The 71890-nt window shown below is 37.4% G+C and overlaps 5 protein-coding genes across 7 annotated transcripts in view; all 5 read right to left on the bottom strand.

Annotated features, from left to right (window-relative positions):
• LOC107781814 (protein CHROMATIN REMODELING 24) overlaps nt 1-3888 on the bottom strand; it is a 22041-nt gene extending 18153 nt beyond the window's left edge. The window contains exons 1-12 of one of the 2 annotated variants that reach the window (XM_075243713.1): nt 3657-3888; nt 3467-3571; nt 3262-3336; nt 3077-3175; nt 2827-2952; nt 2585-2677; nt 2208-2330; nt 1991-2077; nt 1803-1889; nt 826-1679; nt 594-724; nt 439-493 (exon numbers count right to left, since the gene is read on the bottom strand). In XM_075243713.1, the coding sequence (XP_075099814.1) occupies nt 439-493; nt 594-724; nt 826-1679; nt 1803-1889; nt 1991-2077; nt 2208-2330; nt 2585-2677; nt 2827-2952; nt 3077-3175; nt 3262-3336; nt 3467-3571; nt 3657-3756 (1935 nt within the window). In that variant the 5' untranslated portion in view covers nt 3757-3888. The remainder of the gene's footprint in view (nt 1-438; nt 494-593; nt 725-825; nt 1680-1802; nt 1890-1990; nt 2078-2207; nt 2331-2584; nt 2678-2826; nt 2953-3076; nt 3176-3261; nt 3337-3466; nt 3572-3656) is intronic. The other variant, XM_075243712.1, reaches the window with a different exon arrangement.
• An 8694-nt stretch (nt 3889-12582) lies between these two features.
• Nucleotides 12583-29680, bottom strand: LOC107781820 (uncharacterized). Its single transcript, XM_075243540.1, has 13 exons — nt 29439-29680; nt 28852-29003; nt 27818-27909; nt 27175-27288; nt 25830-26160; nt 24885-25064; nt 22528-22608; nt 21970-22188; nt 21669-21811; nt 19495-19661; nt 19130-19347; nt 18890-18982; nt 12583-13167 (listed from the first exon to the last, which is right to left on the bottom strand). The coding sequence occupies exons 1-13, from the start codon at nt 29638-29640 to the stop codon at nt 13030-13032; spliced, it is 2130 nt and encodes a 709-aa protein (XP_075099641.1). The 5' UTR covers nt 29641-29680; the 3' UTR covers nt 12583-13029.
• Nucleotides 29681-30596: 916 nt separating this feature from the next.
• Nucleotides 30597-41972, bottom strand: LOC107831296 (cell division control protein 48 homolog C). Of its 2 annotated transcripts, none has more exons than XM_016659051.2 (10): nt 40933-41972; nt 34636-35282; nt 33647-33799; nt 32677-32793; nt 32476-32580; nt 31952-32017; nt 31798-31862; nt 31492-31693; nt 31212-31349; nt 30597-31100 (listed from the first exon to the last, which is right to left on the bottom strand). In XM_016659051.2, exons 1-10 carry the CDS (start codon nt 41822-41824, stop codon nt 31053-31055), a joined length of 2433 nt encoding a protein of 810 aa, XP_016514537.1. In that variant the 5' UTR covers nt 41825-41972; the 3' UTR covers nt 30597-31052. The 2 variants fall into 2 exon arrangements, with proteins under 2 accessions (XP_016514537.1, XP_016514536.1); XM_016659050.2 differs by having other exon boundaries at nt 34636-35294; nt 40933-41930.
• A 7983-nt stretch (nt 41973-49955) lies between these two features.
• On the bottom strand, nt 49956-55868 carry LOC107807074 (secreted RxLR effector protein 161-like). Its single transcript, XM_075244600.1, has 2 exons — nt 52289-55868; nt 49956-52194 (listed from the first exon to the last, which is right to left on the bottom strand). Exon 2 carries the CDS (start codon nt 51121-51123, stop codon nt 50377-50379), a length of 747 nt encoding a protein of 248 aa, XP_075100701.1. The 5' UTR covers nt 51124-52194; nt 52289-55868; the 3' UTR covers nt 49956-50376.
• LOC142176059 (uncharacterized) lies at nt 53861-54585 on the bottom strand. The gene is made up of 2 exons (XM_075243118.1): nt 54205-54585; nt 53861-54010 (listed from the first exon to the last, which is right to left on the bottom strand). The coding sequence occupies exons 1-2, from the start codon at nt 54583-54585 to the stop codon at nt 53861-53863; spliced, it is 531 nt and encodes a 176-aa protein (XP_075099219.1).
• Nucleotides 55869-71890: the final 16022 nt, after the last annotated feature.

Below are 71890 nucleotides of genomic sequence, written 5' to 3'. Positions count from 1 at the left end.
TTTATTGTTACCGATGTTGGACCCCCATTTATATTGTCCACGCTCCAGTTGCAAGCCTGGGCGTGAGGGGGGAGGTGTTGAGTTGTGTCCCACATCGGTGGGTTATGGGTATCTTGGTCTCCTTATATGGTATTAGACAATCCTCACCTCACAAGCTAGCTTTTGGGGTTGAGTTAGGCCCAAGGTCCATTCTTATCAGTTATAATCTAATTGAAAATGAGAGGAAGAGAGAATTAAAGCCCATGCAAGTAGTAGACTTCTTTTCTCTTTTTTGCATGCAGTCCCAATGAACTACATTACAATTAAGATATTTCTATCTGCTCAAACAGTTGATGGAACGTTAAGCGTGGAATGGAATCCTTATTTTATATAGTTCCAGTACGAAACAGACTAAACATGATGAACTAGCAAATTTTTACTGAGTAAAGAAGATGAAACCTGAAGAACATATTCAAGCTCATAATTCCGGAGTTTTGCACTAGTCGCAAAATATCTGCACCAAGAAAGTACCATGAACACTTCTCTTTTCATACTACCAGTTGAAGTCACATTTGAAATCAATAAGACAAAAACATTAAAGCAAGACGCCTTACTCCCTTATTTTCTGAGAAAGCCCTACAGCAGTTAATTCCTTGATCCAATGGGGCAACAAAGTTTTGGGAGCTACAATCAACACCCTCTTTATCAACTTTGAATAAAACAATCCAGCTAAGTAGCCACATATCTAAAACATTGCATAAGTAGAAAAAGTTACTTCAGAATTATTTTGTGAACATTATACTTTTGAAGATGGAAGAAATACAAAATTAAGACATTGACTTTTACCTGCATGGTCTTCCCCAAACCCATGTCATCGCCTAAAATACCACCCTTACCCAGACAGTGAAGAGACCAAAGCCACTTCAAACCATCACGCTGGTGAGGATACAGCATTTTGGCAACTTTACCAGGTAACCCGTAATTGAACTTTGGTCCACTGAGAGTGTAAGTGTGATCCTCCTCTGAAACAAAATCACGTGAATCAAAGTCATCTGAATGTTTACGCTCAAGTCTAGCCTTCCTGTTATGTCTTCCCACTTGAGTAATAGCACTCTTGTCACCAACGACCACACAATCACCATCACTATCATTACTGTCTCCTTCCAGAAATTTGTAGGCAGATAAAGAGTTTTTCATGGGCTGTGATTTTCCAACCATCTTAACTTCTTTTCTCTTTGGTGCTTCAACTGAAGACCTTGTATCATTCAATTTCCGGACAACATAGTCATTCTTAGATTCACCCCCCAAATCGATCTCCTTCAGAGACTCCTTGTGAATTTCTCCTCTAATCCTAGACTCCTTGATTGTATCATATGAGGAACCAGCACTTTGGTAATCCGGAATTTCATCCTTCTTAGTCAAATCACTGGGCTTCGGTGCCCTCTTTTTCTCAATAGACAAAATCTCAAGTCTCGAACTTAAATCATTCAGGATATCCCTTATTTCACTCCCAGAACTACCATGTTCATTCTGAACTGCATTTTTCGCCTGGGGAGGAGGTGAATCAAAATCTGTTATCTCGAGAAATCCAGACTCTTCATTGTCCTTTAGCTTCAGTTCCTCACTGTCATTGTTATCCTCTGAAATTTTGCAAAGGCGGCGACGGCCTTTGATCTTTATCTTCATTATTTTCTCCTCTTCTGTCAGACAACACACTCATCCACATCAATGGTATAATCAGACGTGCACATATAATGCTCTGCCTACAGCAAATCATAATTTTGGCACACGAGCATATTATTTCTCAAAGGAACAAACATTACCTTCATTAGATGTTTTCTCATAATCTTTCTGGCCTTTCTGAGATTGTTCACAATTTTCATACACATCTTTGGACTGTTCCATATCCACTGCAACATCGTTTACTGATTAACATCGAGGCAGAAACATACTGGAAATCACTCGAGATTAACAGGGAGAGGGATATAAAGATAAGTCTTAGTTTATCTACCAGAAAGTGAAGAACTGTTATCATCAATTTTAGATAGTAGTGGGTCCGCTTTGGTTCCACTCTTGGGTTGATCAATTTCTTTTTCCACTTAAAAAAATTCAGATGTTCAAAAAAAAAAAGTTAAGTGACAGAACAAGAAAAGCATGTAACAGAGATAAGAAAGCACATAATCGTATTTTCAGCAAAAAAAACGAGTTTGAGAGACACTAGTAATTACCAGAACTAGACGAGCTATCAAGATTACCGATTTCAGAGCAGTGAGAATCAAAAGAATCCACGGGTGGTTCACTTAATTGCTCTTGAATTTCATTCTTGGGTTCATCGTCAATCTCCTTTTCCCCTACACAACCATTTCAGTTAAAAGGTAATTATAGGAAATTATTTAATGAGCATTCATTGATAACTTAGAATAAATGATAAACAACTTGCTAAGATAGGTTCAATTTTTACTGATGGTGTAAAAATAATCAATTACCCCATAAATGTATAATACTTAAATCATTTGATAAATGGTAAATAAATTGCTATAACAAGGTAATTTACATTGAGGTGTCAAAAAATTATTAGGCTGTAAGTGTAAATATAAATATTTACCGATTCCACAACACTGATAATCGAAAGAATCCTCGGGTTGATCACTTAATTCCTCTTGAATTTCATGCTTGGATTCATCAATCTCATTTTCCCCTGCACAATATTTTAAGGAAAACAGGTAAAAATAGAGATTCAAAAAGGGCGTTTTAGCTCCTGTTTTTTACCCCAAAAAAAAAAGCAATCAAAATTAGGAACCGCGTCGTTTTAACAATGAAAGAAAGGATAGTATGGCAGAAGAATACCAAAAGGAGAAGATTTAGCAGAATCTGGACCGAAATCAGCAACGGCAGAGAAATTAGGAATGGCGTCGTTCTCAAAAGCACTAATATTGTTAATCTTCGATTGATCATCAGTCTCCTCTGCCTCTCCTATACCATTTGAAGAACATGGAACTATACCCACTCAAAACAAAAAGTTTTTGAAGAGAATATAAATTCCGGCGAAATTTTTTCGCCTCAATAGAAGAACAAGACTACATAGGTAAAACAATACCAGAAGGAGAAGATTTTGTAGCAGAATCGGGACTGAAATCAGCAATCCGGGAGAAATTAGGTACGCTGTCGTCTCCTATGTCATTCGAAGAAAATCGAACTATACCCACACAAAATAATCAGCTTTTGAAGAAAAACAAACTTCGCCTCAACGAAAAAATAAGACTATATAGGTAAAAGAAATACCAGGAGGAGAAGATTTTGTATCAGAATAGGGACTAAAATCGGCAATCCCGGAGAAACTAGGAACGCCATCGTCTCCTATATTATCATTTGAAGAGAATCGAAGTATACCACACACAAAAAAAAAACAATCAGCTTCAAAAATTCAACAGAAGGAAGAAAATCGACTTAGCAGAAAAAGAAGCGAATATATGTATAAAAGAAATACCAGGAGAAGGAGAAGAATCAGGTTCAGAATCTGTGATTGCAGAGAAAGTGGGAACGGCATCATTTTGATTGAAACGTCGCCTAGCTTCCACTTTTGTCAAATCATCTACATTAAACAAAAAGCATCAAATAATGAGTAGCCGGTTCAAGGAAATTAGAATATAGAAGATAAATAAACAAGGAGAAAGTACCAGGAGGGGGTTTAGAATGAGAAGCGGAAAGGTTAATCAGAATCTGAGTATGGCGTTGGTTAAGGCTTCGAGGTTGCTGCTGTTGCGGCGGCTTAGCCATTTCTGAGTAATAGAGAGAGTATAGTGATGGTGGTGAAGCAGTAAGTTTTTTGCAGAACAATGGAGAAAATGCTCTTTGGGCTTCTGCTTCGTTGCCTTTTATTCCCGCTTTCGGCTCAACAATTTGAAATTCAAAAACCCCTTTGCTATTGCTATAAAACCTAAGTAGTCCTTTAAGGAGTCGTTTGGTTTAGAGACATTTTATGCTAGGACTGTAATGCGGACGATTAGTAATGTAAGAATTATAATGAAGGATTATTTATGTTGATATATCACAAATGGTATATACGGAATAATATAGAATATATATATGTTTGTTTACAAAAAACAAAGTAAAAGTTTGTTTATTTTTTAGTTTTGTCATTTTAGTATAACACTTCATAAATTCATATTAGGTGTGGATATGTTAAATGAGTATTAATGTGATACTTTAGATATGTGAAGTCCTATTGGGATAAGTGTGGGTAGAAATAGTTGTTTTGGAATCAAGACGGAGAGTGAGGTGCATAAGATTCGATAAAATCGACGAAGTTTATGAAAGGTCTCTATTCCAGCATTATTTCGTAAAAGTCTATTAGGAATTTGAGGAAACTTAAAACATGAAAGTTGTAGTCCTTTGAAGTATCTTTCCAGTGATACATTGTGTAGCCAGAACGGATCTTCCTGCAAAAAAGTTATGCGCATTTTACTGGATAATGCGCAATCTGCGCAATCTGTGCGTTCAGCTAACACGTGCGAGGCAGCGCACTTATGGCAGTGCCACTGCCCTTGCTGTGCGTTCAGGTGCGGGGTTGGGCCCATAGTTGCGTGGACGCACACCTGGAGGATCATTTTATAAGCCCTAACTCGTCCCCTACACCCCAAAACAAGAAACTTTACTCTAGAAAAGGAATTTCTCAAGAACCCAACTTCCTCCAAGGTAAGTTCTAATTATGATTCTAAATTAATTTCAATTCTCTAACACCTTATTAATAAGAATAAACCTTCAAATCATTAGATATTCGATTCAGACATCATTGTTGAGAAAAAAAAACCTGGAACTTGAATTCAAAGAGGATTGAACTTCAAAAAGGTAATGTTTCAACTCCATAATCATTTATAGTTTTGAATTTATGAGTTCTTGGGAGAATAATAAATGGGTATGATAAAGAAAATCATATGAACTAAGCTAGGGTTTTGGGTTATTGATATAAGATTGTTGTAAACATTTGGGTGATGAGAAATGTGACGACCCAGCTGGTCGTCTTAAGAATTTACGCCCTGATCCCCTATTAACTGTTTTTCCCGAGTTTATTTCTGCTATTTTGATTTGTCAGAATGTTCAGTTTTGAATTTCGGAGAATTTTGGGACACTTAGTCCCTAAATGAGAGCTTAAGTGTTGGAAAGTTGACCGCAGTTAGAACAGTGTGAAGACAGCCTCGGAATGGAAATTCGATGGTTCTGTTAGCTTCGTTGGGTGATTTCGGGCTTAAGGACGTGTTCGGATTGTGTTTTGGAGGTCTGTAGCTAATTTAGCCTTGAAATACCGAAAGGTCGAATTTTGAAGTTTCTGGTTCGATAGTGAGATTTTGATCTGAGGGTCGGAATAGAATTCCGAAAGTTGGAGTAGCTCTGTAGTGTTTAATGGAACGTGTGTGCAAAATTTCAGGTCATTCGGACGAGGTTTGATAGACTTTTTGATCGAAAGCGTATTTCTAGAGTTTTAGAGTTCTTAGGCTTGAATCCGTAGTTGATTCGTCGTTTCGATGTTGTTTTAGGTGTTTTAAGGATTGGTATAAGTTTGTACAGTGATATTAGACTTATTGGTGCCTTTGGTTGAGGTCCCGAGGGCCTCGGGATGATTTCGGATGGTTGACGGAAGGATTTTGGAGTTTGGAGTTGCAACTTCAGCTGGTTTTCTGTCATAACTGCACCTGCGGTTTGGGCCCCGCAGGTGCGGAGCCGCAGAAGCAGCGGAGAGATGCAGAAGTGGAAAATGGAGAAGCCAGTAGGGACCGCAGAAGCGGGAGCTTCACCGCAGAAGCGGCCCCGCATCTGCGAAGGGTTAACTGCAGATGCGGAAGATGGGCTTAAGTGAGAAGTCGCAGATGCGACCATTGTTCCGCAAAAGCGGGACCGCAGATGCGGTAACAACTGGGCAGAAATATGAAATTTCGAGGGTTTAGTTTCAAAAGTTGGAAATTCGATTTGGAGCTCGAGAGAGGGCGATTTTGGGAGGAAATTGAAGAGGAGATCAGTGGTTAACAATTCTTTAATCCTTTCTAGTTATATTCCATCAATCTATAGTTAATTTCATCATTTAATTTCGGATTGGAGATGAAAATTGGGGAAAAGTTGGAAGAAAGTTCTTAGACCTAGAATTCGACTTTTGATTGGGAATTTGACCTTAGATTTGGATAATTTTGGTATGCATGAACTCATGGGAGTATAAGGATTCTGAAAATATAAATTTTACCCGATTTCGAGACATGGGCCCGAGGGCGTTTTGGTCATTTTACCTAATTTCGCGTATTAGCTTAGAATTTTTTGTAGAATCAATTACTTGAAGTGTTATTTACATCATGAAATTGTATTGAATAGATTTGGGCTATTTGGAGTCGAGTACTCGTGGAAAGAGCGTGATTTCGGATTGATTATTGAGCCGGTTCGAGGTAAGTGGCTTGCCTAACCTTGTGTGGGGACTTTCCCCTTAGGATTGGTATTGTGATAATTGAAATGCCTTGTACGTGAGGTGACGAGTGCGTACTTGTGCTAATTGTTGAAAATCCAGTTTCCATTAAGTAACTTTCTTTATTGTGCTTTCCCTCTCTATTTATTCTACTTGCACTTTTAAACCTGCTGTTAGTTAGAGAAGCATGTCTAATTGTCTTAATTGCTTTATTTGCTTTAACTGCCTTATTTGTATTACGTGAAACATGCTAGGTTAGAATTGTTTGTGTTACTTTGTTATGGAGTTGAGTTTATTTGAGTATTCCTTGTGTCATTGTTGTGTGTTTTACTTTGGGACTACGGGATGGCATCCCGGGAGATCCCTTGTACGCATTTATGATTTGAGTTGAAGTGCGTGATACCGAGAGATCCCCAGCACGTATATTGAGGATACCAAGAGATCTCTATCATCCATTGAGGATACCAAGAGATCCCTGGCATATATTGAGGATACCGAGAGATTCTCAGGATACCAAGAGATCCCTATCATACATTGAGGATACCAAGAGATCCTCGGGATACCAAGAGATCTCTAGCATATATTGAAGATACCGAGAGATCCTCGGGATACCAAGAGATCCCTAGCATACATTGATGATACCGAGAGATCCCCGGTTATTTCCTTGTGATTGTTTCGCCTCTGTTTCAGTTATTAAATTTCTTGTTTTCCTGTATTAAATTTGTATTGTTAGCTTTCAATTGTAGTGTTTATCTTATACTATCATACCTTATATTTTTATTTTATCTCAGTAAGGCCCTAACCTTCCTCGTCACTACCCGACCGAGGTTAGGCTTGGCACTTATTGAGTACCGCTGTGGTGTACTCATGCCCTTTCTTCGCATGTTTTTCATGTGCAGATCTAGGTACTTACACTCTATCTTATCATTCTTAAGGCGAGGCGCTTCCGTAGAGACTTCGAGGTATACCTGCCGCGTCCGAAGATCGAGGAGTCCCTTTCTATCTTTCTATAATAGTATAGCCCTTCGGTATTACATTTCTAGAGTTAGAGCTTCTTATGTATCTCTTAGCTTGTGATTCATGGGTTTCGGGTTTTGGGAAAGTGTATTGGTTTTAAGAGTTAATATTGTGTATGCCGAGCAGCACTTTTAAACGTTGTTTTGTTACTCTATTTCTGTTTTAAATTGTTTTATTCCGCACTTTGGTTTATCGTCCGCAAATTAGGCTTACCTAGTCGTAGAGACTAGGTGCTGTCACGATGGTTCACGAATGGCGAACCGGGGTTGTGACAAGAAATGATGTTAGTTACCTCTATTTGGGATTGTAGAATCACCTAAAAGTAGTAGAATGAGAATTGGGTGAAGAAAATACCATTAATAAGGGCTATGAAGATTTATGTCCACCAAGTGTTTGATCAAATGCCTAAGACATGAGTATTATTGCTAATAATATAGAATCCCTTTGTCTTGTATTGCTATATATTAAAGTGAAAGGTTTTGTGAACGTTGTATTATGCTCAAGAGCATGAAGTTAAGGTATGTGGGGCTAACTCTCTACGTTTGGAAATGTTAATGATTTTTCCTACATTACATTTTTTTTAAAACGTTACTAATTACCTTAGAAATATAACTAAGCTTAGTTCCTTGAATAGTTGCATAACTTCTGTTCTCTAGCTTCGTAATTCATTCATGATTTTCATTTCGAACGTTGTGAACTCAGTGCGTAATCAATATAGACTTGTGTTTGATACCTATGAGTCTTAGTCTAGATTACTCAACATGTCATAAACAGTTGAAGCTTCAGTTCTCATAAACAGTTCATAAATACATGTCTCAGTCTAGTCCTATTTAGCATTCTAATTTCATGTAACTTAGTATGATTCAGTATTTCAATATCATGTATCGCATTATGATTTTTAGTTCCTGATTTTAAATTTTTGAATGTCGAACACATGTATTTGGGCCTGAGGTGGTAGTTTATGCTTTATGCATATTTGGACCTGACGCTATAGTTTATGTTTTATGCATCTTTAGGCCTGAGGCCGTAGTTATGTATACGTATACTTGGCCCGAGGACGTAACTTGTGCACATATATATTAGGCATGAGACTATAGTTTATTTATAGAATTTTTACCTCCTATAGCAAAGGTTGATACCTTATTTATTTTAAATAAGTACTCTTTTAAAAAATTATATTCCATAACTACCTTTTGATTTTTTATAGCCAAATATCTATTTATGGTCACCTCTTACCCTTAAGCCATAAAGTAAACTTTGTATTATTTTTCTCTCTCCACTCAAATTTCTCCTATCCCCTCAAATTTCCCGTATCCCCTACCCGTATTTATTCTCCCTCTCCCCCCCCCCCTCTCTCTCTCTCATCTTCCACATTCATTTTACTATTAGAACTCTCCGATAACGCATCAGAATTAGAGTTTTCCGGCGAAAACTCTGCTTCAACCTCACCACCGCCGAAGACTCTGCTTCAGAATTAGAGTTTTCCGGCGAAGAATTACTGATGCTGCTTCAACCTCACCGTCGCCGCTGAGCAGCTTGAATTTTCTTGAACTCCGTCAAGCCTCCTAGGATCTTAAATTCAAGTTGCACAAACTTTGGGCATCAATGGAAAACTCTGTCGCATGCTACAATTCCAAGAAAAACTACTTTATAAGCAAGGAAAGTTGCAATCTTTATCTATTTAGAAGTTTCAAAACGAGTGAATTCTATTTTTTTTAAAATAGAAGCTAAAAGAGCTAGAATATAATTTAATATGAATTGTAAAGAATAAGTTTTTTGAAGCGCATGTGAGGGTATTATTGTAACAGGAATAGTGACGTTTCGAGTCAGAATCACGGCCTTCTCGACGAGACGACATTAGGGTTGTTCTTGAACGAAGACGACGGAGTTTGGGGCTGAGCAACTTGAATTTTCTGTTAATATATTTCAATGTATCTCACTGTATTTTTATGTATTTCATTGTATTCATTGTCTTTTTTTCAATTGTATTTCAATGTATCTCGCTGTATTTTATGTATTTCATTGTATTCACTGTCTCGTTGTATTCCATGAATGTATTCATATATTTTTTTAATTAATATAATTATGTATTCATATGTATATATGTATTCAAATTGCTCTGTTTTTGTTGTATTTATTGTTTGGAAATAATATTCAGCATATTTTCTCTAAAGATTGCTATGTTTTTGGGGGTGTTTTTCGGTTGAAAATCTTTTTTATAACTGAAAATACAAATTTTGTGTGTTATAATTGAGTTTATTGAGTTATATTAGGAGTCTATTATGTTAATTATTCACTTTCCGTTTAAAAACAGCTGAATAGACCATGAATTGCGCTATTTACGTTACTGTATTCACAAATACATATCATGAATCCAGTCGAATACAATAATCTATCTAGCTGTAATCTCTTGTTTCACGCCGTGAATATAGTCGAATACAAAAATCTGTCTAGCTGTAATCCTCTATTTTATGCCTAGAAATACTATTGTATTCATGAATACAGTAGCTTAAATACATCGAATACACTCTAAAAAACCTGAAAACATAGCTATAGGAAGTAATATAGTAAATGGTAGCTACAACTAGCTAATAACCACTAAAACATAGTGGTTTCTGAAAGTGTCTCTTATTTATTCATATAAACAAGTGGTTCGACATTTATATTTACTTCCTTGTTCAGTTCAGTTATCAACTATTAGTTCAGTTTCAGTTTCAGTATTTACAGTTCTTTCTTTCAGTTGCTTTATATACCAGTGCAATTCAAATGTACTAACGCCCCTTTCGCCCGGGGCCTTCATGTCACGATGCGGCTAATGATTTACTGGTTGACAATTCAGAGTGCTAGAATTCTCGTACCAACTATTTGGTGAGCCCTAGTCTTTTGGGGCATTATCATTACTTTACAGTCTTTCATTATTTGCAGTCAGTCAGTGCTTTCAGTAATTCATTAGAGGCTTCACAAACTAGAGTAACAGTTATACAGAGTCGCATGCTTTTCATGTTAAGCAATGTTGGCAACAAATATATTTTCAGATTTTTATTAGTGTTTTCGCACTTGATTTATATCATTCAGACTTTCAGTATATCAACAAGTATTAGTTTATCTTCTGCATTCAGTATGCTATAATTTCACATGTTGATTCAATTAGCCAGTTGGTTCGTTCAGTCACATGTAGTCAGGCATCGGGTGCCGTGTTATGTCCATGCCTAAGTTCAGGGAGTGACATTTAGTATTTTTAATTCATGTATTACTAGTTTATGCATTTTTATTCCGTATTCTATCCCGCTATAAAATAATGCATAAGCTCCCACATGATTGTGGAGATGTATTATTTTGGAAGAATCCAAAAGTAATAACCAAACACTGAAAAATTAATGTTGAAATATATGCGGAGATTAAGTAGGCGTTTGGACATAAATTCCAAGATTTTTGTCAAAGTTGAAATTTCACTAAAATTTGATTTCAAGAAGAATTTGTGTTTGGTTATAATTTTTGTAACATATTTGGATGTACTTTTTTCAAAACCATGAAACATGATTTATACCCCACAATTTGTAAAAAATATCAAAACTACCCTGACTTGATAATCCTACTTGAAACAAACAATCAAACATGCTGATTGTTTAACTGTACGAACAATCTCTAATAGAAGTTGTAGTGGCTCCTTCAGGTAAAAGTATAAATTGTAGATATCAAAAGTGAATATCAAAATATAGTCCAAGGCCACTAAATTAGATGGTGGGTAGTTGTAGGTGTTACCTAAGTTTAATAACTGATTTGGGCCCTTTTTATAAATTTAAAAAATATAGGTAAATTTATAAAATTTAAAAATACCAACTTTCCAATTTTTCAATTGAAAAACTAGTTCTCGGCAGTTTTTCAAATTCGAAAATACATTTTCAAATTGGATTTGAAAAAATGTAAGATTTTCATAACCAAAAGTTGTTTTGAAATTATTTTTTTTGGAAAAAAGGAAAAAATTTCTTATGTCCAAACGGGCTCTAAATCTCCTCAAACCCAACCAAACGGCACTTAAGTGCAAAGAAAGTAGGTATCTTTGATGCCTACTATATCCTACTGTTTAAGTTTATGTGGGTATTTGATTTAGCATTGAGTTCAATATATATTTTTTTTATTAGTGATGCTAAATATAAATACAATTCTTAAGCAATAAAAATATTATTAATTCTAAAATAAATATTTAAAATTATACTATTACTTTTAACGGTAAAGGACATGATATACCCCTCTACGTTGTTTTATTATTCAATCATGTCCTCCGTTATACTTTCCGTTCAGATTTTTCCTCTGTCGTCCATCAAAATTCTAAATTTGCCCCTATTTTAACGGATGAGACACGTGGCACATTCCGAACAAAAAATTCATCCCCAATTTTAAAACCCGCCCCTCAATTCAGCCCATTACCCGACACCCATTCCAACTCACTTCTCTTCGGTGAAGATCAAAACTTAGTGGGCGTTTGGACGTAAGAATTGTAAAATTCCAAAAAAAAGGTAAAAAAAAATTTTCAAGTGAAAATGGTATTTGAAAATTAGAGTTATATTTGGACATGTATATAATTTTGAGTTGTTTTTAATTTTTTTGTGAGTGATTTTAGTGAAAATTTTGAAAAATAATTTTTGAAGTTTTTCAAATTTTCAAAAAAATTCATCTTCAAGTGAAAAATTGAAAATTCTACGGTGAAACATTGATTTCGAAAAACCACAAAACTCAATTCGTTAATTCAAATACTTTAGCATCCCCTCATCACGTCAAAACCAAGAAAATATGGAAGTAATGTGTATTTAATGAAAAGAAGAAAAATGGAAGGGGAAGAAGATGGTGAGGCGGCATGCCACGTGGCATCCATCTCACCCAAATGTCAGACCATGCAGGGTAAATTTAGACGGATAGTATAGCGGAGGACATATGTGGATAATTTTTAATAGTACATGGGTATATCTAACCCTTTTTCCTAAAATAAATAACATTAAGCTTTAACAATCCAACTTCAAGTAAAAGTTGTCAAACTACAAATGACGTATGTGTTAAAACTGCAGAAACGAAACATAAAACACAGAAGGTAAAATCTAGGCGAAAACAGAAGAAGAAAAACGAAAAAAAAGGAACCACATAAATGTCTTGCTAGAATTTTAATTAAAAATTAATAAGACAAAACTGAAAGTACATAACCAACCAATATGCCTAATTACAGAGGATGACTCTTCTACTATACATGCAATAATTAACTTCTTCTTTTTTTGTCGTTGTTGATTCGGGTGGGGTGGGGTGGGGTGGGGGGGGGGGGGGAGGTAAACTTGATTTAACTGTCCACATGCTTTTGATCTTATAACTCATGCAGATATACCTTCGGTATTGTTTTCACTCTACAAAAACTCAGCTGAAAAAAGGAAGACTCATGCATCCGCTATGTCAATTGGTCCCTCGTTAGAGGATATCCAGCAGGTTAAATAAGGAGATGAATTTCATTGATCTAAAGATGACGCAGAGAAGGATGGGTGCTGGTTTTAAGAGAGGATTGTCTTTTGAAGAGAACTTTTAAGGAAGTTGTTCATCGGTATCCTTCACGAAAGTACTGCTTGTTGTTTACTCAGCTCTTGGGCTTTCCTCCTGTTAGATTCAAGAATAATGAGGAGTGCTGTAATGTCCGCAGGATTAACTCCACCAACTCTACTTGCTTGCCCAATTGTTTGCGGCCTAACCTGCATGCATAAAGAAGATACAATCATGTTAAATGTGAGGCAACTGTCAAAAGACCCAGTCCTACAACCAAGATCTCTCTCTTTGTCAAGACAAAGTACAGGGACGCCAATCAACTAAGAGAAGAAAGAAAGGAGGATCATGACATCATCTTTGCCAACATTACCAGAACAATTAAATTTATACCAAGTACTTAATACCATTGCCTCAATTATGCACCTGGAATAGGTGCATCCAATATTAGTTTGACTTTTATCAATAATAAATGATGAAAATGTTAGAAAAACAAGTGACAAGTTAACTTGAGTGAGAAAACATCAGTTTCTAAATTACTAATCCTTTGTGTATCTTGGCCTTCCTAATCATCCCCTCATTTTTTCTTTCAACCTCCCGTTGTGGAAATACATATATGGAAATAGACAGTAAAAGCGCCATACAGTGATCTTTTGAACCAGCTTCAGGCTTGTTAGAATAGTTATGTAAATAGTAGTAAATAACTCTAATCTCATATGACATATATTATATATATATAGGGCTCATTGTATCATTGTTAACATATGAGAATAATATCATATTTTCTCCCATGCATTCTCACATGGTATCAGAGCAATTGTGAGAAATTTATCGCTGTGCATAAATTCCAGCGATTCCGGGAAGAGAAAACAGTCACCGAAAGCCTTTTTCCGGCGACTTTTTCAAGGATGTTTGCGTCTGCGTTGTCTCTGTCAGTGTTGTGCAAAATCCAACACCACCACAAGAGTCACCACTGTCCGGCGACCAAACCCCAGAAAAATCTCCGGCAGAAGCCTCCCCACGCGCCACCAGAAGCTCACGCGCCGGCGCGTGCAGCATCCTCCGGCCATTTTTTAAAAAAGTTTTTTCAGAACAGTTGGGTCGTCTACCATTCCGACCCCACACATACTGTTTTCGTTTGATTCTGACCACTTTGAGTTTTTCCGGCGACTACACTGATTTTTTCTAGCAAAAACAGTGTCTCCTTCGTCTGTTTCAGCGAGTTTTCAATTGATTCTTTCTGTTATTTGGTGATAATTTTATAGACCTCACTTCAATCCAACGATGTCTTGGGGAGTCGATGCTTTCGGGCCTAAAAACCCGAGTTCTGGCAGTTCTGGTGTTATGATTACCTCATAACCTTTAATGGGAAGTTCAAACTATTTAGCTCGGGCTTCGTCCGTCGAGTTGTGGTGTAAAGGTCAAGGTGTTCAAGATCATCTAATCACGAAATCGAACGAAGGAGATGAAAAGGCCAAAGCACTTTGGGAGAAGATCGATGCTCAATTATGCAGTATTCTGTGGCGATCTATTAATTCCAAGTTGATGTCGTTGTTTCGTCCATTCCAGACATGTTATTTGGTTTGGTAAAAGGCTCGCACTTTATACACTAATGACATATCTCGTTTCTATAATGTGATATCGCGGATGACAAATTTAAAGAAACATGAATTAGATATGTCTACTTACTTGGGACAAGTACAGACAGTCATGGAGGAATTTGAGAAGTTGATGCCAGTTTCTACGAGTGCTGCAAAGCAGTAAGAGCAGCGACAAAAGATGTTTCTAGTTCTTACTCTTGCTGGGCTTCCTAATGATCTTGACTCAGTACGCGATCAGATTTTGGCTAGTCCGACTGTCCCCACAGTTGTTGAATTATTCTCTCGATTACTTCGCCTTGCTGCAGCACCAAGTCACTCAGTGATCTCATCACAGACACTTGACTCGTCTGTTCTCACATCCCCGACAATGGACAATCGAGCATCTCATACTGTGGAGAATAGACGAGGAGGAGGTCATTTTGGAAGATCTAGACCCAAGTGCTCTTATTGTCATAAACTTGGACACACTCGTGACGTGTGTTATTATTTACATGGTCTCCCACCCAATAATGCTTATGTTGCTCAGACCGAGACTACAGGTAACAAGGAATTTTCTTTATCTGAAGGGGAATATAATGAGTTCCTTCAGTGTCGAGCAAGTAAGCAGACATCTCCACAAGTAGCCTCTGTTGCTCAGACTGATACTTCTGTTGCTGGTAATTCTTTTGCTTGTATTTCCCAGTCTAGTACTCTTGGACCATGGGTCGTGGACTCAAGCGCCTCTGATCATATCTCTAATAATAAATCCCTTTTGTCAAATATTATGTATTCACAGTCTCTTCCCACTGTTACTTTAGCCAATGGGTCTCAAACTAAAGCAAAAGGAGTTGGACAAGCTAACCCCCTACCCTCTGTCACTCTAGATTCCATTCTTTATGTCCCTGGCTATCCTTTTAGTTTTGCACCTGTTAGTCGTTTGACTCATACCCTCCATTGTGGTATATATTTTATTGGTGATTCTTTTATCATGCAGGACCGCAGTACGGGACAGATGAATGGAACATGGCTTGAATCAGAAAGCTTTTACTACCTTAACTTACTCAATTCCTCCAAGGCATGTCTAGTTACAGATCCTCCAGACCTAATTCACAGACGTTTAGGACATCCAAGTTTATTCAAGCTTCAGAAGATGGTGACTAGTTTGTCTAGTTTATCTAGATTAGATTGTGAGTCGTGTCAGCTCGGGAAACATACCCGAGCCTCCTTTCCTCGTAGTATTGAGAGTCATGCAGAGTCTATTTTTGCTTTAGTTCATTATGATATATGGGGTCCTAGTAGAGTCAGTTCAACCTTAGGATTTCGTTATTTTGTTAGTTTCATTGATGATTATTCAAGATGTACTTGACTTTTCTTAATGAAAGATAGTTTTGAGTTGTTTTCTATATTCCAGAATTTTTGTGCTGAAATCAAAAATCAATTTGGTGTTTCTATTCGCACTTTTCGCAGTGATAATGCCTTAAAATATTTATCCTGTCAATTTCAGCAGTTTATGACTTCTCAAGGAATTATTCATCAGACCTCTTGTCCTTATACCCCTCAGCAAAATGGGGTTGCAGAGAAAGAATAGGCACCTCATTGAGACTGGTCGCACACTTCTCATTGAATCTCATGTTCCGTTGCGTTTTTGGGGCGATACAGTTCTCACATCTTGTTATTTGGTCAATCGGATGCCTTCATCTCCCATCCAGAATCAGATTCCGTATTCAGTATTGTTTCCCCAGTCACCCTTATACTCCCTTCCCCCTCGTATTTTTGGGAGCACTTGTTTCGTTCATAACTTAGCCCCTGGGAAAGATAAGTTAGCTCCCCGTGCTCTCAAGTGTATCTTCCTTGGTTATTCTCATGTTCAGAAGGGATATCGTTGTTACTCACCTGATCTTCGTAGGTACTTTATGTCAGCTGACGTCACATTTTTTGAGTCTAAACCTTTCTTTACCTCTTCTGACCACCTCGATATATCTGAGATCTTACCTATACTGATCTCTGAAGAGTTCACTATAGCTCCTCTTTCACCTTCCGCCACAGAAGTCTTACTCATTCCAACCGTTGGGGAGTCTAGTGTGGCTCTTCCTAGATCCCTAGCCGCAGGACCACCACTCTTGACTTATCATCGTCGTCCGCTCCAAGCATCAGGCCCAGCTGATTCATGTCCTGCACCTGATCCTGCTCCTACTGCGGACTTGTCTCTTCCTAGTACACCGATTGCACTTCGAAAAGGTATACGAACCACACTTAATCTCAATCCTCATTATGTCGATTTAAGTTATCATCGTCTGTCATCACCGTATTATACTTTTATATCTTCTTTGTCCTTTGTTTCCATCCCCAAGTCTATAGGTGAAGCATTGTCTCATCCAGGATGGCGACAGGCTATGATTGACGAGATGTCTGCTTTACATACGAGTGGTACTTGGGAGCTCGTTCCTCTTCTTTCAGGTAAATCTACTGTTGGTTGTCGTTGGGTGTATGCAGTCAAGGTTGGTCCGGATGGTAAGGTTGATCGTCTTAAGGCCCGTCTTGTTGCCAAGGGATATACTCAAATATTTGGACTCGATTACAATGATACCTTCTCTCCCGTGGCTAAGATAGCATCAGTCCGCCTTTTTCTATCCATGGTTGTTGTTCGCCATTGGCCTCTCTATCAGCTAGACATTAAGAATGCTTTTTTACACGGTGACCTTGAGGATAAAGTTTATATGGAGCAACCACCTGGGTTTGTTGCTCAGGGGGAGTCTCGTGGCCTTGTATGTCGCTTGCGCCGGTCACTTTATGGTCTAAAGCAGTCTCCTCGAGCCTGGTTTGGTAAGTTCAGCACAGTTATCCAAGAGTTTGGCATGACTCGGAGTGAAGCTGATCACTCTGTATTCTATCGGCATTCTGCTTCGAGTCTCTGTATTTATCTGGTGGTCTATGTTGACGACATTGTTATTACCGGCAATGACTAGGATGGTATTACTAAATTGAAGTAACATCTCTTTCAACACTTTCAGACTAAGGATCTGGGAAAACTAAAGTATTTTCTGGGTATTGAGGTCGCTGAGTCTAGCTCAGGTATTGTGATCTCACAACGGAAGTATGCCTTAGATATTCTTGAGGAGACGGGAATGACAGGTTGTAGACCTATTGACACTCCGATGGATCCAAATTCTAAACTTCTGCCAGGACAGGGGTAGCCTCTTAGCGATCCTGCAAGATATAGGCGGTTGATTGGTAAACTAAATTACCTTACAGTGACAAGACCTAACATTTCCTTTTCTGTGAGTGTTGTGAGTCAGTTTATGGATTCTCCGTGTGATAGTCATTGGGATGCAGTTGTTCGCATTCTTCGGTATATAAAATCAGCTCCAAGCAAAGGTTTATTGTTTGAGGATCGAGGCTATGAGCAGATCGTTGGATACTCAAATGCTGATGGGGCAGGATCACCTTCTGATAGACGTTCTATGTTTGGATATTGTGTCTTAGTGGGAGGAAATTTGGTGTCTTGGAAGAGCAAGAAACAGAATGTGGTTGCTCGGTCTAGTGCAGAAGCAGAATATCGAGCAATGGCTATGGCGACATGTGAGCTAATTTGGATCAAACAGTTGCTTAAGGAGTTGAAATTTGGTGAGATTAGTCAGATGGGACTTGTGTGTGATAATCAAGCTGCTCTTCATATTGCGTCAAATCCAGTGTTCCATGAGAGAACTAAACACATTGAGATTGACTATCACTTTGTCAGAGAAAAGATACTTTCGGGAGATATTACTACAAAGTTTGTGAAGTCGAATGATCAGCTTGAAGATATTTTCACCAAGTCCTTTACCGGTCCTTGTATTAACTACATATGTAACAAGCTCGGTACATATAATCTATATGCACTAGCTTGAGGGGAGTGTTAGAATAGTTATGTAAATAGTAGTAAATAACCCTAATCGGATGTATTAGGAGTATGCCATGTATTATATATATAGGGATCATTGTATCATTGTTAACGTATGAGAATCATATCATATTTTCTCCCGTGCATTCTCACAAAGCTATCATGACAATTCCCCAATCTTGGGGGTAAACAATCTCTATTCCTTATGTTCACTTTTTTTCACCAATTGAAGGAGTCATTGAACTGTGGAAGTTGTATCCAATTATGTTATTGGTGGATGGTATCAAACATTTCAGAACATCTAAAAATAGAAATTGTATCATAGAAATTTTAATAGAGAGTATTTAGGCACAATATGTCATCTTTGCAGAAAGATCTAAACCAGTGAGCTTGTAAAAAGTATCAGGTAAATAACTAAAAATTTGCACACACAAGAAGACTACAGTGCTATGCAAATGAGGCAGAAAATACCTTTGAGAGTTTTTCACGTGCTTCGAGTGACAAAGTTGTCATCGCATAATAATCTATGTCCTCGGGAATTGGTTTGTGCTGTTGATGAACCATCTACAAGCAGAAAATCAACACCGCAAAGATATGAGATACCGATTCATTAGAGATATAGAGGCTTTTGAAAGCGGAGCAATGGAGGTTCAACATACCATCGAGTGCTTGCAGATACAATAAATAGAGCCAAAGTGCATCATTGTTTACCTGTTGGAGTTGGCTCTGCTGGCGCACAATGAAGCCTTCGTATTTGATATCAATCTCTACACACTGTTTCTCCATCCTGGACAGGGTGGGATTTCCAAACCCATGCTTATCAAAAACTTCATATTGGATATGCGGTTTCTTAAGCAGGCTCTCTAATGTGGATGAATCCCTTACTGGCTGACCAGAGAGTAGAGTAATTTCAGCAGCCAACTCTCCACCTGGAAGCAAATGAAACAGGCATTTAGTTTGACAGGAAATTCAAATGAGCAAAAGACTTCAGATATTTACCTCTAGAATTATGATTTATGTACAAGCACAAGCAATTAGGTTATCACAATATTATGTCCCCAACGAACAATGCTGACCTGAAGTTCTAACCGTTTTCAACCGCTTTTTCTCCTCTGAAATACGAGCTTGCTTGTCCTGGTACATTGTCCACCTTCTATCGTCTATTAAACCGATTTCACGACCAAGGGGAGTGAGTCGGCTATCCGCATTATCAGACCGAAGAAGCAGACGATGTTCTGAGCGGCTGAAGGTATATTAGACTATTAGCAAGTAGAATTATCCGGGCAGATAAGAACTATTATCTTCAATTACACTAGATTTCTCAGTAACGTTAATAACTGGTTGTGCACTTAGTTATAAGCAAATAGATTTACACAGAAAGATAGAACTGTCATTGACAATTAGTCAAGATTTCTCAGTAACGCTAATAATAGGTCATCATGCGCCTTGATCATAGGTTTTCATCTTCTTCCCTGTCTCCCCCCACCCCACCCGGGGGGGGGGGGGTCCTTTGAACAAACTCAGTCGTCGCCCAAATTTTGATATGTTGAAGGCATCATCAAGACTAATACGGCTTTGTTACTTTCTGTTGAAGATTCTCTAACAGCCTAAAGTACTTTTAGATGGTACCAGAGCCAGACCCAATTCTATTTCCAGTTCCCCAATGTTAGGTTCCCATGTTATATTGTCTACACACCAGATGTCAAGTCCTGCGCATGCGGGGGTGTGTTAAGTGTTCCAACTTGGCTGAGGGAATCAATTGCTTTCTATTTATATGGTCTTTGGCGATCCCTCACCTCACAAGCTAGCTTTTTGGGTTGAGTTAGGCTCAGGATCCATTTTCTTAACATGGTATTACAACCGGACTCATCTCTATTCTTGGTTTCCCAATGTTATAGGCCCCTACATTATATTGTCCACACACTAAATGTCAAGTCGTTGACGTGCGAAGTGTCCCCCATTGGTAGAGGGGAACTGCTGTCTCCTTATATGGTCTTGGGTAAACCTCACCTCATGAGGTACCTTTTGGGGGTAAGTTAGGCCCATGGTTCATTTTCTTAACACCTCCGTTCATACTAAGAACAATGACCCATTTTCCAACCAACAATCAGTGCAAAGAAAATTCTGATTTGACTTATCAAAAGAACGGCAGAAAGAAATATATCATTGGATTCTCTATCAAAAGAACAGCAGAAAGAAAAATATTATTTTTTATAAGAACCTTCATGCAAGCTGCATGAACTGAAATATAAATCTGAAAGGCACTTTTCAAAAATAAATAACAAGTTGGTAGGAACAGCAACAGCTGTACATAAACATGAAAAAATGCTTCAGCAGAAGGCACACGGAAATAATAGATGCCTACAACAATGTGAAAGGCATCACTATTTCTTTATCCTTTTCTTCTTTTTGTTTCTGCTCATGTATGTCTTACTCAGAATAGAGCATTGAGGTCAATAAAGACAAGGAACGATGCACCTTGCTTACAGATGGTCCAGAGAAAAAAATTGAGTATCCAATAACAATGACAAATAGGAAATGGCTTGGCCAAAAGCAACATGGAAATTAAAAGCAGACAAATCTAATAGCCCGTTTGGCTAAGCTGCAAAAATCAACTTATTTTGAGAAGTGCTTTTTTTCAAAAGTGCTTTTCTCAAAAGTACTTTTGGTGAGAAGCAGTTTGTGTTTGGCTAATTAGTTTGAAAAACACTTCTAAGCAGCAATTAGTATTTGGCCAAGCTTTAAAAAACTGCTTCTAAGTGTATTTTTCTCAAAAGTGCTTCTCAAAAAAGTGCTTTTGGAGAGAAGCTACTTTTTTCTGCTTCTCCAAAACTGCTTCTGCTTCTCCTCAAAAACACTTTTTTTCCTTCCAGAAGCTTGGCCAAACACCTCAAATTGAGGCCAAAAGTGCTTTTGGCAAAAAAAAAAAAAAAAAAAACTTTTGGCCAAAAAGAAGCTTGGCCAAACAGGTTATAAGGCATAGAGCAGCTCACGAGAAAAAAAAATGTTGTAAATTATCTTCAAAAAGGTATCGTAGATCTCCTAACTCATTGCTGCAGTTTATATAGCTGGCTAATACTGTTAAACAAAAGTTAAGCAAATTGAGGTGTGACATCAGTTAAAACACACAAACAACGTGTTCTGTTAATTGGAACAATAATGTGCAACCACAAGAATGTTGTAGTTTCATCAGTTAACTTAGCAGCGAGCAAATCATAACTATGAAATGATCATTCTTACTTCACTTTACCTAGTTAACATGCGATAAGGCTCTCGAAGATCTTTGGTTACAAGATCATCGATCAGCGTCCCTATAAAACTACTTTCTCTCTCAAGAACAATAAGTTGCTTTCCATCTGAGTGTCTAGCTGCATTAATTCCAGATATAATCCCCTACCATCAGAAGAAAATAACCAAAAGAGGCTTAGAAGAGCTTATCAGATAATCATGACGCCCTAGTTAAAAAGCAGGAACTAGTAAACATTCTTACATCTATTGGATATATAGATCAAATACATAAACTGAAGTGAGCATCATCGAAGTATAAAAACCTGTGCAGCAGCTTCTTCATAGCCAGTTGTCCCATTTATCTGGCCAGAAAAGAAAAGGCCCTCTATCTTTTTAGTCATTATGGACCTGGAGCACTGATAAGCCGGCAAGTAATCATACTCTACCGCATAGGCTGGCCTGAGCATTGTACAGTTCTCAAGTCCGGGTAATGTTCGTAAAAGAGGCAATTGTAGTCTCTCCGGTAAACCAGTAGAGAATCCCTACAAAAGAACGGATCATTACACTGTGCAAATGGCAAAGGATCTTTACACAGCAATAAAGTGATATCTAGCATTATCTTTTTCCATGAGAGAGGGAATTAAGGAAACGAAATTTAACTTTAAGAAATTAGCCAGCAGAGAGCTTTAGAGAAAGTAGGGTACTGCATATTTTCCTCAACACATCTCCATCGGTTCTCGGAAATGACCAAGTCATAGCAAATTGAAACTAATTTCATGGTTATCGCTAACTGGCATAACCTTAGCACACTACACCAGAAATAGGTAACAGACTTGAACTCAAATGTTTTAAAAAGTGAAACGCACAAAAAGCCGGCAAACCTGCACATAGAGCTCAGGAACACTTCGACCCTCAGGTTCAAGGAATATTTGATGCGACTCTTTATCTTGAAATCTTACAATCTGAAATAGTCAAAAAGATAATCATATTTCACGTGGCAGAAATCAAAAGAAAACAAGAACAGATAAATTCTCCAATCTGGAGCCACGATATTTAATTGAGTGCATTAGTTACTAAACTCACGTCAATTAACACTGATCATAGCAAACTTTGTAACAAGCAAGGAATTACCCTCCACTCACTAGAATAACTATTAATACCATTAGCAGACTCTATTATCAGAGGGAATTAAATCTTCCCGCCACCTACTTTCTTTTCCCTCCAATAGCATAAGGGGTTTTCAAGTCAAGTCACATAATAACTACTAAGAAATTTCAGTAGTATCTGTGAGAATGCACGGGAGGAAAATCTATTTATTAACAATAATACAATGAGCCCTATACATAATACATATTCTACTCCTACTACATATGGGACTAGGACATATTCTACTCCTACTACATATATAGGACTAGGATTATTAACACATAACTATCTAACACTCCCCTCAAGCCGGTGCATACAAATTATATGTACCGACTTGTTACATATGTAACTAATACGAGGACCAGTGAGGGACTTGGTGAACATATGTGCAAGCTGATCATTCGACATAATAGGCCACTAGACTTTCCTTGAGCAACAAAACCAAGTGGTTGCTGATAAACAACAGTTGGCCGAAAGGTCACCGGAAAAATTTGAAAATAGCGAGACTATGCCGATTCCACACTACAAAATAGTTTCTAAAACACCGCCAGAAAGCAGAAACTTTTCTGGAAATTACTGTTCACGCAGGTAAGTCACCGTTCACGCCGGAAAAAATAAAAATTATCAGAATTTGATGTAATTTATATGGGTAGGTTTGGAATCACTGGATGAGTAAGTTGTCCGGAAGAAGTTTTTTCAAAAAGTGGCCGGAATGGCTCACATTCGCCGGAAAAGTTATTGTAGCTTGCTGGAACCCTAGTTCTGGTAGCACGTGGAGACGCGTGAGGGATTTTCTGCCGGAGTGATTGACTGGGGTTTTTGTCACCTGACTTTTCCGAAGAAGATGGAAGTGTTGGTTTTTGCACAACACTTACCGATGAGGAGATAACGCAAATCAATCTTGAATCGTCAACCGGAAAGGCGCACAGTGACTGACTTTTCTGTTCTGATGGGACTGAGATTTCTGGGGTTTGATCGCACAAGGGTTTCGGATCTGATGGCGGTACTGGTATATGCACAATACCTCTGTAGCAGTGATGAACCCGGGAAACAAGACGAAGTTGCCGGAAAATTGCACGGCGATGAGATCTTTCTTCCGGATGTCGCTGGAATGACGCACAACAATAATTTTCTCACTGAAGCTCAGATACCATGTGAGAATGCACGGGAGAAAAATTTATTTATTAACAATGATACAATGAGCCCTATATATAATACATATTCTACTCCTACTACATATTGGATTGGGACATATTCTGCTCCTACCACATATGGGACTAGAACAAATTCTACTCCTACTACGTATATGACTAGGATTATCTACACATAACTATCTAACATCAATTGCCTCCGGTTGAAATGTTGGGATGTAGCTTTTTGCAGGGGGGGAACAAAAAGGCACAACATTAACGCTTCATTGAGATCATGATCCATAAGATTCTTAGTTCATGCTTCGGAAGTAGATAGTAGCCTATTTTACCAATTCCACCATCCTAACAGAGCATTTAACCACATAGAATAACACCATTCTAAGTGATAACTAATTTGCAGAATCCATGACGGATATCCATTTTAGTCATTTAATAATGTGAGATGAGATTTTATCACATACCATATAAATCAACTTTGCCTCAATTACTCTAACCAAATACTGAACCGCACATTGATATGATCTTATCAAGAAAGTAGATAAGCAACTTTGAAATGTTAAATGCCTAAATGTAATAATCCACCTTTTTTGTTGCCATTTGAATTGAATCAAAGTCACATGAATATCTGGAAAAATAAAATGGAGATAAAATATCTAAAGTTCCAAATTTATCTGCACTTTATTTGCAATCCTCTATAACTCGAAATAAAGATATGCTGATATAAATTTTTCCGTGTAAGGAAAGCAAAGTCCAAAGAAAGATTAATCCTAGCTGTTTCACATTTTTTGGCTAAGAAAGATACTGCGTTCTCAGATTGGTAAACGCAAGCAATCCACGTATTAGGTGACATTAACAAGAAGATAAGAGCTTGAGTGGAGAATTAAGTATGAGATGCATCAAAACCAGAGGGAAGCTACATAATCTGCAACAGCATACGATACCTTATCCTCAATGGAGGGGCAATATCGAGGGCCCTTAGCTTCCACCCACCCTCCGTAAGTAGGAGTCTCATGCAAATTATCTCTAATTATCTGATGAGTACTCTTTGTGGTACGTGTAAGGTAGCAACACATCTGTTCCCTTTCTATATGATAATTAGTATCAAAACTGAACCAGCTTACCTGAGGATTAATGATAAATATTAGAATACATGAATGTAGGCATGAGCATGTATACATACATAGAAATTACTGATGAAGGAAATCTAATTATTTTTCAAGTGAACCTTATCAACAAATACATAACATAGACAACAGAATTTCAAGCCTCCCAAATTTTAAACCCTCATGAGACAAAATGAAGGCAACAAGCAAAATAAAAGCTTACAAGTAGCTATCTATCAAGAATGCAAATCCCCCCACGTATACATACTCTTCTATACAGTCCATCCTACAGAAGAGGGGAGATCTGGATATTGTGTAACTTGTATCATATAGCACATAGGACCCGGAAACACATGCTTGCAGTTTTTATTACATATAAAGTTGCTCATAATAAATTGGTTTTTGCTCGGACAATTTAAACAGATATTATTATCAGTAAAAATCAAGAAATAACTGTCGGACTAGGGAAACAAAGTATTAAATGTTGACTATCAGAGTACTTTTGCAGGAAATCCTAAATCAGATCTAGGCTTAGAGATATCCAGAAATTTAGAAAATAACAAGTTTCTCCATGAGACAACTCAAACAAAGATCACATGCACTTGGAAGTGATCCTAGCTTATACAACATACTACTTAATAAAAGAAATTTGCAACTCATCCACAAAATACATTGTCATATGTAATATGCCTACTGGATTGCACAAGCAATTCAGCATGGTTAGAGTCGCATAGATGACACATAAGTATACAGAACCTACATATTAAGAATAAGCAGAAGGACCTCTTCATCGCCATATTGGGGCTCCAATCCTGAGAAATCTACAGTACGACTGTCCACACGTGCAGGAGTTCCTGTTTTTAGCCTATCAGTCTCAAAGCCAAGGCGCTGCAAGTTTTCTGTTAGACCAACGGAAGCTGATTCACCGGCTCTTCCTGCAGGCATTGAAGTTCTACCAACCCAAATTTTCCCACTCATAAAGGTCCCTGTCGTCAGAATCACTGAAGGTGCATAGAAGTTCATGCCAAAGAAAGTACAGACCCCCTCAATGTTGTCATTTTTCCCCAACAAAATATCTGTTACCATTGCCTCTCTAATAAAGAGGTTTGAGGTGCTGGAAATGGGAGCCACGAGTTAAGCACAGAAGATATGAGAGCCACCAAATATGTTTGAGATACACAATTTCAACATAATGGAATAACTTGCAAAGTTGCACCAATGCACAAGGAATTAATTGATTTCCTCTATACTTCTCAGTTTTCCGGAAAGTAAATAGATGTTTATAGCTCAGTTCCTTTTTTTAATACCTAACTTCTTGCAGGGGTACATGTAAATATATTTCCAATAGTTCGTTAAAGGGAGACATTGTGCAACTTTAGCTGAGAAGCATATAAGATTTTACTAGAAATAGCATCCAAGATGCCAACATAGTATACAAAGTGATTCTTGAACCTCTATAGTGTGGACCAGAATTTACTAATCTATCATCTTTATTTCTTCATGAATAATAGATCAAATCTTAAGAAAAAATTTCATAATCATATAAAACAAGACCTATTTAGCACTCATAAAATACTTATTTCACTGTGTAGTGCAAAATGAATGCAGGATAAGTGGTAACTGCAGTAGCATGACAAAGAAAAGTTACTGAATGTATTATGGCCTTAATGAAGTTTATCTACCCACGCGAAAGTAGCATTTTTTTAAAGCATACAAAGTTTTACTAGAAAGACAAGTATCTAAGATGCCGGCATAATATATACAAAGTGGTCCGTGGACCAGATATTACTAAGAATTTATCTGTATTTCTCCAAGGACAATCAATCCAAGCTTAAGAAAAAAGTTCATAATCATATAGAACAGGACCTATTTAGCACTCATAAATACTTGTTTCATTGTGTAGTTCAAAATGAAACATAGGGTAAGTGGAAACTGTAGTCGCATGACAAAGACAAGTTACTCAATATATTAATGCCTCGATGAAATTTATCTGCCCCATGTTCGTAAAAATTTTAAAGCAGCTTAATAAGCACATATGTCCATGATGTTAAAATCTTTGATCAGCTTACTGATGAGCACAAGTCATTCTTGATAACAATTGTATGCTGTGTCGGGACAATAAACTTACCTCTCAACAATCTTTTTCATTTCTATTGCATATTCTCTCTTATCTGTCTGTGCACGTAACGCCCAAACAGCAGGGCCCCTAGAGATGTTAAGAACACGTTTCTGCAAATAGCACCTATTGGAAAGATAAGCTTTCATCAGTCTCCTGAATAACGATAGGAGGATTTAAGAAAATATAACTCCAAGAGCATCATTATACAAGAATAGGCATCATTAGATATCTAATTTTTTGATAGAATGATCATAAATAAACCCAATTTGTTGCTACAATGTTAATTAAAACTCAACCTTGAGGCGAAAAAGACATCCTCTCCATTTCCTAATTACCTTCGAAACTTGTTCCAAAAATGTTTTAGTGCTGACCAAGCTACTTTATTCATTGTTTTCTTTTTTCCCGGATCCGCATTTATCTTAGTTCTTCAGTTATTATTTCTTTCCAACATACATCAATTATAAGCCCTCCAGGCTGGTTTATAGTATTTTTGTCCCCGATATTTTCTAAGAGCTTAAACTTGATGCTAAATTTAATCAGTTTCCTTTTTGTTTCTCATTTTTCCTGAGTTGAAAACAAAAACGCTTCCATGCTGGTTACCAAACAAGAAAACAGATGAATTTTTAATAGCAGCTGGAGTACTAAGGTTTACCTATCAGCAATTTTTCCAATTTCACCACCCAGGGCGTCGACTTCATGCACCAGCTGAGACTTGGCTGGCCCACCAACTGCCGGATTACATGGCTGCATTGAATTCAATATAATAAGACTACAATCATGAGATGAAAAGCAGATTCAGATATAAAAACCATCCTTGGGTTGGAAACATTAAGTCCCTGAACTATAGCTTATTGGAGATCACGGAAAACCACAAAAAAGTAAAAACAACAACTAGCCTCAGTTCCAAACAAGTTGAGGTCAGCTATATCAATCCTCACTCACCACGTCACTCCATTTAAATCATCTTGTGCTAATATTATGCAAATACAAACAGAAAGTACTAGAAGTTGTGTATATTTCCAAATATATAAATCTAAGAAAGGTTAAACTACTCCTAGAGAGCATAAGACCTACAGTAAAAGTGCTAACATCTAAAACATATTCTCAACTAATGCGTATCACCTATATAGAACACAATAAAGGTAAAAAGAGAAACATAAAACACTATAGTTTAACTTGAACAACACTGTAAAAAGGACACTGTAGTACAAAAATCATATAAGAGTGTTCATGAGAGAAGTTTTTCCTTCTCTGTTTGAGTCCATAATTTCAGCACAAGAAAATATCACAGAACTTATGAAACAAATTTACACGTCTTTTTTGAAAGCAGCAATTGAAACATAACATCACAAATTTACAAGTTGTCCCTCGGAAAGCAACAACCGAAGTCCATCCATTCCAACCTTTTCTTGTGATCACGTAAAAGTAGAATTCATTATGTTGCAACTTATTTGCCACTTTGCACTTACTGAGGGTCAATATGACCATTTTATGGAGCTAACTGAGATTAGATTAATTCATTCTTTTAAAATAAAATTAATATTCCTATAGTCACAACTTTCCACATCTAACAATGGCCAAAGAAAACATCTTAAGATGCTAGTCAAAATTCTACACCAACGAACAGAAAGTTCATTGCACATAATAGAATTAGTCCAAAAACAAGAAAACACTAATCCCTGTTACCTGCCATGCTATGCGATCAATATTAAGAGTAAGAAGGAGTGTTTTCGCCCCTAATCGTGCTGAAGCAAGGGCAGCTTCACACCCTGCGTGGCCTCCTCCCACCACAATCACATCATATCTTTCATCACCCACTTCACTGTAACTATTTAAGCCTGCCAATTTTTGTTAATTCATCAGACATTTTTCGCTCGATAACATGATTAGATGCTACACTAATTATGATTAATGACGCATATTTTTTTCATAACTCATGAGGATCATTAGTACCCAACCATAATGTTGTGTCTTTTGGCTTCTCAAGAGCCAAACAATAATCTTTGATGTAAATTTAAATGCATTAGGTGGTCATATTACAATGGCACAAAAAAAAACTATAATAAAATTTCATGCTGTTCCTAAATTTTACTGTCCAAAAAAATCAAATTTATATGATACTAATGAATATCAAAATGATCCTACAAGCAAGAGAGAATTTTAAATTGAACTTACAGTTTTCTCTGTTCAACAGTTTATAATGAATAAATATGATTCTCAAAAGAATATTTATATGAAGAATTAAGTCTTCTTAAGAGGCACTTTGTACTTACTACTGGACTGAGAAGTGGAAGCTACGACAGAGAAAGAGCGGCTAGAGGAGGAGTAGAGAGTACAGAAGCTACCGGAAAACCGGAAGCTCTGGTATAATCTAACGACTTGAGCTTGCCGATGCTTATGAAGAAATGGAAAGGATAAACAGCGAGGAACTTGAGAAGCGAACCGGCTCCAGTTCAGAGAAAGAGCGGTCGCCATTGATATTTGATATTAAGAGGTGCAAATCTGTTCAAGCTCGTATATGGAGAGATAATTTCTTTTGGAACCCCTCCTTGTTTTGTATAAGTTTTCCTGTACACCCCAAAGTTTCTAGAGTTACATGTGGTCCGGCCTTCTTTCAAGACTTGGTTGCCTGTTCTATTTGACCATTTTCCCTCCTCAAGTCTTTAACAAGTGGACCAAACAGTTAAAATTTTGTGAATGGCTTGAAATAGAGAAGTTAAAGTTTGAAATATTTTTAAAACAATACTTCAAATTTTTACATTTTAAATTGAAGTTGGAATAATGGATTAAATCATAACCAAATTCTTATTTGATCAAATATTTAAAGTTTATTCATAGACAAATGCCCAGTAGTAGTTGGAAACAAAATAATAACAACAACAACATACTCAGTGTAATTTCGCAAATAGTTAGAAACAACAAACAGCAATGACGTTACCTTGGAAGTGACTTAAGATTTCATCTATTTTTACCATATATATTTGGTACCATTCAATTGGAAGCACTATAAGTCTAAAATGTGTACTACTTATTAGCGTCAATTTCGGGCTATTTTAATTTGATTTTGAGTAGTAATTGCGCTCTATTTGCACATTATTTTCACAAAAAAGTTAAGCAGTAAAATGAAACGTTAGTTTGGTAGAAAAGATTACTTTTAATTTATTAAATCAACCTGTATTCTTAAAACTCATAAACTTGCAAAGCATAAACAACATTTTTATTAATAAAATGATGGCAAGAATTGGGCAAGTGTCTCAATTTAAGAAGTGTCCAAAAAGAAAGTAACCCTTTATTTTAAAGTTGTATTGACATCTTTATATCACAAAAGTTCCAATATTATTATTTTCTTTGAGAATGTCAAATTTCAAATCATTTCAGCTTACATAAAAGTAAAACCAGGTCGTACATAATGAAACACGAGTCTGAGAGTGTTTTATTCAACTCAACTGCATCCAAAATGGTCAGAGAACAATAAATACAAAGTTTCTATTGCTACATCAGATAACCCTTAATATTATACGTAGTAATATACTAGCATATTTTCAAGTGCAAAGAATACTGTCGCCAAAAGAATCAAAACAAGAAAAAAGGAACTGACCAAGAAAGAAACTCTCTCACACATCACTACATTAAGCCCTCCGCTCAAATACCAGACTCTATCCCACCAAAAAAAAAAAAGGAACGATAAGGAAAAGACAAAAGCTTTTTCTGCTTTCCCTCTCCCTGTGTTTGCTCCCATTCCCATGCTGATGGATATTCACAAGAAAACCAAAAAGGAACAGTGATAGCAAAAATATTTCTCATGTGCTATTTTCTCCGATGGCAACGGCTGGAGATATGACTACCACCCTAAAAACATCTTCTTCCCACTCCTACCACCAAGGCTTTCATGCTGCTCTTAAGGTTTTTGATAAACGCTGATAGTATTCTATTTGCTGCATCCACAAAGAAAACAGAAGCAGTATAACAAGAGACAATGATTGGATTTAGCACAAGATCATAAATACCTTAACTGTATATGCACCAGGAAACTAAATCAGCTGTACCTTGTCGGAGACAGATGGAGAAATTTTCTCCAAAGCCCGTTTGAAATGTGACTCCTTGATAGTTGATGGTGTGTCACCACAACTTGTATCTAATGCTCTCAATTTATCTTCAAGTGCAACCATTGCAGCTTCATTCATCTAGCAAATTTAAGCAGTTGGTAAAAGTACCAACCATGAAAAAAAAAGATATGCGACAAGTTCCAGTGGTGTCGGAGAGGGGGGGGGGGGAGGGGGTATAAAGGCAGATAAAAGAAGTGGTTAGAAGAAAAGATGAACAAACCAGTGCTGATAGGTCCGCTCCACTTAAATTTTTACAAGCATCATCTCTTCCAATGGTCATCAAGTCAACATTAGTATCTATAGGTTTTTTCTGAGCAAGAGCTTTTAGAATTAGTCCGCGCTCCTCTGGACTAGGTAGAGGGACATATAGGAGTTTCCCTAACCTTCCAGGTCGAAGAATAGCTTGGTCCATGACTTCAGGCCTGCAAACATGATAATAAGAATAAGAACCAAAATAGGATGTGAATCACTTCCAACCTTCATTCAAAAACCAGAGACACATAATATTTGGAAGAACGAAATATACCTATTTGTGGCACCAATCACATAAACACCTTTTCTCTGATCTGCACCGTCTAGTTCTATTAGTAGCTGCAATAATTAGAGAAGTTTCACATTTGCAAAAGTTAAGAAGAATATAATTCAAGTTTTGTCAGGAACATATGCTCAATCATACAAACCTGATTCAAAAGCCGTTCAACGACCCAACCTCCTTCCTTACCACGCTTAGTAGTTAATGCATCCATCTGTTAAAAAAAAAAAAAAAAAAGAAAGGTAAGACAAAAAGAAAAGAAAAGTTGACAAACAATGTGTTTCTCACAAAAGTTTCTATTTCTTTTCTATTATTAATTTTTTGTGTACTAAAACAATCACTACAAAACTTAGCTGTCGCGTATGAAAACTATACTTTGTAGAAAGCATCTTATAAGTGCACTAGGATTTTGAAAGTTTCTACTTTTGTTTTATTTTTACTATTATTAGGGTACTGAACCACCACTATAAAACATTGTTCTCATATCTGAATATTGTAATATGTATTAGACCTTGTAGCAAGCGTGTTACAGGTGCAAGTCAATTTTCAAAGGATTTAAAAATGAGCCAAAGCTTCTGCAGTAGTTGAAGGTGGACAGACTCAAAGAGAATGAAAAGATGACGGCTATCAGACAGAAGTAAGAGTGGTCAAGTTCGAAGGCATCACAAGTACCTCATCGAAGAATAGAATGCATGGAGAACACGTTCTTGCACGAGTAAATAATGTCCGAATAGCTAACTCACTTTCACCAACATACTTGTTCAGAATTTCAGGTCCCTGGATGGAGATTAGTAAATGAGAAAACATGTCTTGCCAAATTCGTGCAAACACCAACAAAAGCATTGCATTAAGAAATGTGAAATTTGCAGGAACCTTAATGTGTATAAAATTTGCTCCAGCTTCATTAGCAACAGCCTTGGCAATTAATGTTTTACCGCATCCTGGGGGACCATATAGCAAGAATCCTGTTTCATTGTCCACTCCAAACTCCTGAAATGTGAAACAACTTTAAGCTTTATACTAGGTGTCATAAGAAAAATTATCAAACAATGAGGTTACGGCACTAAAAAGCCAGCACAGAATTGTTCTTAACTTGGTGCACAAAGGGTGCTTGCTTGAAATGCATGAATTACATAAAATAACTTGCTACTTCAACCAAAGGACAAGCATTTATTTGTTACTAGTCGCAATGTTCCCAATTAACAAATCCCATAGGACACTTGCAACTCCAGTTGTGACAAAGTTGGACACACTGGTAGGAGCAAGGGCATAATTACATAATTAAGAAAGACTACAAGTTATATACCAACAAGAACACCTAGTCTTCCAGCACATTAAGAAGTTCAGGAGTGGGAGAAGATGATGGAATGCTCTTCACCAGTTAAAAGATATGTAACAGTACAACTCTGGTATTCCCTATGCCACAGGAAAGTTCATTAAAGATAGCACGAAAACGGCCTCAAATAAGTATGGTATTTAAGTGGAGAATGGTAGAAGAGTGGGCAAGTTATCCACCGAGTTTTGAACCGTGCGCCATTGGCCCTTGGAGATTTCTCAGTCATAAATAAGAAAATAAAAGATGGTTCGAAAAACTCCACCTTAACCTTGATATTTAAAGATCCTCTGGGATAAAATAAACACCTAGCTTAAATTTGGGCAAAGAAATAGATAAATGCCCAAAAAACAATATAGATGTTTTAGAAGCACACGACATGAGGTATAATGAACAAAAAAAAACCATAACACGAGAAGGTCTTAAATGAAGGCTATCAAGCCAATAAGCTGACACACTGGTGCGGTGTTTATAGCAGAATATAAAATATAATTTAAGTTAATTACTCACCAGGTAAGCTTCAGGTTTCTTTATACGCTTGACAATGGAAAGTTCAAACTCCTGCCGCAACAAATCAAGGCCTCCAACATCTTTCCACATTACATTTGGTATAGCGGAGAAACCTTCTCTTCTAGATGAGGGTTGAATCAATTTAGCGGCTTCCTGCATATTATCATGTAAGTTATTATAGCAAGCCAAATAAACCGCTTGTTTCAGGGTTTAAGTGGAAGACAACCCCATACCCAGAAAAAGGGTGTCAGATACTAGATCAACAAAATAATAAGATAGATAGTACACATGCCAAAGTTAACCATTTTTTCCGATGATATTGGTGTTTGGGTCAGCTTGTGTGCGGTATGATTGATTCACGGGCTTACCTGCTACTCCCACTCGAAAAGTTCCTGGGTATCCCAGTCCACCAAGGCTTAGAGAAATGAGTAGAAATCACCCGTCCTTTTTTTGCCTCTATTGGAATTTGAACCCTAGGTTATAGCATTGAGCCATTGACTGCTTTACCGGTATTGTTTAATTCTCTTAACACATATAAGCTTCATCTGACAACGCTCATAAAGGATGATGCACCTTCCTTCCTTATCAAAACTTGATCTTGAATTTCAGTCTAAAAGGAGGTCATCCTTTAAGAGCATTATCAGGCGAAGCTTATATACATTAAGAAACTTAAAGCAATTTATTATACATATTAACCGTGAACTCAAAATCAACCACTAGAATCTTGGGGAAGTAGAAAAGCAGATTTCTGATTATGTAAATGAAAGTTCATGGTTCTTCTACTTGCTTAGGCCAATTTCTCTTTTACTTTGATCTTCATTTATTTTTTAATTTCTTTTTTTTTTTTTTGGGGGGGGGGGGGGGCTGATGTTCCAGCGGACAGGATTAAAAATGTCAAGTGGCAATAACATATTGAAATTTACATGTCACAACCTAAGAAACATTTCTCGTAAAAGCAAATCAAGATTCTCAGATTCTCTGCATCATACCTCAAAATCAGCCATATTAATGCTAAGCTTTTCCATCTCGTCAGGTGACCATGGCTTTCTCCACCATTCTTCAGCATCTACCAATTCTCTTGAAAGCTCAACCTTCCTCAAGTCTAGTATCCTCTTCATTGCCAAGTTACCTGCCTTGTTAGTTAGAGCAGCTAAGTCTGCTCCAACAAATCCTGGGGTTGACCTAGCTATCTTCATGAGATCAAATGCACCTTCAACTCTTAGGTTACGTGTAAGCACAGACAAAATCTGCAGCCTTGCATTTTCATCTGGGATACCCAAGGCGATTTCACGGTCAAATCGTCCGGGCCTCCTCAATGCTGGGTCAATAGCATCAGGTCGATTAGTGGCCCCAATTACTAGGACATAACCAGGTCCGTCACTAGATCCTTCTGATTTTGCTTCACTATTTCTTTTATCAGTACGTACAGTAGTTCCTTTTGCATCATCATCGGGTTTTACAATTCTATGTGACTCATCCATGCATGTCATCAGCTGTGTTACAATGCGCCGCTCCATTTCTCTCTGTAAATTTTCTCTTTTGGAAGCAATTGCATCGATCTCATCAATAAACACAATAGATGGTGATGTCCGGTATGCCTTTGAGAACAGTTCCCTTATGTTTTCTTCTGATGCACCTTGATGGAGAACTACCATATTAGAATGAATGATAAACACCCAAACCGAAGGCATAAACTTTCAGTAATAAGAAAACACACACCCACACTCCTTAAAGATAAAACTCATAACACTCAAGATTGTCATACTACTGCATGATGCACCATAATTGGTGCTAAAGTAGAGAAATTAGCAGGTATATAGATACCCAGGAATATGATACTCCACAGTCAGAGGCGGATCTAGTAAACAACTTATGGGTTCACCCGAACCCAGTAACTTTTGGCTTGGACCTTGTGTATGTGCTAAAAAATCCATTAAATAATATATTTCGAACCAAGTAAATCAAATGGCCTATGGCAGAATATCGCATTCAAACCCATAATGTTCAAATCCTGGATCAGCCTCGGTCCACAGTGGACATTGTTGAAGTTTGGCAAAATGCCAAAGTCCCACATTGGTTGGGAGTTAAGTTTGGGGGGGATTTTTCCCCTATAAAAGAAGGCCTAATGTTTAGGATTGAAACACACCTCTCATTTGCCTTCTCATCTGTTTAAGGCATTTGTATCTTCTCTCTTTAGTATTATTTCACTTGTATTTTTGGAGTGGAATAAAATATTTGGTTGTGTCCGAGGAGTAGGCAAAATTAGCCGAACCTCGTAAATTCTGGTGTTCCCTTTATTATTGCTTTATTGTCTTATTTATTATTTGGTGGTTGTCATAATTTTTGGTATAGTAGTTGTGACTTATTCACACTCTATACATTTGGCTTCCGCAACAATTGGTATCAGAGCCAAGGTACTGTCTAAGTATGCTCTGTGGTTGCAGCATAGTCTGATCTTCCACATCAGAAAAGATTTATCTTGGTAACTGAGTCAAGGTTCTGTCTGAGTATGCTCTGTGGTTGCAGCTTAGTCTGATCTTCCACACCAGAAAGGAAATAATCTTGATTTGTGTCGTCAGCTATTAAATAATATTTGTGTCAAAGATGGGAGACAATAAACAAGAAGAATCTACATCAAGTGTCAACAATACGTCATCATTGGCATCTTCGCTTATGACAAGAATTGTGTCAAATGCGAAATTTGCGGTCGAAATATTTGACGGGTCCGGACATTTTGGGATGTGGCAAGGCGAGGTTCTAGATGTCCTTTTTCAACAAGGGCTAGATCTGGCCATTGAAGAAAAGAAACCAGATGTTATTGGAGAAGAAGATTGGAGAATTATCAACCGTGTTGCTTGCGGTACCATTCGATCCTACCTTGCTAGAGAGCAGAAATATCCATACACAAAGGAAACTTCTGCAAGTAAATTATGGAAAGCACTGGAGGATAAATTTTTGAAGAAAAACAGTCAAAATAAATTGTACATGAAGAAGAGACTGTTTCACTTCACCTATGTTCCTGGTACCACGATGAATGAACATATCACCAGTTTCAATAAGTTGGTTACAGATTTGCAAAATATGGATACAACTTATGATGATGGTGACTTGGCCTTGATGTTGTTGGCGTCACTTCCTGATGAGTACGAGCACCTTGAGACTACTCTACTCCATGGAAATGACGAAGTTTCTCTCAGAGAAGTTTGTTCGGCTTTGTACAGCTATGAACAAAGAAAGCGAGAAAAACAGAAGGGCGGAGAAGGAGAAGCACTATTTGTGAGGGGTCGTCCTCAAAATCAAACGAGGACAAAGAAGGGAAGATCCAAGTCAAGATCCAGACCCAGCAAAGATGAATGTGCCTTTTGTCGAGAAAAAGGGCACTGGAAGAAAGACTGTCCGAAGTTGAAGAATAAGGCCAAACATAACAATGGAAAGGCCATTATGGATTCAAATGTAGCTGATTGTGATGATTCAGACTTCTCATTAGTTACAACAGAGTCATCAACATCTTCAGACATATGGTTGATGGACTCGGCTTGTAGCTATCATATGTGTCCCAACAGGGACTGGTTCGTGGAATTTCAAGAAGGAGAATATGGAGTCGTCCACACAGCGGATAACAGCCCTCTTACCTCATATGGCATTGGTTCAATACGATTAAGGAACCATGATGGAATGATCAGAACATTGATAGATGTTCGATATGTACCGGATTTGAAGAAGAATCTCATCTCTGTGGGAGCCCTAGAATCAAAAGGGTTCAAAATCATTGCAGAAAATGGAGTGACGAGAGTATGCTCCGGTGCACTAGTGGTAATGAAGGCTAATCGGAAGAATAATAATATGTACCGCTATCGTGGCAGTACAGTTATTGGGACAGCGACAGTGACATCCAGTGACGACAAAGAGGCAGAAGCAACCAAGCTATGGCACATGCGCTTGGGACATGCTGGAGGAAAATCCTTGAAAACTCTATCAGATCAAGGATTGTTAAAAGGAGTAAAGGCTTGCAACTTGGAGTTTTGTGAGCATTGTGTCAAAGGGAAACAGACAAGGGTTAAATTTGGTACAGCGATCCATAATACTAAAGGCATTTTGGATTATGTACACTCTGATGTTTGGGGTCCTTCCAAAACACCTTCATTGGGTGGGAAGCACTATTTTGTAACCTTTGTTGATGATTTTTCTCGAAGAGTGTGGGTGTATACAATGAAAAACAAAGATGAAGTGCTGGGAATTTTTCTCAAATGGAAGACGATGGTGGAGAATCAAACAGGCAGGAGGATCAAGTGTATTCGCACAGACAATGGAGGTGAATACAAAAATGATCATTTCAATAAGGTCTGTGAAAATGATGGCATCGTCCGACACTTCACTGTTAGACATACACCACAACAGAATGGAGTGGCAGAACGTATGAACCGGACCTTGCTGGAGAAGGTACGGTGTATGTTGTCCAATGCTGGCTTGGGCAAAGAATTTTGGGCTGAGGCAATTACATATGCATGTCACCTCATTAATCGTCTACCATCTGCTGCTATTGATGGCAAAACACCATTTGAAAAATGGTACGGAAAACCTGCTGTAGATTATAACTCTTTGCACGTGTTTGGCTCAACTGCATATTATCATGTGACGGAGTCAAAATTGGATCCAAGGGCAAAGAAGGCTATTTTTATGGGAATTACTTCTGGAGTCAAAGGATATCGCTTATGGTGCCCTATGACAAAGAAAGTAATATTCAGCAGAGATGTTACCTTTGATGAATTTGCTATGGTAAATAAGGTAACAGAAGATACCAAACAAAATGAAGGTGCTTCTAAGCAGGTGGAGTTTGAGGGAAAATTTATTTTTCCTACACAAAAAGCAGAGGAGGAAACAAATGAAGATTACCCTCTGGAAGGAGAGCCAGTAGAGGAGATTCCAACTCAGGAATCTCAACAACAACTTGAATCAATAGCAACCAGCAGGCCAAAAAGAACAATAACGAAACCTGTTCGTCTCATAGAGACGGTTGCTTGTGCAACCTCAATTGTAGCTGATGATGTTCCTACTACTTATAAAGACGCTGTTCAAAGTTCAGAAGAAGATAAGTGGAGGATTGCCATGAATGATGAGATACAGTCCCTTCATCAGAATCATACATGGAGATTGGCCAATCTCCCGAAGGGAAAGAAAGCAATTGGGTGCAAATGGGTATTTGCAAAGAAGGAAGGATTTCCTAACCAAGTAGATGTTCGCTACAAAGCAAGATTGGTGGCCAAAGGATATGCTCAAAAGGAGGGAATTGATTACAATGAAGTGTTTTCTCCAGTTGTAAAACATTCCTCCATTAGAATTATGTTGGCTTTGGTAGCACAATTGGATTTGGAACTAGTTCAGATGGATGTAAAAACTGCGTTTTTACATGGAAACTTGGAGGAGGAAATCTACATGACTCAGCCAGAAGGATTCAAAGTTGCTGGAAAAGAAAATATGGTGTGCAAACTTGAAAAATCGTTGTACGGATTGAAACAATCTTCTAGACAATGGTACAAGCGATTTGACGAGTTTATGTTGCGGCAAGGGTACAAGAGAAGCAAATACGATCATTGTGTGTATTTGCACAAGCTTAAAGATGGTTCCTTTGTATATCTTCTCCTATATGTTGATGATATGTTGATAGCTTCCAAGAATTCGGAAGAAATTGATAAGTTGAAGATTCAACTGAAGAAGGAGTTCGAGATGAAGGATTTGGGTGAGGCAAAGAAAATTCTTGGCATGGAGATAATTAGAGATAGACGTTCAAAGAAACTCTGTTTATCTCAAAAAGAATATTTGAAGAGAGTACTTCAACGTTTTGGCATAGATGACAAGACTAAGCCAGTTAGTACTCCACTTGCTTCCCATTTTAAGCTAAGTACTACTATGTCGCCAATGGATGAAGCTGAACGAGAGTATATGTCAAAGGTACCATACGCAAATGTTGTTGGTAGCTTGATGTATGCAATGGTTTGCACAAGGCCTGACATTTCACAAGCTGTTGGAGTTATTAGCAGATATATGCACAATCCAGGGAAGGAGCATTGGCAAGCTGTGAAGTGGATTCTACGGTATATTCATAATACTGTAGATGTCGGGTTAGTTTTTGAGCAGGAAGACAATCAGTTTGTAGTTGGATATTGTGACTCAGATTTTGCGGGTGATATGGACAAACGAAGATCAACTACTGGTTATGTGTTTACTTTTGCAAAGGCACCAGTTAGTTGGAAGTCTACTTTGCAGTCAACAGTTGCTTTGTCTACAACAGAGGCAGAGTACATGGCTATTACAGATGCTGTGAAAGAGGCAATTTGGCTTCAAGGATTGCTAAAGGAGCTTGGTGTTGAACAAAAAGGTATCACAATTTTTTGTGATAGTCAAAGTGCTATTCAATTAGCGAAGAACCAAGTTTATCATGCAAGGACGAAGCACATTGATGTTCGGTATCATTTCGTACGAGAAATCATAGAAGAAGGTGGAGTCACGGTGAAGAAAATTCATACTACAGAGAATCCTGCTGATATGCTGACAAAGGTGGTGACTGCGGTCAAGTTTCAACATTGTTTGGATTTGATCAACATTGTTGAACACTGAAGATTGAAGATGAAGACACAACCAAAATTTGTTATTGAGAGAGAATTGAAAATGTGGAATTTTGCCAAGGTGGAGATTTGTTGAAGTTTGGCAAAATGCCAAAGTCCCACATTGGTTGGGAGTTAAGTTTGGGGGGATTTTTCCCCTATAAAAGAAGGCCTAATGTTTAGGATTGAAACACACCTCTCATTTGCCTTCTCATCTGTTTAAGGCATTTGTATCTTCTCTCTTTAGTATTATTTCACTTGTATTTTTGGAGTGGAATAAAATATTTGGTTGTGTCCGAGGAGTAGGCAAAATTAGCCGAACCTCGTAAATTCTGGTGTTCCCTTTATTATTGCTTTATTGTCTTATTTATTATTTGGTGGTTGTCATAATTTTTGGTATAGTAGTTGTGACTTATTCACACTCTATACATTTGACTTCCGCAACAGACATTGGGATTCATAGTATAAGAAGGAACACACAAAAAGGTTAAATTTGGAAAAGGCTTAAAGTGTTAGTATCTCCGTGGTACAACATGCCTGTTAATAGAAAATAGCAAGGTGAACAAATCAAACAACAAACAATTAGCTTCGCCTGTATCAGAGACCAAATCCGCAATAAAGTACGCTTGCAAAGATAGAGCAATAACGCAAAGAATCAAAAAGATCAAAGATTCGGCTTTTTACCTGAAATTCCAGAGACCAACTCAGTAGCAGAAAGCTTGTAAAATGGGACTCCAGTCTCATTGGCGATAGCATGAGCTAGCTTAGTTTTGCCACAGCCAGGTGGGCCATGGAAGAGTATTCCTGACATGGGCCTAACACCAAGATGCTTAGTCAGCTGAGGATGGTACAATGGAACAATAACCTCCATCTTCAGTTCCTCCAACACTCCATCCATTCCTCCTAAATCCTTAAACCTTGGCCCATCACCATTCTCAAGACTTTCACCAATCTTTTCCCCCTCTCTGGCCTCTCCTCCTCCGCCGTCTCCTAAATCCCTCGTGTCTCCATTTCTTCGTTGTCCTCCTTTCGACATATTAATTTTCTTCCTTTTTTCATCATTATTGTCGTGAATCATCTCGTATTCAATCTTTTTTGACTTGGGAGTATTATTCACCTGTTTATTGTACGTATGCCGAAGCATAGACTTCATTAAATCGGGCTTTTCTTCTAATTTCTCACCGTAAATAGCATCGGAAGACGACGAAGAGTAAGAATCATCGCTTTCGGATGTGGTCGCGAGAGTCGACGACTCTCCGTCAGCTTCCTGCTTCTTTCGTTGGCTGTTCATTATGTGTTTCTTCTCAAGGAGCTGCAAACGCTGCTCGCTGCTGTCTCTCTTTGGCTTCTTTCTCGGAGGCGTTACTTCTTCAGTAGGGTTAGGGTTCCGAAGTTGGAGAACAGTTTGGACCTGTCTGGTGAGATCTTGTAGCTTAGAGCGGGAATACTTATGATAAGTTGAACGGAGGTGGTCGACGAGTTCTTCAACGGAGAGGAAATCGTCCTTACATGACTCAATGTGGCGGCGAAGCTCGCCTGAAACTGGCCCGCTGCCGCTGCGTCCTCTCCTTCCCATCGTCTTTTCCGGCAGCCGCCGACGCCTACTGCTAAATTTTTCTGAGACGAATTTTTCAGAACAATTTGGCTAATGGTTTATTCTTCCCCTTGGGTTTTAAGTTCGGAAAAGGGCCAATAATGCCCCTAATGTATTGAAAATGCCTTACAAATGCTCTCTGTTAACCTTTTAGTCTAAAAATACCCTTAACATCTGTGTTGGGCTCAAACATACCCCTAAATCCAACGGACCAACCGGGGTGAAATTTTGGATATATATATATATACCCCTCGTTATACTATTGGGTTATCCATACCCCTACCGTCATACTTTGGAACAAAAATACCCTTATTTTGGATGGAGTGCCACGTGGTACCACCAGATTAAAATGACCCATTTCTTTTTTTTACCCAACCCATTTTACAAAAAACCAACAACCCGAACCATATTTTCATTTTTCAGTTTTTTAAAGAATTTTTTTTTGTAAAACTTAAAAATAAATTGCAAAATATTTTTGTTTTTTTAAACTGAGTAGATACTGAAAAGATTTTGCCAAACAAATTGTAAAAACTGGAAAAAATCGTTTTTTAACAAAATATTTTTTTTTGTAAAAACTGTAAAAACATATTTGTAAAAACTGAAAAAATTGTAAAAAATGGAAAAAAAAATTCAGTTTTTAACAAAATATTTTAGTTTTTTTAAAACTGAAAAAAATATTTCCAACAAAAATATTTTCGTTTTTGAAAAATGTTTTTTCTCATTTTTTTCAATTTTTTTAAAGATTTTCCTTTTGTAAAAACTGAAAAAACAAATTTGTATAAACTGAATTTTTTGTGCAAAAACAGAAAAAAAAATCGCTTTTTAAAAACTGAAAAAATTATTTTCAACAAAATATTTTCGTTTTTGAAAAATATTTTTTTTTATTTTTTCAGTTTTTTAAAAGAATTTTGTTTTGTAAAAACAGAATTTTTTTTTTTGTTTTTTAACAAAATATTTTCGTTTTTTGAAAACTGAAATTTTAAAAAAAAAAATGAAAAAAATGAAAATAGGGGTCGGGTTGTGGGTTTTTTTAAAAACGGGCCTGGTAAAAAAAAAAAGTGGGTCGTTTTAGTCTGGTGTTGTCACGTGTCACTCCATCCAAAATATGGGTATTTTTGTTTCAAAGTATGACAGTAGGGGTATAGATGACCCAATAGTATAACGGTAGGGGTATGGATAGCCCAATAGTATAACGAGGGGTACATGTAAATAATATTTGAAAGTAGAAGGGTATATTTAGCCCTTTGCCGATATATATATTGGTTCAAAAATTTGGATATATTTAAAACAACCACCACAATAGAAACTGTACCGTACAAATTTCTGATTTTTCTTATCTCATTTCTTTTCTTTTTGTGTACTTTCATGTTTTCATCTATTTATAGTAGTATCAATCTTTTATTTTAATCAACTAAATAAGGATTGCCCATGCCAGCACGGGCCCAATCTATCGGATACATAAGGTATTTATACACCATCACTCGGGTTAAAATTATACAAAGCTAAGAGTTTAAAGACTTAACGTGTCTACTAAAATTAATAGGCCGAATACATACGGAGACACTTAAAGTTGGCACGATCTTTCATTTAGACACTTCATCTAAAGCTTGTTTCATTTGAACATTTTAACCATGTATTTACTGTGTCATTTAGACACAAAATTTTTAGGCATCCATACGTAATAGATGCGTGAAATTCACACGCCAGGGTAACCAATAAGATAGAGACACATGGATTTATTAACAATTAAAAAAAGACTTTAGAAAAATGAAAAAGAATAAAAGAAAAACAAGAATCTCAACCCACCCCTCCCCTTCGTCATCTTCCCCAACGACTCTCACCCCCCTTCTTTTCCATCTTCATCTGCAAAACAAAGTACTCCCATAACCATGGCTTGGCTTAATTCTAGGCCACATTGCCGGAAATGGAGTTTCAGGGTTCCAAATCGAACAGAACAAATGCAAAATTTTGCAAATTCTTAGATTTCACCGGAAAAGTTCGTACTTGGTTTTTTTGAAAATCTAAAAATTAGGGTTCGAAGTTGGCTGGGTGTTCGAGTTTTTGGTTGTAAACGCTGATACGAGGTGAGGTCTGAAGATTTGAGCTTTGATTTGAACTGCTTTTCTAGGGTTTTGGGTTCGAAACTTGAACTGATTGTTCGACGAAGAAGACGAACTTAGGTCTTTTGATTTTGCGGTTGTTTGTTCGAATTGATCACTGGGGCTTGGTATTGATATTGTTTAGAGTTTTCATTTCAAGTTTAAAATCATTTGGTGAAGATTTGAGTGAGATTGGTTCATTTTGGGTATGCTGAAGCACAATGACATTCTTGGCTTTCACTAGAAAAGTTCAAGCTATTTCCATTCATTTTGCTTCTTCTCCTTCTTCTTCTTCTTCGTTTTAGTCTCAGTTCTCTGCTTCTTCTTCTTCATTTCAGTTCTGAAAGGAATGAAAATAGCCAAGAATCTCTGCCAAGAACTTTTCCTTGGCAAACAAATAAGGACTTGATAACAAACAAACAAATGTCATTGTGCTTCAGCACTATCATATTCCTTTCCAATAAGAATCTCTTCTATTTCCATTCATTGTGCTTCTAAGTACTACTGTATTTTATATGACGGTTTTGAAGAAAGTACTACTGTATTGAACTTTTCGTTTACGGCTGAATTTGAATCTGGTATGGGATTCGAAAGAAGAAGAGGAAAATGAGTCGGAGAAGATGACGCAAAATGGAGGAGTCGGAGAAGATGACGGAAAGTGGAGGAGACAATGGTGGAAATGGTGGTGGACATAAAGAAGAAGGAACTAAAAAAACAAAAAAAAAATATGTTTTTTGGGCTTTTCACGCGCTCATATTGGGTGAAACTCACTCTATGTGCCAACTCAGCAAGAAGTGTTTAATTGGAACAAAGTTCATCTAACGTACGTACTCAATAGGAACTCTCTTAAGTTCAAGTGTCTAAATGAAAGATTGTGCCAACTTTAAGTATCTCCGTATGTATTCGGCCAAATTAATATCAAGTGTGTTTCATCCATTTGAAACCATTTTCCTTTTGAAATTTTAGATATGATAGAAACCCTTGAAAATGGAAGAGCTGAACCTTATTCGCCTGCAATTATAAATTATAAAATGAATACCAAACACTATAAGTAATCAAATTTGCCTGTTAGACAAAGTAGAAGTGCAAAGAGCATTCAAAATGAAAGAGAGCTTGCACTTGAAAAAAGCCATTAATATACATGGCACTGTTAGATCAAACCAATGGGTATGAAAATAAATAGTTTAATTAGCACAAAATTCTCTGCTTGAAACGAAAAATAAAAAATTCACATGATCAACAAAGTCTAACACCCAGATTAACATTTATTCCTCCGCTTCAGCACTCTTCGCTCCTCTGCTTTTTCACTGCACATGTTAGAATTAATTAAAATGCTAAAATCACATTTGTCTAATAGCATTGAAGAATGGCCAAGAAAAGTAGAAAATTCATAGATTTAACCAAGTCTTTCTTCAGTCTTTTAACATACGCCATCAATAGAAGAAGCCAAGAAAAACCAATGGCAGTGTATACTATAAATACTTATTTTGCTATAAAATATAAAAGGTAGTTATAAAAAATAATATTTTAAAATAATTTTAGTTTATAATAAAAATAATATTTTATAATAAATAGGGTGTATACCTTTACCGTAGGAGGTAAAAATTTTAATTTTTTTTATTAACCTTGTTTTGATATGAAATGGCAGAAAATAGAAGTTGATGCACGTGACTGACTACCAAATCAAATATAAATAACATATAGAAATAATACCTAATATAATAGCTATGATTTTACGAATACACAAATTCAGTAGTTCTATCAGTATTAAAATAAAATGAACACAAAAAAAATATGGATTGTACACATAAGAAATAGGAAATAATGTCAAGTACATTAAACTTAGCTTTCTTCTTCAAATTGCACCTTGAAGATAAACGTGCAATATGACATTCCTTGCACACCTGTTCACAGGGGCGGAACTACAATAGTGAGTATGAACCGGCGAATCCAGTGACTTTTGTTCGGACCCTGTATTTATATTGAAAATTTTATTGAAAGTATATAAATATACAACACTGAACCTAGTAACAAAATAGCTCTGGGTTCAGTGGTAATCGTTCTGGGTTCGGAGTCCGCATTTACCGCGGAACACGCGGGTTCGTTTCTGGCCAGAAGCAGTTAAAATTTTTTCCTTTTTAACAACGTTTTCCTTTTCATTTTTTGGAAAAAATCCACAAACTTATTACTACTAAGACAAAAAAAGAAAAGACAAAAGCTCCAAAACAGCCCCAGCTGTCCTTTACTTCTTTGAGAGAGTTATTCCCCAATCAAAATCAAAAGAAAAGTGTGGGAAAGAGTTAAGGTTTTAAAAAGTTTTTGTCATTGTTTAAAATCAAAAGTACCAACTAGTCATATTTTTTTTCAAGGTTCTTCCTTGCTATTTTATCTTATTTTCTTCTTTTATTTGTTTGTCTTTCTTTTATCTTTTGATTTTTTAAGTAAATGTTACTTGATTTTAAATTGTTTGATTCCAAAGGTTGAATTTTTCATGTTGCATTTTATATTTGTATTTTTCTGTTTCCCCTAAAATTTTAGACTCATCTCTTAACATTTTCTCAGTTTTGCCACGTGAATATGATTTGTGTATTAATTGGAGGGTCGACCATAGATTTTGTTCTTTCATTTTTTATAAATCTTTTATAATATTTATATATGGCTTCAAAAGTTTCATTGACAAAAACACTAAGTGATTTAAATCTTCAACTATTTTATTTTTATTTATTTTATTGTGCAAAATCAAATTAAAGTGAGATGTTCAATTTGTAATGGTTGACGACAAACTAGTTTTTTCAAAATAAAAAAATATATTTTTTATAGCAATATTTGTTTAGGCCAGAAAGGGGTCATTAAGCCACTGAGGGAACATTGCATCATCTGATAACCTTCTATTAGCAAAAAGAAAAAAGGAAAACTCTATGCATCTAGTATTGATTATGTAGTGAACAATGAAAATAAATATTCACGAGATATGGAAACTTGTTTATTTGTTTAAATTTGATATTTTTTTTGGTCACTGCAATGGTGGAAAGAACTTTAACTTTTATAAAATTTTGCATTGGTGATAACTTTCTGAATCAGGGGCGGAGCTAGAGTGTCGCTATCGGGTTCGGTCCAACCCAGTAGCTTTGGTTTGAACCCTGTATTTGTCTTAAAAAATTCATTGAATATGTATAAATTATTAGTTTAGAACCCAGTAACTTAAAACAATTAGAATCCTGAACCCATAAACTTGAAATCTTGTCTCCGCCTCAGCCTGTTCAAGTACATTAGTCCAGAGGAACTGCATTTTTAAATGGCTGAATACATAGACAACCCCTTAAACTTTTTTTTTTCATCTAGACACTTAAACTAACTCCATGACCTATTGAGCCCTCCATCTCTATACAAATTGTGCCTATCAGACATGTAGATCTTTCCAAAAATATAAAAAGAAATATGTTTTTAATTGTTGAACAAAAAAGAGAAAGCAACTCTATTTTTTTCCAACTGTACTCCCCTGTCCATCTTCCTATTCTAAAAAATCAGTTGTTCCCAAATCTTAATTACTTATAGCTTACTATGTTAGTTTATGATTTTTTTTCTCTGTTGGTCTTCTTTCCCCATACTGATCCTGTAAATATTTAGTATCAAACGACTAATATAATAGAAGAGTGGCATTTTGGGAATAAACCAATAGACCTCACATCACTAGCCCTAACTAGAACAACAACAATTAAGAAAATAAAAAGTGTGATTATCTGAAAATTCTTCTTTCTAAAGTTGGGTGCATTTTTCTTTATTTATTTATTGTTGGATGTATTCTTGGACTTCTCTATGCAACTTTGTGTGTTGGGTTTCTGTTTGTCTGTATCGTTTGGTTAAGTTATGGTACTGAAGAGAGAGAGGTTATATCCATGGTGGTTTTTAAGTTTTGAAAGAATTTTTTCGTTTTTCAGTAAAAGAAACTGAGAGCAATAAGAGAAAAATCAATGGTGATATTCGAGTAGGAAATAGGACGGGGAAATCTGGTTGTGAAAAGGGAGATCAAGAAGGTGACCAGATTGGTCTTTTTAAAGAAGAATTGGAGTTTTTCTGTAAATAGTGAGGGGAAGTGTCGTGAGGTGTGAGATAATGGTTTATGGCTTGATTGGTGAAGAAGAAGAAGACTAGTTCAGTTCTCTTTTCTAACTGGTTCACGCGCTCAGATTAGGTGAGAATCACCCTTTCTGCCATGTCAGTTTCTAGTGTTTAATAGACACAGTTAGAATTGAGATGAAGTGCTCAATAGGTCATAGGATTAGTTAAAGTGCCTAGATGAAAAAAAAAAGGGACAAGTTTAAGGGCTGCCTATGTATTTAGCCTTTTTTAAATCAATATACAACAATTAAAGCATACATCATCAATGGCGGCAACTTGAGGAAACTTCATGATGAAAATGTGCAAGATTATGCACCTCACTCCAATAATCCAATGGCAAAATGTGTTAAAATTTAAGAAGAAATACAGTTGCAGAACACGTAAATTTCAATTTTAGTGTTCTTAGTTAGGTACTGCAGAAAAAATAGAGAAGTACAATGTAGATTTTTTAGATAAGCAGATGATGGCATATCAAAAGTGAAGATCGTTTGCTCTTTATATATGTAGCCGACATGCAATGGGCATGAATTTCGAAATTATCAAGTTTTTCTTTCTCGAACGAAATGAGCACAAGAGTTATGTCGCACAAATCATAATTTTCTGCAGTTCGAAAATCTGAAAATGAGAAAGCCAACAACGAAGCAAAGACACTTTCACCAGAACAGAACTAATTATAGTAGCTCAACCACCATACAATATAAGAGATTCAAATCTTGAAACCTGACCCAGAAGATCTCAAATAAACACACACGCAAAAAAGATAGAAAAGAGAGAGTCTGAGAGAGAGAACGAACATATGGAAGAGAAATCAGCAAGTGTTCCAATTCAAATGTGCTCGAAACTGTTGGAGAAGTCAGCAACAATAGGAAATTGCTAAGCTACAACTCAGGCTAACAGAAAAAGAAATCATGGATGAAAGGAGCTAGAGTCAAGATAGCGAACTACCAAAATTATACGGCAAACAAGAGCATCACCCTTTAATATCTATCCAGCATCAGCAGTAGTGAATAATTCAGCAATTGAACACTCCTTCATTGAAGTTACCTCTGTTTCATGATCATATTGGCCAAATAACACTTTGTTACCAATATGTTATTCTTAATAAGGATGCCATTAACTACATTATATGTAGAATGGTCATCATTAACAAGTCGTCAAATTGGTATTTGTAACATAATTCCGTCTTTTTACTTTTTATAACACAACATAAACTTGAGCCTATGAAATTCAGGCTCCCGTGCAATGTACCAAATGATAGATATAGAAATAACGCACAAAAACTGAGTAAGTGTTCCTTATAAACTTTTTAATATTATAATTTTTCCCTTTTTAATTTATATTATGGACTTACCTATAGATTAAATAAATATTATTTATAAATTTAAAAAATAAAAAGTATTTAAGCATACATAATGTTGGAATAATAAAATAACGAGCATAGTAAAAAAATTAATTAGAAGTAACAATAATTTTAGTATTAACAACAAAAATTCAAAAATTTATTTACACAATTCAGAATGAAAGAAAATAAAGGTTGTAAAATATATATTCGATGCACATAATATAAAAATAATTATTTAAATAAGAGTATTTAATATAGGTTATATATTTTTGAAAATTATACTCAAATATGTTATATATTCCATGCACAACTTAACATAACACATTTTACCTTATACAGATAGTCCCATGCTTTCCGGTGATATAACTTTATGTCGTCGGAAAATTGGTAGAGACATAATAATATTTATAATTTAGAGGGTAAAATAAGTATTTGGCAATTCAAAAATTTGAAAAATCTAATTGCATGACCTTCTGAGTGCAATAGGCATAGTTCGGTGACTTTGTTGTTACAAATAGGAGAAGATTCTAGAAAGAGAATTTCATAGAGACCATTTACTGAACTCTTCTCATTGATTGTATTCAATCAATACAATGTTATCCACAATTTATATACACTAATCAAACTTACTTCTCCACTAACTACATAATCGCCAATCCAATAATTAAATCCAATAATTAGTTACAGCTAACTACTCAGTCACGTGACTGTCATGTGACACTACTCTCTTCTATAGACTTCAAGAAATAAGCTAGGTGGTGCAAATAGATTGAGCACTCCTAACTGTGATCTTCCTAGTGCCTTTGTGAATAAGTATGCCTCTTGATCCTTTGACATTACGTACTTTGTCTTGACAATTCCTTGTTGTATTTTCTTAAAGTATTGACAATTCCTTGTTGTATTTTCTCTTTTATGAAGTGCAAGTCTATCTCTATGTGCTTTGTATGATTGTGAAATATGGGATTCGCAGCAATTTAAATTGTTGCTTTACTGTCACAGTGCAGCTCAACTGGTAGCTCAACTTCTGCTCCTAGTTCTTTACAAAGTCCTGTCAACCATGAAATTTCTGCAACTCCTGCTGCCATGCTCCTATATTCTGCCTCTGCTGAACTCCTTGATACTGTACATTGCTTCTTGGACTTCCATGACACTAATGAACTTCCCAATTTCATCACATAGCCTGTTACAGATCTCCTGGAGATTGGACATGATGCCCAATCTGCATCACAAAATGCTGTCAACTTAGCAGACTGTTCTGAGCTCATTAACAAGCCCAAACCTGGAGCTCCTTTGATGTACTTGACAACCCTTATAGATGCTTCTATATGAGACTTATTTGGACAATTCATGAATTGGCTCAGTACATGAACTACATAGCATATGTCTGGTCGAGTCATGGTGAGGTACAACAACTTTTCTACTAACCTCTGATAAGGACCTGGATCTCCCAACTTCTCATCTTCTTTAGAGTTCACACATTGATCATATTCTACAGTTGTGAACCTTTGATTACACTCCATTGTTGTAGTTACTGGTTTTGACCCTGACAGTCCAAGATCAGTGATAAGTTCTACAACAAATTTCCTTTGATTCATTAATATTCCCTTCTTGGATCTTGCTATCTCTATTCCAAGGAAGAACTTCAATTCCCCTAGATCCTTGATCTTGAAATTACTTTGCAACATACTCTTGGCCTCAGAGATTAACCCTTGATCATTCATAGTAATCAGGAGATCATCTACATACACAGTACAATTACTAGCTTTGTCCCTTGCTTCTTTGTGAATAGGGAATAATCAAAGTGACTGCACAAAACCTGAGTTGATCAGTGCCTCAGTCAGTTTTAGATTCCACTGTCTTGAGGCCTGCTTTAGGCCATATAGGGATTTATGCAGCCTACATACTTTCTCCACCTGGCTGGGAAATCCCTGTGGCAAACACATATAGACTTCTTCAGTGAGGTCGCCTTGTAAAAAGGCATTATACACATCCATCTGATATAGATTCCATCTGTTAGCAGCAGCTAAAGTTATGACTACTCTTACTGTCACCACCTTGACTACAGGGGAAAATGTTTTCTGATAGTCTAGACCTGCTATTTGATTATATCCTTTAGCAACTAGTCGTGCCTTGTATCTTTCAACCTCCCCATTGGCTTTGTATTTTATCTTGAACACCCACTTGCATCCAATAGGTGTCTTCCCTGCTAGTAGGTCAACCAAGCTCCACGTTCTATTATCCTTGAGTGCCTTCAGTTCTTGATTCATGGCCTCCATCCATTTGGAGTCTGATGCAGCTTCTTCATAATTCATATGCTCTCTTGTACTGGTGATTTTGGACATATAGGCATGAAACTTACTAGATAACCTGGTATGTGTCAAGTAGTCCTGCATTGGATATCTGCAAACTTGCTTGCCTTCTGACTTCGTTAGGGAACTATTGCAAAATAGTCTTGCATCCACAAAGGTTCCTTAGCAGTTCTGGTTGAATTTCTCAACTGGTGCTCATTATGGTTAGATGTCTCTTGTTCTAAAGAAATGTGTTGCTGATGCTGTATGTCTTCAAGAGACAAAGAGTCTGGTGATGGAATTTGCATTTCTTCACCATGATTATCTGCATCTGCTTGGATTAAAGTGTCATCCGGTTATGTAGCTTGGTCTGGACCATTTGCACCCTGAAGTGAACCTGCATCATTAGTGAATAGAAAATCCAGTACACCATTGGGAAATAACTGCAATTTTCCTTCGTTGAGCAATTGGAAGGGAAAAACATGCTCCATAAACTTGACATCCCTGCTTACAAAAAAAGAATTGGTTAAGATATTATACAGTTTGTACCCCTTCTAGGATGATGAGTACCCCATTAGGACAGCTCCAATTGATCTACCTGCAAACTTGTCTCCTTCCCCTACCGACTTAGCAAAACACAGACAACCAATGGTCCTCATATGTTGTAAAGATAGCACTCTGCCATACACTATCTCAAAAGATGATTTGCCTGATAACACTGATAAAGGCAACCCATTCATATAGACAGCAGCTTGTACACATTCCCCCAGAACTTCAGAGGCAAAAAACCTTGTAGACTAATGGCTCTAGCCACTTCCAATATATGTCTATGTTTCCTCTCCACTACTCCATTTTGTTGTGGAGTGTGAACACAAGAACTTTGATGAAGGATTCCGTAAGACTGAAATAGATTGTTGCATTCAGAATTAAAGAACTCAGATCCATTATCACTCCTTAATACTTTCACAGTCACATCAAACTGAGTATTTATTAATGCTAAAAACTGTTTCAAGCATACAACCACATCACTTTTAAGCCTCAGTAAGTAAATCCAGGTCATTCTACTGCAGTCATCTACTATAGTAAGGAAGAATCTATGTCCACTATGAGTTTGTATTCTATATGGGACCCAAACATCTACATGAATCATTTGAAAAAGTTTATCTGATCTACTTATACTCTTAGGGAAAGGCAATCTCCCTTGTCCAGCCAAAGGACAAATTGTACATTCCTTTATTCCATCTCTAGCGGGTTTAACTTCATGTTTGGAATCTGCTTCACAACTCTGTCTAGGGCATGTCCAAGCCTTCCATGCCATATTCTCAAATCTTCCTCCTGTACAGAATGATCTTGAATTTGCACATTTGCAGCTTTAGCTTTCAGTTTCTGATGCTGCAACTTGTACAAACCTCCCAACTCCTTACCAATCCCCTTCACCTTCCCACTGTAAAGGTCCTGCATTATCCAAAAATCAGGATAAAAGGAAACAAAGCATCTCAAGTCTCTTGTAAGTTTGGATACAGACAACATGTTATATTTAAAACTGGGAACATATAGCACATTCCTAACAACACAGTTCTCACCAATTTTACTTTCTCCAGTGCACTCAACATCAAGAGAAGTTCCATCAGGTAAATATACCTTTGGTGCATTGCCTAGAATCTCATTATTTATTTTGTCAAGTAGCTCTTTAGTGTGAACCATATGATTGGTCGTACCAGATCCACTATCCACTTTTCATTGTTAATATTTTCATTGGTAATAAAGGCCTTAGTTGTACCTACAAAACCTGAATTTTCACATGTGACCTTGTTGATCAGCTTCAATATTTGATCATATTGTTCCTGTGTAAATGTAATTGGCATTCCCTGTGCTGGACTTGCAGTAGATGCATTCATTGCTTGTTGTCCCTCCTGTGAAGTTGCAGTAGTAAACTGCTTTGTTATTGTCTGCTGCCCTTCATGTGTTGTTGCATTAGCCATATGTTTTTGAGGAAAACCTGTTGCTCTCTTTCTTGCTTTAAAATCAGTTGGATATCAATGCAACTTGTAGCAATTTTCTCTTGTATACCCTTTGAAATTACAATAGTCACAGAATAGATTTCCTCTCCTAGACTTATAATTATTTTCTGAATTTGTTCCTCTGTTTGTGAATAATGTTGTACCATCTCCTAGGCTACAGACTGAGAAAATTTTCCCAAGGCTCTTTGGCTTTCTTCAGAAACTACCATGGAGTAGGCCTTGTTTACTGAAGGAACTGGGCTCATCATCAAAATCTGACTCCTATGTTGACTATATGTTTCATTTAACCCCATTAGAAACTGTAAAAGCCTTTGATACTCAAAATGCTCAGAATAGCTTTTGGATTCTGGGCAGTCTCACCCAGGGCAAGGCATTAATGCATCATATTCTTCCCAGAGATCTGTTAGTTTGAAAAATAAGCAGACACTAAGGAGATCCCCTGCGATCGAGTAGCAATCTCCTTGTGCAAATAGAAAATACGAGATCCATCTACCTTATCAAATTTATCCTTCAAATCAGTCCAAACTTTGTGAGCACTAGATTTATACACAATTCCACTAAGTAGGTCACTACTTACTGCATTCATGATCCACGATAGGACTATCGCATTGCATTTCTCCCAAAGCTCATGTAAGGATCGACCAAATTTATCTTTAGTGCAACGACTGTCAACAAATCCTAGCTTACTTTTACCAATTAGACCTATTTTCATAGATATGCTCCACAACGCATAATTTTCAGATCCAGTCAATTGAATAGAGATCAAAGAACTACATGGAGTGTCACAAGGCTGTAAATACAGAGGATGATGATGATCTATGATTACTCCAGCACTCGTTCCAATAGCAATAGAGTTATCTTCTTCAATCGCCATGGTTGACAAGTTCAGCTGAATTAATCTTTGATTCAACAAATTGCAGATTCACCAGTTGCAAATCAGAAGAAAAAAGAATTTTAGGTCAACTGATCGATGAAAGTTCGGGCAATCAACAACCTTAGAATTGATCTGTAAAACTGAGAGAATCAATCACAGTGAGCATGCATCTAGCTCTCGTGCTCTAATACCATGATGAAGATCGAGAATTAGCTCGATCTATGATGAAGAACTGATGAAGGAGAAAATTCTAGAAAGAGAATTTCATAGAGAGCAAATGAACTGAGCTCTTCTCATTGATTGTATTCAATCAATACAATGCTATCCACTATTTATATACACTGATACACTAATCAAACTTACTTCTCCACTAACTACATAACCGCCAATCCAATAATTAGTTACAGCTAACTACTCAGTCACGTGACTGTCATGTGACACTACTCTCTTCTATAGACTTCAAGAAATAATTTGGGATAGTTGAGTGAGTAATTGAGTCGGATAATGAGCTAAGCAAGGAATTGGGACCTCTATGCCCTTCTAAAAGAAGAAAAATTCGAGACATAAACAAAAAGAGTGCTCAGAATGTAATAATTGAAAGAAGGAAAGTAAAAAAATCAAGAATCTATAGAAACACTTTTTACTCACTTTGCTCTGTAACGTGTTAATGTTTTCACTTTCTTCCCCTATTTCACTCAAACAAAGCCAAACATCCAATGTAATATTTTTGCAGTTCATAAGATGTGTTATCTTTTTTGAACTCATGAGAGTAAAAGCACCATTCACGACTTCTAAAAGTTTTAAGAGAAGAAGACAAATGTAATGTAATGTATTGACCTAAGCCTCTATCTAAGAAAATAATAATATTGCATTTGGTCTTTCGAGGTATGAGATGCACCTTAACTGAAACCCCCCTCAAAATCTCAAATAAATTCATTATCATGTTAGAGTCTTCTCCTGAAATTTATTCAATAGAAGCAACTACAAAATTATCTCATCTGTTAATAATGCCCGATCTTCCTTCAACATTCAAAACAATTATTTTTAATTTGAGTATTTTAAACCTATTATAAGAAATACGAAAGAAACAACAATACTCGAATCAAACTTTTCTTCTGTAAAACATATAGAAAAGTATAATCTTTGACTGCTGAAGCAGAAATCAGATGGAGATATGCAAAGATCATTTAAAGACCCAAAAAGAAAAAAGAAAAATAAGGGAAGAATTGAGAGAGAAAGGGGTAAGCAACAGTATCGGGGATAAAAATGATCAGCATTGGTTACATTGGAGCAAAGCAATTGAAAAAGGCAGATGAAAGGCGTAAAATTGATAAAGAAGGCGTAAAATAATTGACACGTGGCCTTTTAGTTTGGGACGAAGGACACCTCTCTTAGATATTATGTAAAGTCGAAAATACCCTTAGCTATAATGTATTGTTAATGACAGGAAGTAGGCATGTCGAAACCATTGCTCTTCTATAATATAGTAAAGTAAAGTAATAATAAAAAATGCAGCAATCAATAAAATTATTTGCATGTAATAACAATATTATAGCGTGAGGGAAAAAATCTCTTCGTCCTTAATGAATCTCTCGTGTTCGACTCTCGTGAATAAAAAAAATATGAAGTAAAACCCTAAGTCCCAAATTTTAATTTTAATATATAAAGTAAAAATATTATGTATTGTATCTCATACGACCTATAATGTCTAACACTATTTTAGTTGCTATATGCTAATCACTACAATATTTGGCTTTATTTGAGCTTAGAAAATTCATGGCACCTGATTCTCCTCTCCTCCCCACAAGGATTTATGGAAGTAGAGGTTATTTGGTGACTATAATGGACTTTCGACGCTGGAGATTATATATTGAAACTACGGATAATCTGAATATATTGTGAATTGATGAGATTTGACATGGGCGAAATCAATGACCCAAAATGAATTGTTTTTTAGTTAATACCTTTGAAATGTTGTTTGTAAATTGACATGTAGAGGAGGATGTCCGAAACCTAAATGCCAATATTTTGGACTCAAAACACGTTTTTACAGTTTTTTTTAAAAAAGTTACTTTTCTATATAAAACGCGATATATATCGCGTTTTATATAGAAAAGTGCGGTATAATACCGCATTTTACCTATTAAAATAAAACGCCCTTCTTCTTCCCCATGACAGAAACAGAAACGACCCCCTCCATTTTAAAAAAAAAATCAGCGGTCCCCCCCTTTTTCTCCAAAAAAAAATCCGAGTGGAGCCCACCCGTCACACAAAAAGTTAAGATTGTAGGTCCCGCATACAATCCAAGCCTTCTATTGTTGTGGTTTCCTCCTTTCAGGCTCAAAATTTCAATTTTTCGAGTTTTCTAAAAACATAAATCGAGGTATTCCGATTTAGTTTATGTTGAAACTCGTATAATAATGCATATTAGTTGTATTGAATGTATTTCCATATTGTTTTATATTTTGTTTGCGATTAAATTAGTATGTTACTTTAATCCGGATTAAATTATTAGTGTTTAAAAAAATAGTTAAAAGTTGAGAAATAGTTTTTCTTGTTAATAAAAATGTTCATAAATTTCTTTTACTGTTTTATATGTAATTTCGTGAATGTTATATTATTAAAATATGTTTGTCATTTTTATTTAGTTTAGATTATTTATTTGGTTAAAGACTGGTGCCCTTATAGCGTAGTAAAATATAGAGCCTTATAGCGTAGTAGAATATAGAGTTTTTTAGCGTAGTAAAATATAGAGCCTTTTAGCGTAGTAAAGTTGAGCCTTTTAGCGTAGAATCTCTGTAGTTTAAGTATCTACTAACTATAAACTCTGTCTAATTATAATTTATAAAAATTAATTATTTAATTTATAAAACAAACACACATAATTATGAAAAATATTAAAATTGACACACATAAGAATTCAGGTATATACTCTATCCAATTAAAAATTAATTATTTAATTTTCAAAACAAACACACAAAATTATGAAAAATATTGAAAATTGACACACATAAGAATTAAGGAAAGCTTGGGGCTACGCGGCCTCAAATATCGAGCTTCGAACTCATAGATATATATGTTGTCCAATTAAAAATTAATTATTTAATTTATAAAACTAACAAAATTCTAAAAATATTGAAATTGACACACATAAGAATTCAGGATAGCTTTGTGCTACTGGGCCTCAAATATCAAGCCTGGAACTCATAAATATATACTATGTCCAATTAAATAATTAAATATTAATTATTATAACACAAACAAAATTATGATTTATATTGAAATTGACACACATAAGAATCAGGATAGCTTGGTGCTACCGGAACTCAAATATCGAGCCTGGAATCCATAGATATATACTCTGTCCAATTAAATAATTAATTATTAATTATTATAACACAAACACACAATTAATATTGTTTAATTTACAGTAGACGACATGGACGTGCCGCCTGTGCATCCTGGACCTTTCTCGGATGAGATATTAGTGTTATGGGGCGATCATAGGTCCGTCTATGTATGGGCGGGAGAGCTAGTCGAGCAGACTCTCCGCGCCAGGAGAGTGGACGACGTGTGAGACTTTATAAGGGGCAAAGATTTTCATCCCTGTGTAGTTGAGCGCCTGCGTGATGCGGGCTTCCATAGGATTTTTCAGATTGGGCGGTTGCAGCTCGACTGGTCTCTGATCACGGCCTTGATAGAGCGGTGGCAGCCGGAGATGCACACTTTCCACCTACCCATTGGTGAGGCCAACATCACGCTTCAGGATGTTCAGGTTTTATATGGGCTGCTTGCTGATGGACTGGCTGTTGCACTGCCTCAGTATATGAGATCTATGCCGCGTGCCCAGTATTTGGACTTGCTGCAGCAGTTCACTAGTTTCAGGCCACAGGGTGAGGCTGCAGCTTCATGGGGCAGTCGCATTTCTGTGACAGCTATTAGACAACATTTGGAGGTATTGCACCCCGACATCACCGGCGAGACAGATGATCTACATATTTACCGGAATACGAGGTTGGCGCTGCTCCTTCTTTTTGGGGGTGTCTTATTCCCGAACACTTCGGTAAATCTAGTGAGTATGTGATTTCTACATCATCTTCAGCAACTAGATGAGTTACCCCAGTACAACTAGGGTGCTGCTATTCTCGCTAACATGTACAGGGGTATGTGCCGGGCAAGCATGGGCACCCAGAGCGACGTATATGGTTTTCTGCCGCTTTTACAGGTGACAACATATTCAAATACTCTGTTCATTACTTCCAATTCTATATAGTCAAAATGACTCTTAAACATTACATCAACCTTGTATGTTAGGTTTGGGCTTGGAACGGTTCCTGCCGTTGCAGCCACCTCTACCACCATTATCTCCTGATGTAGCAGCTTCGTTTCTCCCTCTAGCTAGGAGGTGGGTTCTCCGACATGGAAATTACCGAGCCATTGATGCTCACCATAATCTCCCTCTTGTCAGGGATGTGTTGGATATGCTGGAGGCCGCAAGGTAAATATGTACCTAAAATTACTTGTTATAAATTCACTTGTGGACTCAAATATACTCACTTTTATGTTATTGTTTGATAGTTCATCTGGACGTCATACAACGACGACTTGATAGCTGGCCTGTCCGATTATTGCTCGGCCAGCCGACTAATTTGGAGCACTTCTGTCCCACTGATATGCCTCGATGTTGTAGAGCATCATGCTACAGAGTGGGTACTTTGCCAGTTTGGTCGTCCGTAGACTATACCGAGGGGACTTACATGGGAGGCTTTACATTATCAGCGGGATGATCATTCGAGGGTGGACGACGCATTTGTAGCATGGCTAGAGGCGCAGGTCCATACTTGGGACGAGCGAGGGGACCTGATTCCGCCCCTATCTTCACAGATCCAGGCGGCGACTATTTAGATGTATACGTCCTGGTACCGCCGCATTACCCGACTGATGATTGGTAACCCCGCTCATCAAGCTGGTGGTCGGTACAGACCATACGCCGGGAGGCATGAGGCACTGGCATGTTTTCTTGGAACCCATACTTATAAATGTGATATAGCGTTCTGTAATTAATATTTTAAATGTTGTACAGGCTATTGATCGTCATTTATTCTACCAGTTGGGACTGCAGATGCATCAGTATGCCGACAATCCTGCAGTCATTGAGTATGGCCGGCAGGTCATAGAGCTGGCTCTCCGGACACTACAGTGAGCCATAGAGGGCGAGAGGTTAGATCACAATGCTGATTATGTGGCGCTAGAGCACCACCATCAGGGTAGGCCTGTCGCACGCCCGAGGGAACGGGCACGAGCCAGGGCTGCCCCACGGGGTCGTGGGGGACAGCAAGGAGGTGGTCCCCATCAAGGGGGCGTTGAGGCACCTGATGAGGATCTTGGAGATGATCAGTCGGGTTACATCCCTCAGCAAGACGAGCCTTCCAGAAGCATGCCATCTTACATCCTTCAGTTGGAGCTGCCAAATCGCATGTGACCCCGTCAAATCCATTGTTGATCACGGACATGAGCTTCACCGCAGATATAGAGCAATTCTTTTTAGGCCCATCGACCGCAGCTGAGGTTCGGTCGACCCGAGACCCGGATGGTGGGCGCAGGTTGAGTTTTGGCTCATCGTCGTCGGGTGAGGCGGATCTATCACAGGCGCAGGTATGTTTGTATTACTATTAAATTTTAATTTGTTTTTTTCTCAATGATTTGCTATAAATTAATTTTTTATTTTATTATTAAGGCTTCATCCCAGCCCACCACGGAGGCCACTTTATGTGATGATAAGGACACCACAGATGCTTATATTCAGGAGCCTGACGAGACCATGGTAAGAAAATATTTTTGACTTAACACGTACATTACTAATATACATTTTCATATACTAAGCTTAATAATTATTTTGTAGGTTGCTGACGGACCGGCGACCCCTTCTACCGATCATGCCAGCCCTATGGTCGATCATGCTGCGGCGCATCCTCATATAAAGAGGCGACGTGATGATGATGATTCTGATAGTGTACCCGGGCGATAGGGGATGCGCCTCAGGCCAGCAGCTACATTGAAACACACAGGTTGTGAGACACATTGATCACTTAAATAATATATTATGTAAATAATAACAAGAATTTTATTTTAACACAATTTGAACAACAATTTTATTTTAACACTACAACACAAACACAAACATAGAAAACCTAACATAACTTAAATTCAGTACAACCAATGAAAACACATGACACGGGAAACATAAAGATACACTACTACGCTCAACACGTACATGTCATTGTTTAGTCACGACCGCCTAGTATTCTCTGCTCCAACCACTTAAATTTATCTTCCAACTTATTTTTTTTCTTCTTCCACCTCCTTGAATTTCTCTTTCAACTCCGCAACTTCTCATTTGTATTGTCGTTCATATTCCCACTACTTCAAACACAAACAATGAAGATGCTGCAACTTTTCTTTGTAGTATTTCTGCTGACAAGGTTCATCAATCCATACCTCAAAATTGCAAACAGGTTCATCGGGAACCCTATAAAACTTGTTCATACACGCCTAGTAGAGGCGTCCAACTTCTTCCAAACAGTCGTGCATCATGCATTTTTTGCCGCACTCGCACCTTGGGACATAAAGGGGTTCAGACATTTATTAAAGCGTAAAGAAAAACCTTGCTTTTATTAAAATATTTGTTATTGGTTATTGTTAAGCGCAGAAAATAACTAGAATGCGCTAGTTATTTATAGGCAAGCCAACACACAAAACGTAGTATTATACCGCACTATACGTATTCATTTTTTTTGAAATGAAACAGCTTTTGCGCAGTCAGTTCAGCTTTTCAGACCTACAAAACAACACACAAAACGTAATATTGTACCACGCTATACATATTCAATTTTTCTGAAACGAAACAACTTTTGCACAGTCAGTCAGCTTTTCAGACCGACAAGATAACACACAAAATATATTATTGTACCGTGCTATACATATTTAATTTTTCTGAAACGAAACAACTTTTGCGCAGTCGGTCAGCTTTTCAGAATGACAAGACAATACACAAAACGTAGTATTGTATCGCGTTATACATATTCAATTTTTCTGAAACGAAATAGCTTTTGCGCAGTCGGTCAGCTTTTCAGACCGACAAGACAACACACAAAACGTAATATTGTACCGCGCTATATATATTTTTTCTGAAACGAAACAGCTTTTGCGCAATCGGTCAGCTTTTTAGACCGACAAGACAACACACAAAACGTAGTATTGTATCGCGCTATACATATTCAATTTTTTTGAAACGAAACAGCAATGTCTTGATTTATCCTTTATTATCTTTTATTTTCATGTATGTTGCTTTAGTTATGGTTGTTGTGTTTTTATCTCTTCGAATATTATGTTATGGAATTTCAATCTTCAGATTGGTCTTCTTTACTAACACCAAATAAGTTGAATGTTATAACTACCATATCATTATCCCAATTCAAAAGGTTATGTTAAAAATAAGATGTAACAAGACTATGGAACATAATTTTATTTGATAGATATTGCAACATAAACAAGTAGAGACACTTATTACAAAAAATATTACGAAAACAAAACACTAGGTGTATCCTTGATAGTTGGGTACATTTGACGAACTTGCACCAGGAGCTGGATTACCACCGCCACCCACACCAGCTGAAGGACATTTACGACGGTCGTGTCCTATTTGCGAGTATATGCCACATTTACGCGCATAAATGATATCACCAACATCCATTTGGTTTCGTATACGCATTCTCTTTTGCACTTGCAGCTTGCGCAAATAGTCCTTGTTACACAGTATTTTAAATGGTTCTGGCGACCAATAATGCTCAGCACCCAATGGTTGCAACTGCCCACTAAATGTGTTTACGTATGCAGCAACACTATATTGTCTATCAACATAGTTGGTTGCCCCTAAACTAACTTGCTGAAAGCACTTCATGGCATGTGCACCGACATATGGTAGATGGTCCATTTCCCACATGAACACAACATGTTGGCTTTATTTATGGTGTGTAGATTATTCCTCCGGTGTCCGTGGATAACAGTGCGAACTTCAAAAACACCCCGGTCGTTATTGTACTATAAATATGAATGCCAATGTGCTCGCCTCCTGTATTTCTCAAATCTTCTCATCGGTATTGGCATAAATTGAACACCTTTGTCCATCAATTCTGATGCAGCTCTATGCCTTTCAAAAAACATCTTCGCAATCTGTTTTAATGTCATCCGGACCATGGCAGTGACATGCAATCCACGTGCAGATTTCAATAAGACGTTGAATGACTCCGACACATTTGTAGTCAGGGCTCCCCATCGTCTGCCACTATCAGCATGCAATGTCCACTTGTGAAGCTCATGTCCCATCAACCAAGTATAGGCTCGTGGATCTAACTACCGGATCGTTTCCATGCGCCTAGTGAATTTGCACTGTTGGTGCTTAGTTGTATCCATCCACATAAAATCATACAAGGCCTTGCCATGATATTTCTTCTGGAAATTGGCCTTCAGGTGCCTCACACAGTAACGGTGGTATGCATAGGGTTCCTGTCGTTCAGGCATATGCCGTATAGAACTTAAAATACCACCATGCCGATTAGATATTAGACAAATACTTGAATGCTGTTTGACAACGTGCTGCTTCAAGTGGTTCAAAAAAAGCGTCCACGTCTCTTCGCTTTCATTGGCACAAATAGAAAAAGCTAGTAGAAATATTTGTCCACTGGCATTTACTGCAACTGCGATCAAAAGCTTAATATCATACTTTCCATAGACATGAGTACCGTTTATGGAAATTATTGGACGGCAATGTACAAAACCAGCAATTACTGGTTTAAATGACTAGAACACATAGTTGAAAATATATTTCGGTCTTCCCGGACTTCGCTCATGCCTTTATTCAACAACAGTCCCCGGGTTAAAGTGTTTCAGTACGGACATGTACCTGGGTAAAGATGAAAATGACTTATCCCAGTCACCATAAATAATTTCAAAAGAACGTTTGCGCCCAAGATATACCTTTCTTTTGGTTATAGTACACCCATATTTCTAGTGGACGGCTGTAATACACTCTTTGATCTTGAACCTAATGGACACTTCCAAGTATGGAATCAAGACAAGAGAAATCAAGTCTACATACAAGTTGAAGTGATTCTCATTGAATGTGTCTATTTCACATCTGTGGGTGCTAATATATTTACCCACTTTCCACAACCCTGATTTCTTCTTGCTCGCACGCAACATCCAGTGACAACCCATAAAGTCTTTACGGCATACAGCCTTGTAAACCCTTCGTGTCTTCGTGCAAAGAGGGGCAGCTGTAAGCACGTGATTTTTGCTTCACGGACAAGCACTCCAAAAGAAAACAAAAATAGTGACCAGTGACCTCGCTGTACAAATTTTCCAATTTTTCATGACATGTACTGCTAGTCATTTGTGGTTCATCCCATTTTTTTTTGCATTTTTTGATCTTATCAGTCAAAACACAAGGTATGTCTGTCATAGTAATCAAACCGTAATTCAGTAGTTAAAAGAAAATTCAAAAATATATGTGCATTGTTCGTTCTAGGTTGTGATTTAACTTACTTGAACATTTTAATTTGGTGTGATAATGGTGTTGAAGTGTTACATTGTTGTTTGTTTTAATTTCATTTGTTTTACTATTTATTTGTTATTTTTCATTTTTTGTTTTAAAATTAGAAAAAACAAAAAGAAAAGAGTTGAAAATCGGTTTGGGCCCAAAAATGAAACGAAATAGGCCAAAAATCGGCACTCAAGTCCAGTCCAAATCCGGCCTGCCCAAGCACCAATTCAAACGACGCCGTTTCAGGCAAGTCGATCTGAGCCGTCTAAGCCTCTTGATCCAACGGTCCACATCCGCACCCGTGACCCGACCTGTTTAGCCGGTCCAACCCAATCCATCACTTAAACCCAAACGACCCCGTTTTAATACCAAACGACCTCGTCTCACCCCTCACCATCAGATCCAAGCCGTTGAGATCATCTGATCCAACGGCTCAGATCTAAACCCCTAGACCATATATAAGCTTTCTATCACACCCCACGCCCCCTAGTCGAACCCCCCCCCCTTCACTCATCTCCTTCCTCACCAAGCCCTGAAACCCCCCGAAACCCTAGCAGCCACCCTAGTTTCCCCTTCACCAGAACCCGGCGGCATGAACGCCAGTGACCACCTCCTGAACACCCTAGGACCCCCTCACTCTCCTGAACATGGATCTATTACCCCCTAGCCTCGAATCCCCTTCCTTCATCTCGAATTTTCATTTGAAGATTCGAGTCGAACCCGGACCTATACCAAACCTCACCATCTTCATACCAGACACTCCCCTGACCCCCCTCGTGACCAAACCAGGCTTGGTTTGGTCCGAATCTACCCACAACTCTTAGAATCTCAAATCTAAGAATCCAAAACCTAGAACAGGAATAGCCTTGGAAACCGGCCAGTCTTATCAGAGTTTGAGGTCTAATAGACCTTAATCAAGGTGTTCTCGTGTGAGAACACCCTGATTAAAGTTTGTTCGGCCTCAAGGGTTCAAAGTTGAGTCAGATTTGGGTCAGTTTGGTTTAAACTTTTTCAGTAAGTTTTCTCTTTTCTTTGTTTTAGTTTTGATTGAGTTGTTAGCATGCCTTGTTGTGACTGTTTGTTATTGTCTGATAGTTTTCTTAATTTCTTCCATCTCTGCCAAAGACCTTTTTATTTGGTCGATTGTTTTCTGTGTATGATTTGAACGTATCCTGTGGTAAACATGTCCGATTAGGATAGTCGTCGCATAAATAATTTATATAGGTTCCCAGTGATTGACCAAAGTTGTCCGAAGCCCTTTAGGTCCCTGTATGTATTTGTTTATATGAACGACTGATTGTTACCTGTTATAATTAGTATAGTCGACTTGATAAATGTCGTCGATTAACCTCCTACGACTGAATGTTCAAATATTCTAATTCGTACAACTTCACGTAAGTGAATGAACCTGTTGATCGTTAATTGGATGCTTGACATTAGATGTGACTACTAGCTTATAACTGCATTGTAAACAAATTAAAAGAATCAGGCTAGGGCAGTCTTGAATTTGAACTTTCAGAAGTTCAAAATACCCTGATGCTACAATGGGTTTAAGGCAGTAATAATCAGAGTTTAATAGGGGCAGTCTGGGGTTTGAAAAGAACAGAAAAGCTTAGTTTAAATGAGCTGACAAGTAGGGTACTAATTTGGGATTAAACTAATGCCAATGGGGAACAAGACACTAGAGTATGGGGTTTAAAATGAATACTTAAATGAACCCATAACTCTTGAACAAAGGGAATAAGCCAGGCGTGGGGAACAAAATGGCTGGCATCAAAAAGATGCTTAGGCATGGGATTTAATAGGGATGGGCAGTCTGCAATTGGGAGAATCCAGGCAGCTTGACTGCATTGGTTGTTTGGCTTATAAATAGGCTATTTCAGAACTTAAAAGGGGTTGGAAATTTTAGTCTTGAAGAGAGGTCTTGTGAGTTGAAGAGAACTGAAAAAAAAAACAGAAAGAAATTTCCAGAAATACTGTAACTGAACACTGTCCAAAATTGCACAAAGAAACCAAGTTAGTTATCCTAACTAGGATTGTTATTTGTTCCATTAAGAGAAGTCTGTGTTCTTCTGCTGTGATTGTCACTACACTGAGCTTTCTGTGTGCTGTTGGTTTGAGTTTTGGTCTCTTTGATTGTCGAAACTGTGCTGGTTACTTGCTGAGCCTTGGTGGTTATTGAACTCCTGTGGCTATAGCACAAAAAATTCTGTTTCCTTTCTCGACTGGTTTTGTTTCCTATCCTGTTTTCCTGGGATTATTAGTCTGTTGCTCGAACAACGTGTGAACTTCATCTTTGTGGTTGTTTAGTTGTTGTTGTGTTGTGCTATTTATCTGCTGCTGCTGTGCTTGCTGCGTACCACTCAGCTGATCATTTCCTTCTTCTTTTGTTCTCTATACCAGGTACATGACTAATATACTGTCAAATGTAATTGGAAAGGTGAGCATGAATACAAAAGAAAAGACCTGAAGAGTGACTTTTATACATAGATTGTTACATTAAATATCATGTACTGTATAATAATTTTCATTCCTTTTTGATAATAGAAGTAGCCTGTATGCCCAGTATATATCAATGTAGATTAGCTGAATGTTAGTTTATATATGTATGCTGTTAGGTGAAAATATTCCCCATGTAATAGGTTGTATCTTAGACTTAGTTTAACTGTGTAGTATATTCTTTAATGTAGGCCAAACATGAAAACTATCCACTACTAGTTAAGTTCTTTCTCTTTAATAGACGATCCCTTTATAACTGATAAACCACGCCAATAGAACCCAGAACAAGTTCACGGCCTCAACCTCACAGAGGTCGAGCCCAGGTCGAAACAGACCAAGCAGGCCCGCATCGAACAAACAATGGCCCAGGTCTGGCCCATCACGCATGAGCTGGATTTGGGCCCTTAATTCTTGCTCGGCTGACTGTGTACGTGGCCGTGCTTCTGATTTTGCGCAAGCACTCGGAATTCTGTTATAGATAACTTGCAAGCATGTAATTAACTAGGGCTATCTACTGTTTTCAATTAGTAGAGACAAACGCGACAAGAAACGTAGTTGCTATAGAATATCCTTTTAAAATAAGGACGAGATGAGCCTCGACAAAAATAAAGAAAAACGCACAAATTGCGGGGCCCTCGTTAAATGTATATATTGAAGCATTCAGTCCCTAAGGTGGGTCGTTTAGCAAATCTCACGACCTCCCGGAATAATAACGCGATAGCCTCTTTAAGCGCGTATTTAATAATTTTACCTTCTTAAATTCGGGTGCGCATTTATGTGACCCAAATCCAAATCTCGACGGATTCGAAATGTGTTTCTAGTCACGAGTACATTGATTGTGACGTGGTTCGAGATACATGTCCATGACGTCGCAAATTCCTTTTAAAAATAGAACGAGACGAGCCTCGACAAACAAAATGTACAAAGCTGCGGGGCCCTCTAGAAATGTATATATCAAAGTATTTAGAATTCGGGACGTGCCGTTTAGCGAATTTCACGGCTTTCCCAAAATAATAACGCGATAGTCTCTTAAGGTGCGTATTTAATAATCTATTTTCTTAAACTTCGGTGTGCATTTCATGCGACCCAAATCCAAATCCCAAAACGTCAAATAAAATATGTTCCGGATTGTGGGTGCATTTCATGTGACGCAGTCCAAAGACATGTTTTTTTTAAGCAATGTTCACATTCCTAAAAATAATGATAATAAAGCGGTAAAATATAAAATTTGCACATGGTTCATAATTGTATTTAAAATCAGATAAATAAGCCGAATATAACAGTTGAGCGACCGTGCTAGAACCACGAAACTCGGGAATGCCTAACACCTTCTCCCGGGTTAACAGAATTCCTTATCCGGATTTCTGGTACGCAGACTGTAATACGGAGTCATTCTTTTCCTCGGTTCGGGATTAAAATTGGTGACTTGGGACACCCTAAATCTCCCAAGTGGCGACTCTGAAATAAATAAACCAATCCCGTTTCGATTGTCCTTCAATTGGAAAAAACTCCTTGTACCCTCTCGGGTATGTAAAAAGGAGGTGTGACACCTGGACCCTCTCACAATGAGATTCAACAGCCCTGATTAGGCGAGCTTTATCGAGAAAATACGTGCCCTTTACCAGCACCGTTGGTCTAGACTCATCCCATATTGCTGACCAAAATTCGTCAGCATCCCTTGTGAGGGCATCCACATCCGGCATACTTGGAAAATTATCAAGGTAGGGAATATTTCGCTCATGAAACGGCACGTGAGACTCGTACACTCTTGGTCTAACGAGAGGTGGAGGAGCATGCTCCCTCGTCAGCTCAGGTTCGACATTCACTTCCTCCTCCTCATCATCCTCATTAGGGAAGGGTGTATCATCTCCAAAATCATCGGCATTGTTGTCATAATCACTATCATCTTCCTGACTCTGCGTATCTGCCAAATCACGAGTTAATACGTCGTCTACGGGCAATTGTGTGAGGTCAGGAACATCAAGTTGCTCGTTTTCACTGCACAAAAAGAACAAAATGATAAGCTACTCAAATTGATAAATACTTTACATATAGCTATATCACTTCACTTACAAGTCGTACTGTGTTGATATTCCATGATGGATATTTTTCTGTTGGTGATGACTCCCGGATGGGCCACCGTGATCCAACACGCTAGAACTACGCATATTCCAACTAGGAGTGGGGTCATAACTTGTAAAATTCATATCCGGACGGTACCCCCTGTAGAAAATATGAGTGTTAATACAAATCCAATTCAACATAAAATAAGCATCGCTAAAGCGTAGAAAAATTAAAGTTTACCAGTCGTCTTGTGGATTATGTAAAGTCGAGAAATTATTTTCTCGCTGCTCATTCGCTAGTGATGATAATTTTAAATCAAGGCAAACTCTTTCATCAGGAATCTGTCCGGCAAAAACTGCTCCAAAATAACCACCCGATGACTGGGGCTTATCCCTGCTTTGCGCAATCTCATTATTGCCAACGTCTTCAGCCTTGACGTATATTTCCAACAATTTTATTACAATAAATTCCCTGTATTCATCCGGAATTCGCAAAAAATCTCTAAGAGTTTCATCATCTTCGATGTTAAACTCAAAATAATAAGCAAACCCCTGCGGAGTCACAGAATACGGAAATCTACCGGTTACTTTAAGGTTCACCGAACATTTCCTCACACTCATTCTTTTACGTAACAACAATACCAATTTATCGTACTTCATTATAAGCGGCAATTTAACATGACACTGTGGAGATGAATTATACCTCACAGAGTTATTCTCCATTACAACCTCATCCCCTCACCCCTATATAATGAAACCCTTAATTTTGGCTCTTTAGACATTATAAAAAATGCTTGATAACAAGAAGAAAAGTTTGAATAGAAGTTTGAAGGTATGTTTTGAATGGATTTTCATAAAATCCTAACGCTTTTAAATAAGGCAAGTCCTAGCTTGGGGGCTGAATTTTTTGATGTAAAATACGGCATAATACCGCGCTTTATATATTTGAATTATTGTTATGTCAGTTAACCGCATGACACTAATTGGTGGGCCCAAAAAGAAGTAAAGCGCGGTATAATACCACGTTTATATAGAATAACGATGTATAATACCGCGCTTTATATATTTGAATTATTGTTAATTGGTGGGCCTAAAAAGAAGTAAAACATGGTAATATACCACACTTTTCTATATAAAATGTGGTATTATACCGCGCTTTACTTTAACGGCTAAACTCCATTAAAGTAAAACGCGGTATAATACCGCATTTTATATAAAAAAGTAACTTTTTTTACACTATAGAAACGTGTTTTAAGTCCAAAATATTGGCATTTAGGTTTCAGACTCGGAGGGCGCATGACATATTTTGAATAGTAGTATGGACACGTGACTACACGCACTAACTTTTTAACATCACATGATGTTTTAGTCTAAAAAGGGTAATACAATATCACCAACTTTAGACTTGGGATTGAGGTAATTTGAGGTTTTACTCCTTAAATTCCCATTTGACTAAACCAATATATCGTATGATTGTGAAATACTATTGTTTACCTCGAAAATACGAGTAACAATTAAATTTATTTGTGGTTTTAAAGATATATGATTTAATCCGATACTAATTGATAGACAAGGAATCTAATGTATAAATTTAAAAGTAAGGCAAGTCAAACCAACCGTGTAAACAGACCTCGACCTCGAGCAAAGGCGACCTCGAGGTAAATGAGCAAGAACAACAGGAACTGTAAAATAATAATAAGATGATTTAGATGAGCAGTAGGTAGAAAAGTAAGAGAGTATATTCTTTGCTAATGATTGATGATATTTACAAATGATTGGGGTCCCCTTTATATAGTAGGGGAATCCTAAATAAGGTACATTTCTATTTACAGTAAGGAATTTTATTGGTACAACTATCTAACCGCCTAGTACGGATTCGTACTAGGTCGTACGAATAAATTCCGGAATTTACGCCACGATCTTGGGGGCGTGGCGGGAATCTTGTCCTTCTGTAACAAACTCATAACGGCTCCATATCGGGGTTGGTCATACTCGGCTTCTATCTTTGATCCTTATATTCTTCCCTCGAACTCGAACCCGGTTCATACTAAGTTTATCCCTTGATGCGAGCTCTCTGTTCCTCTACGTAAGCCCTCGAGCCCACAAAATCGGGGGTACATAATTTTACCATATACAGATAGTCTCCGCGTTTCTTAGAATAAAATGATAAGAAACGATTTGAACCTCAATTTTTTGGAGCCCTTGATGATCACATCATTCTCGTGACGTAGGCGCTTGAAGTGACCGAAACGTCTCATCGGTTTGCTTTCCCAAAATATTAAATGTTTCTCCAGTGGTGGTCGACCACTAGCGTCATTGAACTGTCGCCGCTCACCTATAAATATAAGGTTTAATTTTAGAGAAAGTTTTACTTCAATCTTCAAACCACCTCTTAACTTCTTCTATATCTCATTCCGTTCATCTCTTTTCTCTCATTATTTGCTTCTACCATCCTCTTAGTGCCAGAAAATGCCAAACTCCGCCACCTTCTACATCTTTAAATCCAAAATCATGGCAAAACCCTCTAAAATAGTTCCTCAAAAAGAAAAGGCTTCTTTCTCTTCCTCACATCCGGTCGGCGACAAAGCGCCAGCTCTTCACGAGATCGTTCACGTCGTCTGCTGATGTGAGCACGCATCGAGGTACATTTGTTTGATAACGGAGAAACACCTCGAGGCTGTGAGAAAGGAGTGTGTCTAGAGGGTGATGTACTAACTTCAATAGTCAAGTGAGTACTGGCTCGGACTCAGAATATAACAAACTCTTAGGTTTTTTAGTGATCAATGGGCGATCTTAGAACTTATAATAGAATACCTCTTAAGGTTTTTTGTTAACCTTCAAGCTATGCTTAAGTCGATTTGATGCAAGCTCGGGATGATGGGACTCTTGGGTCCGAGTTGAGTGAGAGTAAGGTCTCGAACTCTTCATGTTTCGGCCCTTAGGCTCTTTTATATTGGCCCTTAGGCTCTTTAAGTTGGGCCAATTCGGCCTCTAAAATGGCTATGATTTTTACCTCTTTTTTTGGATAAAAGACTTAGTGGAATTTTCTTTATGCCTTAGCATGTTTTTTGTGCCCATTGGGTTTTCCGAGGGTCCAGTCGATCGGAACCTCATTTGTAATCCATTTGTGTTAAGGTAATTT

The sequence above is a fragment of the Nicotiana tabacum genome, chromosome 22, assembly GCF_000715075.1.
Source record: "Nicotiana tabacum cultivar K326 chromosome 22, ASM71507v2, whole genome shotgun sequence".
Lineage (NCBI taxonomy): Eukaryota > Viridiplantae > Streptophyta > Magnoliopsida > Solanales > Solanaceae > Nicotiana > Nicotiana tabacum.
Note: the sequence above shows the minus strand (reverse complement) of the source record. Positions and strands in the feature narration are given on the sequence as shown.

Excerpts from the sequence above, each read along its gene's own strand:
- LOC107831296 (XM_016659050.2), bottom strand. The coding sequence starts at position 41,824 with ATGGGAAGGAGAGGACGCAGCGGCAGCGGGCCAGTTTCAGGCGAGCTT. Across the intron at positions 32,018-32,475 it reads GCATTCTATTCTTCGATGAG|ATGGATGCATTAACTACTAA; the intron begins GTACTTGTGATG and ends TTTTTTTAACAG. Across the intron at positions 31,101-31,211 it reads CTCCATCTGTCTCCGACAAG|CAAATAGAATACTATCAGCG; the intron begins GTACAGCTGATT and ends TTGTGGATGCAG.
- LOC107781820 (XM_075243540.1), bottom strand. The coding sequence starts at position 29,640 with ATGGCGACCGCTCTTTCTCTGAACTGGAGCCGGTTCGCTTCTCAAGTT. Across the intron at positions 26,161-27,174 it reads ATGAAAAAGATTGTTGAGAG|CACCTCAAACCTCTTTATTA; the intron begins GTAAGTTTATTG and ends TCCCATTTCCAG. Across the intron at positions 22,189-22,527 it reads TTCCTGAGCTCTATGTGCAG|GGATTCTCTACTGGTTTACC; the intron begins GTTTGCCGGCTT and ends GTTCTTTTGTAG.
- LOC142176059 (XM_075243118.1), bottom strand. The coding sequence starts at position 54,585 with ATGGCGATTGAAGAAGATAACTCTATTGCTATTGGAACGAGTGCTGGA. Across the intron at positions 54,011-54,204 it reads TGAAGGATAAATTTGATAAG|TTTCTAATGGGGTTAAATGA; the intron begins GTAGATGGATCT and ends AGGCTTTTACAG.
- LOC107807074 (XM_075244600.1), bottom strand. The coding sequence starts at position 51,123 with ATGAATGATCAAGGGTTAATCTCTGAGGCCAAGAGTATGTTGCAAAGT.